Source organism: Giraffa tippelskirchi, chromosome 1, assembly GCF_054371585.1.
Source record: "Giraffa tippelskirchi isolate mGirTip1 chromosome 1, T2T-mGirTip1v1.2.pri, whole genome shotgun sequence".
Taxonomy (NCBI): domain Eukaryota; kingdom Metazoa; phylum Chordata; class Mammalia; order Artiodactyla; family Giraffidae; genus Giraffa; species Giraffa tippelskirchi.
Genome location: NC_137275.1, coordinates 198,387,433 through 198,459,521, shown reverse-complemented (window position 1 = coordinate 198,459,521; position 72,089 = coordinate 198,387,433). Strand labels below are relative to the sequence as shown.

The 72,089-nt window shown below is 44.2% G+C and overlaps 1 long non-coding RNA gene across 1 annotated transcript; it reads left to right on the top strand.

Moving 5' to 3' along the window:
• Positions 1-33,634: 33,634 nt before the first annotated feature.
• Positions 33,635-49,075, top strand: LOC145538766 (uncharacterized). Its single transcript, XR_014077231.1, has 4 exons — positions 33,635-34,320; positions 42,229-42,333; positions 46,404-46,749; positions 46,826-49,075. It is a non-coding gene; the product is annotated as an uncharacterized LOC145538766 (long non-coding RNA).
• Positions 49,076-72,089: the final 23,014 nt, after the last annotated feature.

Below are 72,089 nucleotides of genomic sequence, written 5' to 3'. Positions count from 1 at the left end.
CATTTCTTTGGCACTATCGTCATTGTCCCAGAGAACTGAAACTCAAATGGAAAGGAAGAGTGGAAGATGCTCTGGAAGACCCTCCTGGGGAAACCTCTATAGATCATGTTCACATGTGGACAGGCAGGCCGTCTTCAGTGCTGACTGTGCCACGGTTGCCAAGAGCAGGAAGGGCAAATTGTCTGCAAAGTCCCCAGGTGTGCCGGCGCATCATGATGGCAGGAGTCAAGGGAAGAGGGAAGGGAGAATCCACATGTCCCCTTGATGAATCCCTATCTTCAAGAACAATCCACATTAGAATTTGAGGAGCAGGCTATCTAGCTCCTGGGACTTCCCTGGTGGTCCAGTGGCTAAAAATCAGCATTCCCAATGCAGGGGGCCCATGTTTGATCCTTGGCCAAGGAACAAGATCCCACATGCCACAGCTAAAGATCCCACATGATGCAATGAAGACCCGGCACAGCTGAATTAATAAATTAATTTTTTTTTTAAGTACCAGCTCCCAGGCCCCAACCTGGATGTGCTGGACTGATATCTCTGGAGGTGAGGCCCAGGAACCCACATTTTAAAAGGAACCCCTTCCATTCTCCTCCTCCGTGCCCCATGTACACCAGCCAAAGTTAAAAACATTGGGACCCATGTGAGTGCTTCTTAATCAGAATCACTGTGGAAATTTTTCCAAATATAGATGTTGGGCTCCATCCCTAAATGTATTGAATCAATATCAACACTGTACAGACCAGAGACATCTTCTTCTGTCTCCACGTTTTATTAGGATTTTCAATGTGATTTTGATATTCTCCTCTCAGTTCAGTTCAGTCGCTCAGTTGTGTCTGACTCTTTGCGATCCCATGAACCGCAGCAGGCCAGGCCTCTCTGTCCATCACCAACTCCCGGAGTCTACCCAAACCCATGTCCATCAAGTCGGTGATGCCATCCAACCATCTCATCCTCTGTCGTCCCCTTCTCCTCCTGCCCCCAATCCTACCCAGCATTAGGGTCTTTTCCAATGAGTCAACTCTTCGCATGAGGTGGCCAAAGTATTGGAGTTTCAGCTTCAACATCAGACCTTCCAATGAACACCCAGGATTGATCTCTTTTAGGATGGATTGATTGGATCTCCTTGCAGTCCAAGGGACTCTCAAGAGTCTTCTCCAACACCACAGTTCAAAAGCATCAATTCTGTGGCGCTCAGCTTTCTTCACCGTCCAACTCTCACATCCATACATGACCACTGGAAAAACCATAGCCTTGACTAGACAGACCTTTGTTGGCAGAGTAATGTCTCTGCTTTTAAATATGCTATCTAGGTTGGCCATAACCTTCCTTCCAAGGAGTAAGCATCTTTTAATTTCATGGCTGCAATCACCATCAGCAGTGATTTTAGAGCCCCCAAAAATAAAGTCTGCCACTGTTTTCACTGTTTCCCCATCCATTTCCCATGAAGTGATGGGACAAGATGCCATGATCTTAGTTTTCTGAACATTGAGCTTTAAGCCAACTTTTTCACTCTCCTCTTTCACTTTCATCAAGAGGCTCTTTAGTTTCTCTTCACTTTCTGCCGTAAGGGTGGTGTCATCCGCATATCTGAGGTTATTGATATTTCTCCCGGCAATCTTGATTCCAGCTTGTGTTTCTTCCAGCCCAGCGTTTCTCATGATGTACTCTGCATAGAAGTTAAATAAGCAGGGTGACAATATACAGCCTTGACGGACTCCTTTTCCTATTTGGAACCAGTCTGTTGTTCCACGTCCAGTTCTAACTTTGCTTCCTGACCTGCATACAGGTTTCTCAAGAGATAGGTCAGATGGTCTGGTATTCCCATCTCTTTCAGAATTTTCCACAGTTTATTGTGATCCACACAGTCAAAGGCTTTGGCAAAGTCAATAAAGCAGAAATAGATGTTTTTCTGGAACTCTCTTGCTTTTTCGATGATCCAACGGATGTTGGCAATTTGATCTCTAGTTCCTCTGCCTTTTCTAAAACCAGCTTGAACATCTGGAAGTTCACGATTCACGTATTGCTGAAGCCTGGCTTGGAGAATTTTGAGCATTACTTTACTAGCATGTGAGATGAGTGCAATTGTGCGGTAGTTTGAGCATTCTTTGACATTGTCTTTCTTTGGGATTGGAACGAAAACTGACCTTTTCCAGTCCTGTGGCCACTGCTAAGTTTTCCAGATTTGCTGGCATATCGAGTGCAGCACTTTCACAGCATCACCTTTGAGGATTTGAAATAGCTCAACTGGAATTCCATCACCTCCACTAGCTTTGTTCGTAGTGATGCTTTCTAAGGCCCACTTGACTTCACATTCCAGGATGTCTGGCTCTAGGTGAGTGATCCCATCATCGTGATTATCTGGGTCGTGAAGATCTTTTTTGTACAGTTCTTCTGTGTTTTCTTGCCACCTTTTCTTAATATAGTTTGAAATCTCCTGGGATGCCGTGTAAAAATGAAATTTCCACAGCTCTATGACTTCTGATTTGTGAGGTTTGGAGTGAGGCTCAAGAACCTGCTTTTTAACTGACTCCCCAGTGATTTGGGTGCAGACAGTCCTGAAAATTTACCAAGGAAAGCTAAGCTTTATGTTCTGAAAGCGAAAGTGATAATCACTCAGTCGAGTCCAACTCTTTGTGACCCCATGGACTGTAGCCTGCCAGGCTCCTCTGCCCATGAAATTCTCCAGGCAAGAATTCTGGAGTGGGTAGCCATCCCCTTTTCCAAGGGATCTTCTCGACCCAGTGGTCGAACCCGGGTCTCCTGCATTGCAGGCAGATTCTTTACCATCTGAGCCACCAGGGAATCTCTGTCAATACTAGCTTAGTGGGCAGGAAGAACTTCACGTGGGAATCTAGGCCCAAATACTTAGATACTTCCCAAGCAAACACTCGTTGATTGCATCTACACTCAGACATTTGAAACAACAGAAAGAGACAGGTGAGGAATAGTGTTTGCCTTGGACTTAACTATCAGCTCAAGAACTTGTATCCCATTGACTTCTTGTTGAGTGTCCTTGAGCATGTACTGCTGGGGAAAAAAGTATTTATTTTATCCATTCATTTAAACCATCTCTGCTGAAAAAATAGACTCATCACAAGCTCGGGGCCGTCATGTTATGACAGTGGGTGGTACGGGCACACGTGTATGTGCCTGTTATGCAAATGCCTATCATACAAAGCACTCAGGACTTGGAGCTGGACCAAGGGCAGATATTAATGAGACATTTGATTAAGATCAAGCCCTGCCCACTCATTTGAAGTGTGTGTTAATAAAGTATCAAGGAAAGGGGTCTGAGTGCCAGTTCTCCAAGAACATGTGGGGGGCAGGCCCAGTCTGTGTGTGTGCTGGCCGGAGGCAAATATCCACATTTCCAGCTGCTGGGAACCAGATGAGAGAGTGGCCTGTGTCACACCACTGCTGGGGTGGTGGAATGGGCCTCTAGAAGAAAACATTGCAGATAAGATCTACAGGCCAGAGCAATGCTCCCGGGAAGTTCAAAGGCCTGCGGAGAGAATGCGGTTCTTTCCAAAGGCAAGTGTCAGCCTTTGCTTCCCTGGGGCACTCTCATTGAGGCCGGCAGCTCTGTGTGGTGACCCAAGACTGAGAGGAATTATAAAAATGACCAGAATGAGGCTGTCCATGAGTCTCCAAACAAGACAAAGCTGCCTGTGTCTAGAATCTCTGACTGCCCTCTTGCCTCCAGGAAGCAGGATGCACCACAGTCTCTCAAACTTGGGTTCTTAATTAATCCTCTTGTGTCCACAAGGCTTTGAGTGTGAATAGCAGGTAAGGGTGCACAAAGGAAAGCTTATACTTAGAACATGTTTTTGTTGTTGAATCATTAAGTCATGTCCGACTCTTTTGCCAACCCCATGGACTGTAGCCTGTCAAGCTCCCCTGTCCATGGGATTTCCCAGACAAAAATACTGGAGTGCGTTGCCATTTCCTTCTCCAGGGAACTTCCCAACCCAAGAATCAAACCCCCATCTCCTGCATTGGCAGGTGGATTCTTTATCACTGAGCCACCAGGGAAGCCTGTACTTAGGTGGACTCAAATGATACTCAAGAATACCTTAGGCACTAAATATTATCTATCCAAATCCATCTTTGGCAGGGGTTGTTCATGAGCTCTCATGATCTATCTGCTAGGAAAGGTCTGTATGGAAAAGCTGGGTCAGATGATGTGAGAGAAAGATTTGAGATTAAAATTATCTGGCCTTTAAAGGGAGGGGCCAGGTAAAAAAAAAATTAAAAATAGAAAGGTTATGCAGCAATACAAATAACTCAGTGAGTCAAACAAGAAACCTTCAGGATTTACAATTGCACCCTGGCTGCAACTACAATTTTGCACCAAGCACATTATCAATGCATCAAGATGACAGTGATAACAATGTTGATACCACCACCGTTTTCTGAGCAATTACTGTGGGCCATCCGCTAAGTACCTTATATATATTTAGTTCAATTATCCTTACAATAATCCTAGTATCAACTCTATTTTTGTTTTGAAAAGAAATCTGAGGCCCAGAGAGAGGTTAGGTTACTTGTCCAAAACCACAGAACTTAGAATTAGAACCTGAACTGGCCTCATATCAGTTTCTAAGGTATTCACCACCATTCTACCCACATGATAGTCTATTATTTTTCAGTTTTTCTCTGTATTGGAATAAAGATTAAAAATGAATGGGCTAGGATGATTTTGAGGGACATCTGGGAGGAGTTTAAAGTCTGAAGAAAAGCCAGTGAAAGAATTCTTGAATAATCCTAAGAAGCAACAATGATGGAGAAATCTTACAAGTGTTGTGCTCCTGGTAAAGGAAAATACTGAGTCAGATCACTCCAGGGCCTAAACCTCACTCTTGGAAATAAACTAAACCCTTTTGGAGTACTCAGATTAGCCAGCAAAACATCTTTTCCCTGTGGGCCTACATGTCTGAGGCATCACAAGAGGCTCCAGGAGAAGTTTTCATGCAGAAGACTCAGCAGGATAAACACGGTAGACTAAACTCCTCCTACCCAAATGTGAGTGGGCACCTTGCCACCCAATTAGACATCATTAAAGAATGTGCATGATACTTTCCTCAATGTTGTATGATGGTGCTGACCGACTGTTTCACAGTTCTGATTCTCCCTTCTCTCTCTTTATTTTTTTTCCTTTAATTTTGCATGGATTTTTTTAAACAAGACACCTATTTATAATATTATATAAGTTTTCCATGGACTATGCTAGAGGAAAGCACACTCTGGCTGTTGGTACTAACAATATGAGATTTTTCCTTCAAGGATCTCACACTCCCATTTCTGAGACAAGATTAACTCACATCACACAACTAGAGAACAAAATAAGGACAGTCCCTTCTAACCAGTAAGGTCCTTTGTGTAAATTGAAAAATAAAAAAAAAGGACGCCCCTCACTTTAGGAGGATTTAACCCCACACTAGGGCACACTGCTTGTGAGCAGAGAGTGTAGGCTGGATTTTTGTCTCCTTTCATCCCATTGGCCAGTGCCGTTAGGCAGTGAACAACTTATACAAACTTAAATGAAAATAAGACCCTCAAAATTAAATTTAATCAAATTTTAGTAAGCTTATTATCAGTAGTTGAAAAGGTGAAAACTGGGGCTAAGATTACTAAAGAACATTCGCCACCTAAACATCTAAATCTACCAGCCTCAGTGCACCTGTTCTTTATGTTCTGCCTTCTTCTTTCTTGTTTTAACATGTGGATCATCCACCCTTCTGTTTCATGGCCCAATCCCATTCCCACTCACAGGCTTGAAGACTTCACACTTGTAGTTGGCCCCCTTTTTACAGCATCATCAATCTCCTCTTTCTATTGAAACATTCCAATCAGTGAACAAATGCTAAGTTATCTCTCACTTAAAAACCAAACTTGGGTCTCATCCATTTCAACTATTGCCCAGTTTCTCTCCACTTCCCTTCTCAGCAAAACTCCCTACTCACCATCTCCATTGCCCCTCCCCTCATCTGATCATCTGCCCCTTTGTGAGTCTGGCACAGACTTGGACCCACCCCTCATGTATAACTTGGGTGGTACCTGGCACTTACTGTATCATCTATCCATGGGCCTTTGGCCTTCCATCGCAAGAGAGACAGAAAGAGTCCATTTTATCATTCTGATACTTTGCTATGGAAAAGCACTAATTTTGGGAAGCAACTGGATGCCCTGAGCTGCTTCTCCTGCCTTCAAGGTCCTTATTCTCCTTTTCTTCCACTGTATTTAAATTTCGGTCACCATCTCATTGTATTAAATGCCTTTCAACAACTGGGAAGGCATAGAGGTTCCTTAGGTCATGTCTTACAAACTGAAATGCCTGCAGTACTCAGGTAGTTGCTGTGAATGAAGGAGACTCTAGGAAGAAGAGGGTTGAAGATAAAGAGGCATAACACTTGGGCTTTGAGTTCAGGGTACAATGGTGAGCAGGGAACCACAGTCAACTGAAAGTAGACAGCCACTATCCAGTCTGAAGGGGGCAGCCACTGCTTAGTTCAGTCCAACTATTGCTCTGCTGGGATACGTGCACAGTGCTGCCCCAAATTCCGGAGAAGACATGAATCTGGATTTTATGTGAAATCTCCAAGTATTTAAATATTAGCTACTAATTCAGATTTTCTACCTGATGCCGCATGGACCAGCAAGCCAGTCAAAATATATATAGGGACTGGAGCTGGGCTCTGGGGTTTCTATTTGCAACCTAGTCCTAATGGTTTCATCCTGAGTTCAACCTCTCTTTGGTTATGTCTCCCAAGTTTCCCATGATTTTATTATTTCCTCCTTTTTTCTCTCAAGCTCTGTTCTTGGTTCTTGGAAATTAGAACCAGGAGATGGATGGACAGAAAGCAATGCTTTTTCCCACACACTGAACTTAGAGCTTCATTACTGATTCACATTATAATTGTGAGTCAAGAAGATTTTTTTCCCCTTCTTCTTTCTTTAACTTGTTTCTGTTCTAAATCAGAGCACAAAGAATAAAGTTCCAGGGTGACCCACCAGATGACAGAACCACCCAATGGAAATCACTCCTATTGTTTGTGAACTGGAAAGCCCCAAGCATAAGTCTGACCAGAAAATTAAAAGGCAAATGAGACAAGCACTGAGCCAAAAGGAACTAAGGGCTAACAGTTCTTTCCTCATTTAACATGAGTATCACAAGTGGAAATTCCTTCCATGTTTATTTCCTCTAAGAGTGACAACTATTGCAAGGGGGACTATGTGCAATGCTGAGCCATCAGTAAGTCCATCCTTATATACATTCACCTAAGTTTCAGGGCTTGAAAATCAGGAAAACTCCAATGTCACACAGCTGAAGCCAGCCAAAGACGTCTCCATTATCCTCCTTTAGGATAAGAAGTTTCAGTTCAGTTCAGTCACTCATTCGTATCTGACTCTTTGCGACCCCATGTACTGCAGCACGCCAGGCTTCCCTGTCCATCACCAACTCCCAGAGCTTGCTCAAACTCATATCCATCAAGTTGCTGATGCCATCTAACCATCTCATCCTCTGTCGTCCCCTTCTCCTCCTGCCTTCAATCTTTCCCAGCATCAGAGTCTTTTCCATTGAGTCAGTTCTTTGTCATCAGGTGGCCAAAGTAATGGAGTTTCAGCTTCAGCATCAGACCTTCCAATGAATATCCAGGGTTGATTTCCTTTAGGATTGGCTGGTTGTATCTCCTTGCAGTCCAAAGGACTCTCAAGAATCTTCTCCAACACCACAGTTCAAAAGCATCAATTCTTTGGTGCTCAGCTTTCTTTGTAGTCCAACTCTCACATCTATACATGACTACTGGAAAAACCATAGCTTTGACTAGATGGACCTTTGTTAGCAAAGTAATGTCTCTGCTTTTTAATATGCTGTCTAGGTTGGTCATAACTTTTCTTCCAAGGAGCAAGCATCTTTTAATTTCATTGCTGCAGTCAGCATCTGCAATGATTTTGGAGCCCCCAAAATAAAGTCTGTCACTGTTTACATTGTTTCCTCATCTATTTGCCATGAAGTGATGGGACAAGATGCCATGATCTTAGTTTTCTGAAAGTTGAACTTTAACTCAACTTTTAACTCAAACTTTTCGCTCTCCTCTTTCACTTTCATCAAGAGGCTCTTTAGTTCTTGTTCACTTTCTGCCATAAGGGTGGAGTCATCTGCATATCTGAAGTTGTTGATATTTCTCCTGGCAATCTTGATTCCAGCTTGTGCTTCCTCCAGCCCAGCGTTTCTCTTGATGTACTCTGCATATATATTAAATAAGCAGGGTGACAATATACAGCCTTGACGTACTCCTTTTCCTATTTGGAACCAGTCTGTTGTCCCAGGTCCAGTTCTAACTGTTGCTTCCTGACCTGCATACAGATTTCTCAGGAGGCAGATCAGGTGGTCTGGTATTCCCATCTCTTTCAGAATTTTCCACAGTTTATTGTGATCCACATAGTCAAAGGCTTTGGCATAGTCAATAAAGCAGAAGTAGATGTTTTTTTGGAACTCTCTTGCGTTTTCAACGATCCAACGAATGTTGGCAATTTGATCTCTGGTTCCTCTGCCTTTTCTAAATCCAGTTTAGAACATCTGGAAGTTCACAGTTGGTGTACTATTGAAGCCTGGCTTGGAGAATTTTGAGCATTACTTTGTTAGCATGTGAGATGAGTGCAATTGTGCAGTAGTTTGAGCATTCTTTGGTATTGCCTTTCTTTGGGATTGGAATGAAAACTGACCTTTTCTAGTCCTGTGGCCACTCCTGAGTTTTCCAAATTTGCTGGCATATAGAGTGCAGCACTTTCACAGCATCATCTTTCAGGATTTGGATTAGCTCAACTGGAATTCTATCACCTCCTCTAGCTTTGTTTGTAGTGATGCTTCCTAAGGCCCACTTGACTTCACATTCCAGGATGTCTGGCTCTAGGTGAGTGATCACACCATCGTGATTATCTGCGTCATGAAGATCTTTTTTGTATAGTTCTCCTGTATATTCTTGCCACGTCTTCTTAATTTCTTCTGCTTCTGTTAGGTCTATACCATTTGTCCTTTATTGTGCCCATCTTGCATGAAATGTTTCCCTGGTATCTCTAATTTTCTTGAAGAGATCTCTAGTCTTTCCCATTCTATTGTTTTCCTCTATTTTTTTGTTTTTTTGCATTGATCACTGAGGAAGGCTTTCTTATCTCTCCTTGCTATTCTTTGGAACTCTGCATTCAAATGGCTATCCTTTTCTCCTTTGCCTTTAGCTTCTCTTCTTTTCTCAGCTATTTGTAAGGCCTCCTCAGGCAACCATTTGGCCTTTTTGCATTTCTTTTTCTTGAAGATGGTCTTGATCACTCCCTCCTGTACAATGTCAGGAACCTCTGTCCACAGTTCTTCAGGCACTCTGTCTATCAGATCTAATCCCTTGAATCTATTTCTCACTGCTACTGTTTAAGAAGTATAGCCTGCTTTAAATACCACATTCCTGAGGAAGAAGACAAGTCATTCATTTACTTGGTATCAAAAGGGTTTCAGTCTATTCCAAAAATACACTTCTGCAGGGGAGAAGTTTCACCAGGGGTTGAGACCCTAAGGCATCGCAGAGTAGGCTAGTGCTCACCAATATCCAGGTGTGTCTCCACACTCCCCAGACCTCTCTTGCAGCTAAGTGGACCACATGCCTAGTTCTGACCAATGGAATAGCAATTCTGATTGAAGTGATTAAGTATCTGGTGCTCCTTTTGCCCTCTCTCTTCTGTCCACATGACTTGAAGCATTTGGCTTGGGTAGTGAAGCCACACACAGTGATCTGTGAGTCACTCTGAGCTCTCAGAGGAGAACTGTCATGAGGAGCCACCCAACTGTCAGTGGCCTTGGCATAAATGAGAAATAAACTCATATATTTTTCCAATTTTATTGAGTTATAATTGACATATGAATATGATTGTATTAAATCAGTGAAATTTGGGGGACACTTGTGACTAATACAAAAGAGAATTTGGAAACACTAGTAAAAATTTACCCAGAGACCCTTCAGAAGCCACTAGGCTGAGCTCCAGGAAGGGGAAGGTACGGCTATTCTGCCCTCACAGGGGAAAGACTGACTATAACTGTCATTCCCGGGTCCTGAGATAATGTGCACCCTTTCTCTTAGATTGTGTGACCCAGACTTCCAAGTGTTTGGAGTCCACATGGAATGTGGCTCCTTCCACTGAAGAACTCATGTGGTTACTACGGTTTCTTTTCAGTGCTAGCACTTTAACACGTAAGCCCTGAGTAATTTCGCTGAGGAACGTGCAGGTCACATCAAGTTGCCTGTGAGCTTCAGCAGTGAAAGGTCGTCTTGAAAGAAAAAGTGTGTCCCCAGAGACTCAGGAGAACAGAGGACTATTCATGCCTGATTGCAAGAAAACCATACTTTCTCTGCCACAGGTAACAGAAGAAACAGAAAGGAACACTGGTCCTACAGCTTTTGTTAAGCTGGTATGACACAGTTTCAGCAATAGCTTTGGAGATGCTGCGGCTCAGGAGGAGCTCCAGAAGGACCAATCTGGTTTGCAGATTTTAGCTGTGGAAGCTGAAACTTTGCTCACCCAGATATAAAGAGAAACCCTTAACATGGTTAAATAGATACAGTAAGAGATAGAGATTGAACTGGCTTCACTTCTTTTAGTGATTTTTGCCCACCAAAAGAAAAACACAAAAGAGAAATGGAGCAAAAGGAAGGAGAAGAGCAAAAAGAGGAGGTGCCTTCCTTATTATCTGACATAAATGCAGAAAGACATGTATGTTTGGTGATGCTGGAATCCGGGGTTCCATCATTTGCTAAGAGTCCACACTCTCCCTTCGTATTTGATGATTAACTCATTATCCTCAGCATGATGTTAGACACTCCAAGGTTTGCTCTCCAGTTCACCAATTCAGGTTGGAAAGAAGAAGAATTCTATTTCCTACTAATTTAGCGCCAGGCTGGTAGGAAATATTAACCTTGGACTTGCTTGGGCCACTACTTTTCCAGGCCAGAATGAATAGGAACTGGGGACTGTCCTGGGGTCCTCGAGGCGAGAGCCACAGCTGTGGGGTTAGGGAGCACACCACCATGTTCCTGTCAGCTCCAGCCCATTTTCTCACTTGCGACTGCTGCTCCAGATCCCATGCCTTAAAGGGACAATCCAGTCTGCCCACGTGGATAACAAGCTGACCACCTGGCTGGGGAGAGTGAGGGCGCCTTGACTGACAGTCTACCAGCATGAGTGAGTTAATTCCCTGGAATGCACAGAATGGGGATGAGGTAATTTCCTGGAAAGGAAATGGGGTGCTATTAGCATGAATGGGGAGCAGAAAAAACAACACATGTTCACTTCACCTCCTCCCTACGCTAATATATTTGATTTTAACCCAAGGCTTCTGAAAACTGATTGACTTCCATGGAAAGGCTGAAAAGGGTCCTTTGCCCTGATCATAAAGAAGAGAGCACCATCTCATAGAACATCCCAACATTGGAAAGTTACAAGGTGCCTGTATGTACATTTCCTCCTGGGAAATTATTACTCTCCTGTTTCACAAATGAGGAAAGGCAGGCGGGGAAGAAAGAAATGCTGCCGGAGATCATCAGCTAAGCAGGAATCCTGCCACGAGCCGAGGAACTCGGTTTCCAGATTCCATCCCCTGACCCCCGGCGTTTCTCTCAATGACCTTCCCCTGCTGACAGGAGAACTCATGGGTGCCTCTGGGGAGCTCCTCACTACCACTGGCACATTTTCTCAAAGCACACAGCCCCCTGGGGTGTGTAGCTATAGAACAGGCCTTTTAGGAGGACTATTGTGGGGAGAGGGTTCAGTAGGAAATGGGGGAGGGGAAGGGACTCCTGGTGAAAATTTTCAGAGGTGAAAATATTTTCCTGAAAATACAGCGTCTGTGTGCAGGCGGTGTCGATATAACTGACCTTCTGTCTTGAGTTGGAGCTGGGAATGGATTTTTTACAGGAAAAAGGAAATGCATGGGTGTGGAGCTGCCAGCAGCAAAGGAAGTTTCCAGGCGACTTGTCATGGCGCAGTTTATAGACACAAGTCTCAGAAGGGCTGGAGCAGGGCTGTGGAGAGGGTGTGATTTGTTGGTTGTGGAGCCTGGCACCTGGCACCCCGCCATGCTGACTTAACCCAGAGTGCACGTGTGACACCCCTACACACAGTCGTATCTGGGAGGTTGAAGTGACAGGAGCAGAAAGAAAAGGCACTCATCCAGGGGGGCAATAAAAACAGAACCCGAAAAGGAGCAAAAATAGTGACTGTGAAGAAAGAGAATGGGGGAAATGGCTGGAGGGTAAGGTGCACCCCTTGCCCTGTCCAAGCTCTAACTTACGGCAGCTCATCAAACTTGATCTTCCCTCCCAAAGGACATACAGGTCAGATGCTGTGAAATCTTCCGAAGAGAGGGCAAGTCCCTCTTGGCTGTTAGGTTAGGTCCATTGGGAAATGACCAAATGGACTTGAAAGGACAGAACCAAATAACTCGACACCCATCTCCATCCCCAAGGCCTTCCCCCAGGACAACAGAGACCAGAAAGAAGCGGTCTTGAAGCTGCTTGGTGAGAGCCAATCAGGCAGTAAGGCATGACAGTCCACACGTGTCCTGGGGGAGAGGCCATGCACTGTTTACAGAGCCTGGCAGCGGTGCCAGAGCCAACAACCCACACGCACAGCCCATCTGGGCAAGCTTGAAAAAGCAAACTCGCTTCCTCTGGGTCTCGATGGCTGCGGCTCAAAACGTTCTGCACAGCACATTTGCTTCCCTGCTCTCAGATCCCTTACGGCAAACCCACACATCTGTATACACACTTTAAAATAAATACGCATAAAAGCAGAATCCAAGCCAAGGATGAGAGGGGGGAGGGGCCTCTGAGGTTCCTCTCTGGGTGGACCCCCACCCCAAAGCCGCTCTCCTCACCCAAGAGAGTTGCCCAGTGCAGGCTCCAGTTGTAGCATTTTCGAGAAGTGTGAGAACTCGTTAGAATCTCATACCTGCTTTGTGGCTCCCCATTCAACACAAACACGATTTTGAGGTCTGCAGCACAAATTTTCTTCCCCCAAAGACATCTACAAACTTCTGAACTCAGCTCAGAGGGTGAAAATGCCTGCGTTTCATTTCGAGTTAATTGGAAACCCTCCAGCCCAGGACCCGCCCCCACCCCCCAACTTTACTAAAGACTTTCCTTCCCACTAAGACAGCAAAAGTCAAAGACTGTTACTGCTCTTTGTGAGCTTATGCTTGTCCTATTTCCAAATCCGGTCTCATTGTACCGACCCCCTGGATCACAGGGATGCAAGATGCCAGCCTGAGAATGAGGGGGTTGTCTTCCTGGCACATTGTGGGCTCTGAGACTGCACTTGGGGGCAAGGAAAGGGAGTGAGGGGTTGAAGCCAAGCTAATACAGGATGTGGCTGAACAACAACAAAGGCATTACAGTTTAGCCAATGGGAAGATACAGCAGAGAGTAATGGCTCCTCTGCCAAGGAGTCAGTAAACGGCCTGGTCACCTTGAGGCTAAATTACTGACCCATCACTTAGCTTCTTCTCTCACTCAAGTCTCAATAAAATGGCCAAGGTTTTAGTTGCCACAATCATGAGGCTCAAGGTTATGGTAATGGGCATACTAGTGAGAGTGCCAGAAGCTGGCAGTGTGCCCCTAAAACATCAGCCTCCCCAGGCTGGCAGCTGCCAAGGGCCCTCCTCTGCCTGGCAGGCACCTTTCTCCATCTGTCAAGGTCCAGCTCACACATCACCTCCTCCATAAAACTCCACCTATCTGAGCAGGTCTTGCTATCCCCTCTCTAGCCCCCAAGAACAGTGGCCTCCTAAGTTTTTGGTTTGTGTGTTCCCTAAAAGTGGTTTGAATATTCATATACCCTCTCACACAGTTTTTAGATGACATTAAAAAAATAAAATCTTTTACTGTAAGTTTAAATAGTTGCAGAGCATGTCATTTCCTTAGTATTATAAATATTAGCATTTTAAAATAAAACTATTACATCACTCTTTCAAATGCTGTCAATGGAATCCAAGGATTGGAGCAATTCTATATTCACCAGTATCAATTTTTAAAATATATGACAAGTCTTCTTTACCAATTTATTGCTCCATTTTCTCCTTGAACTTTTATTTCCATCCTATAGCCTCTCGGTACTTTTTAGTAGTTGTCACACATTTTTAAGCTTGAAAAGTGTTTTTCCATAAATGAGCATTATATTATTCTTTTCTGCCACCAAAAAAAACCCTCACAAATGTGTTGAAAATTTAATTTTGTTTTCACTGTAAGTCTGTAAGTTTTAAGCAGTTTTTTCTAGACCGAGTTATAATTTCAATGCCCATCAGAATACAACTAATCTAGATAATACATTATGAAATTTTATGTATCATTATTAAATTTAAGGATAAATTTTATTAAAAATTCACCTCTTAAAGAATTGAAATGACATTTATTTCAGTTAGCTGATAAAGCCATGGATGGAAACTATTCATTACTAGAATGAGATAGGGTTCAGAATCTCTCCTCTTCCTACTTCACATTTTTAGAGAGAAAACTCTGAGAAACCTTCTTGTCCTCAAAATAAGATATGAATGAAAAGAGTTTCATGAGGTCAGAAATGACATAAGAATCTCTTATCGAAAGTTAGTAGTGCCCTATCAGCTGTCAAATCACTTTGGTCCTCCTTCAACTTTGTTGAAAGAAAGTTTGAAACCCAGAGACCTGAAAATGTAATTGTTACCCAGTCATTAGTCATTCACTTTCCTAATTCTGGGAAATATACCAGGAAGACTGTACCAAAACTTCTCAGATGACTGCTAATTATACCTGCTACTCATTTACTTAGAGGCCCTTGTTTAAACTGAAAAGGTTGGGAAAATTAAAATACGTGTTATATTAATACAACTTTGCCAATATAGTATTTTTGCTTTTAATATTGAAATATAATTCCCATATCATGAAACTCACCCCTTTAAAGGTATACAGTTTAGTGGGTTTTATTATCTTCACAAAGTCATGCAGCCATCACCACTAATTCCAGAACATTCTCATCACTCCAATTGAGAAACCATCAGCCAAAGCCAGTTGATACAATTTTTAATGCAATTCTTTTATCTCATAACATGAGATGTATATTTTTTCACCAAAAGCTTAGATTTTTCAATTTAGTTCATTTGGTTCATAAAAACATCTGCCATACAACCTGTTTTGGCAAAGCAGTTTGAACTGTCTAGCCTAGCGGCCAAACTAGATTTAGTTTCAGTTAGGAAAAACACTTCAGTTTCAAATGAATGCGTTAATATGCATCCCTATCCAGTCATCTTACCTCTGAATTATAATTCTGAGGTGAGAGATTAATAATTAAAAATAACTGATAAACCAGCTGTCCGTCTAAGAAGATGAGAAGGCATTGCACAACACCATGAATTAATTGTTTCCTTGAACTAGGCCTTTGCTATTGCTTATTGGTGCCCTCTTTACTTCATGTTTGGAAATCTTTCTTTAGGAGGCATAAGTTCTTTGGCATTCTTAAGGGAATGGAACTGGAGAGTTTGTGGACTAGAAATCCTCATCACTCCTATCTCACAGTACAGAATATCTGAATTCAGAACACTCAAAACAGTCCAAAATTCTTCCTTTTGAAGAACTACATATTATCCTTAACAGAACTGCATGCAACACAGGGAAAGTGTGGTGGACATGGAGATGCCCTGTAAAGACCCCCTTCCAGAAGCCTGTCCACTCAGCCCTGGAGACTGAGGCCAGCAGACGGCCTCCAACCATCAGCTCCTTCAGGGCCAGCCTCAGCATCAGGGAGGCCAGCCTGGTCTGCCTCTCCTGCCCAGCGGGGGCCACTCCAGTGTGCAGTGCTGGCCCCAGAGTGCTGCAAGTGTTTGCCTGCATTTCAATTTGACTTCTTTTGCCCAATTCTACTTCTCGGGCTCTCCCCTGATAGTCAAACTCTGTCTCGGCTTCTGCTTCTGGAGCACTCAGCATTTAACAGAAAGACACTAGATTCTCTGAAGGTCAGAGGTGTCCAGGTACAAAAAGTCTGCCAACACTAATATGTTGAATCATTTCTTTATTGCCCCCAAAACTTTTGCACTCCTGGACAGGACCCCATGGTGAGACAGTATGAGTGAGAGGTTCACACCTTTCTTTGGTGAAGTAAATGGGGAGCTGAGGAAGGTGACCAGCTGACCCATCACAGCCATTTTCCACCCAGTGTGGACTTTGAGCATCTGAAGCTGATTCCTTTAAACCCCGCCCAGTCTATGTACCCCCTGGGAAGTCTTTGGATTCACACTCCAATTCAAAACTCCTGTCTATAGCATGTGGTCTGTCTTAAAAATCACACACTGTATTTTGATTGATCTGTGTGAACACCTGCCTTCTCCATCCCGTGGGAAGCTTCTGAAGGGAAGGACTGATCTTCATTCATTTATTCATTTTCTCAGTGAATCAGTCAATCACCAGTAACTTTTTTTTTTAACAAATATGTCCTGAGTACTCACTACATGCTGAGAGTACATAGGTGAGCCACACCTGGTCTCTGCTTTCAAGGAGCTCTCAGGTTTTGTAACAGAAGCGGGAAAATGTGAAGGGAGTGCAAAGAAGCAAATAATCCCAGAGAGGGTGAGGACCAAGACAGACTTAGCCTCAATCACATAGTAGAAGGAAAATATCAATTTTTTTCATTTTAACTCTTGAAATGTCAAGGTTCTTTTAGACAAAGTAACAGTTGTTAGCTGATTAGCAAATAAAATTTTATTTAACTAAAGTAAAAAAATGGAGAAATATTGGAGCATCTAAAATTTCCCCCATTAATCTGAGTATTTTCAAGTGCAGATTTTAGTAAATAGGTTATTCACATGAACATTCAAAAGCTTGGGTTTTTATTTTAAGAGTTAGTAAAATATGATGTATATGTATGGATGAGTCCGTTTGCTATTAACCTGAAACTTCCAGAACATTGTTACCGGCTATACTCCAATACAAAATGTTTCTGGTGTTAAAAAAATAAAAATTTAAAAACTTTTAAAAGAGTTCAAAGTATGTCCTAATTTAAATTTAACTTTATCTCAGACACTTGGTACTTAATGGTTCTTTTCTTTTTTTCTGTAGTTTCTACCCATAACTCAACGTATCTTAAAGAAAGAAAGTATTAAATAGTAACAATATCTAACATTTATTCAGAGATTACTATGTTCAGACATCAGCTGAATGCTTTTAATTTATGTTACTATTGACTCTGTGAAATAATCCTATGACTCAGATACTGTCATTATCTTGACTTTGTAGATGAAGAACTTAAGCTTGGAGAGTTCCAGAAGTTGCCTGAGTGAGGAAGGAGCAGAAAGTCCAAGCCCCATCTGGCTGCATGTCTCACCTGATGGTGCTCACGATGCTTTGCAGAGGGCTCAGATGTCCAGTCTTCTCAGGCTCTAAAGTGCCACAGCCACTGCTGCCCCAGGAGAGTGAAGGGGCAAGGGCAGGGTCACCTGCTGAGGCCCAGGCTGAAAGCAACCTCATCTCCAGGCATTATTAGAAGTCAAGTTTTCAGTAGACACTTAAATGGTAGCGCTCTCTCTCTAGGCAAACCCATTCCCAACCCTTCCTTAAGCTGTATTCATAGATTTTGCAGCTTGATCTGGGAGCCAGATCAAGGCATGACAAGTTTCAGAATCTCGCTACTACTACCACCTTAACATACATGCCTGCTCAGTTCTTTCCAACTCTTTGCAACCCCATGAAGTGTAGCCTGTCAGGCTCCTCTATCCACTCTAAAAATGCTGGAGTAAGTCATCATTTCCTTCTCCAGGAGATCTTCCAGAACCAGGGATTGAACCTGAGTCTCCTGCATCTTCTGCTTTGATAGGCAGATTCTTTACCTGGGAGGAATCTGAGCTACCTGGGAAGCCCCACACCTTAACACTACTGCTCAAACCCTTAAGGGCTTCCCATTTCACTGAGAGGAAAAGTCAGATCCCTCACAGTGGATCACTGGGCCCTGGCATGGCTGCCCTGCTCCCCTCCTCAGCCCTCACCCTGCCAACCCAGCCAGTGACCCCCTTGCAGATCCTCTGCCTGGAATGTTCTCCTGCATGTACCTGTCAGGCTCACTTCTCCCTGACTTTTCATCTTTACCACAGGAACTCTCTCAGGAACACCCTCTCAGCCACTTTGTTCAGAACTGCAACTCCTGCTTTTCCCCGACCTTCCTCCTCATCCCTCTTCCTTGCTGTTTTCCTCCACAGCGCTTACCACTATGGAGCAGTGTACACATTCGCTTGACAGTCCTGGGTCTTCTGCCACTTACATGTAAACACAAGAGGATGCAGTTTTGTCTGTTCCAGGCACTGCCTGGCACACGGTGGGGCTGAGTGAAGACGTAGTCACGTTACAGGAGAGCTCACTGCCTGACCCAGTGAGAAATATGTTCCCCGTGGCCTGAGGTTTGGAGATTGTTCCCTCAAAGCAGCACAACTTCACTTTGTGTTCATTCAGTTTACCTTCTTTGAGAGGTGGGGAAGTCAGTTTCTCACCTTTAGGAAGGGCCCCGTGGAATCACAGCTATTACTCCAGAGGCGATATCACCTTCAAGTAGTCCCAATTTCCTGGAAACAATTGAAACAGTGACAAACTCTTTTTTCTTGGGGTCCAAAATCACTGCAGATGGTGACCGCAGCCATGAAATTAAAAGAAGCCTGCTTCTCGGAAGAGAAGCTATGACCAACCTAGACAGCATATTAAAAAGCAGAGACATCACTTTGCCGACAAAGGTCTGTGTAGTCAAAGCTATGGTTTTTCCAGTAGTCATGTACGGATGGGAGAGTTGGACCATAAAGCAAGCTGAGCACCAATGAATTGATGCTTTCAAACTGTGGTGCTGGAGAAGACTCTTGAAGTTGCTTGGTCTACAAGGAGATCAAACCAGTCACTCCTAAAGGAAATCAGTCCTGAATATTCATTGGAAGGACTGCTGCTGAAGCTGAAACGACAATACTTTGGCCACCTGATGTGAAGAGCTGACTCATTAGAAAAGATCCTGGTGCTGGGAAAGATTTAAGACAGGAGGAGAAGGGGGCGACAGAGGATGAGACGGTTGGATGGCATCACCGACTCAATGGGCATGAGTTTAAGCAAACTCTGGGAGATGGTGAAGGACAGGGAAGCCTGGCATGTTGCCATCCATGGGGTTGCAAAGAGTTGGACACAACTGGGTGACTGAACAACAACAACAATTTCCTGGAAAAGTCATTTCATGGGTTCATAAGCTGCAGAGGAGGTGAGAATGGGTTTCTGCCCAAGGACAGGCAGACCATTAGGTAGAGACCCAAACTCTGCTCCTCAGTCTCCCCATCAATGAGGAGAGAACACCTGCTTTGTCCATCCTGGGAGGTACTGTGGGATCAAATGGAATAAAGTCTATGAAAATGCATAGAACTCTGCTCCTCACCACTGATGCAGTGATAACCAAGTTCTGCTCCTTTGGACTGCAGAATGTGCTTCCTCCGACTCTGCATCCAGAGTACAGCTCCCTCCAGGCTCTCACCTCGGCTTCAGTGACCCGCCCAACTCTTCAGAGCCCCTGTGTGTATCCCTGGGAGTGAGGTGGAGAAAGCCACCACAGCTTGTTCACAAGCTCAAAAGGAGTCTCCCTTTCTCTCTCTCACAGAAAGCCAAATGAAACTGGCATCCCATATTCTTGATTTCCCTCCTGATAGTCTATCCTTCTAACAACTGCTGCAGAAATTTTCTAGTGGATCAAAGCGAACATCTCCCAGGGAAGCCCGGCCAGTCTGCAATGACTTCCCTGCCTTGGGAGTCCCTGAGCACCCTTCCCCACACAGCCCAGCCCACTCACTCGCTCCCAAACTCTGCCAACAGAGGGAATAAAGAGAGCCAGGCAGGCTATTGATTTCAGACTCCCCACTTGGCTAGACTCGTCCAGTCACGTGCTTCCTCTTTTCCTTCCACAGTCTTCCCAGCGGGGCTGTGGGTGCAGGGATTTTCCTCTTCCTGGCCATAATCCTCTCACCCTGGCACCTTATTGTGGCTACAGCTTTGGGGGTCCCACACCCACTGAGAGCATTGCTTTCACTTTTTTCTCTTTTTAAATATATCCAAGTATCAGGAGGTCTCTAATCTTTCTCATTGAGGTTGGTGGCTTTCACGGGTAGACTGTTTGGGGTTTCTATATGAAAGGTATTTAGATTGGCACAGTCACAAATGGCACACCAACAATTTTAATTCTGAAACAAGTTCTCCCCTTTTGGGTGGCAATGGGGTCCATGAGTGCAGACCTTGCACCAGTTGCCAGAAGCCTCCACTGCTCCCCTCCCATTAAATCTAGATGGGGAGCAATAAACACCTCCCCTTTCACATGGGTGTCTCCCCCCTCAGTAAACACTAACTGGCTGAGCAGAGAAGGATGTGCCTCTCAGAGCCAAGGCCTGGCCAAAACAGAGGGGAGAGGAGAGACTTGGCAATGGCCGATGTCAGAACACAATCCCCAGGGAAGAGGCAGAGCAGCCTGGATGACCCACTGCCCTGGTGGGGATTTCTCTTTTTCCTCTTCTGAAGTTCATCCTTGACATCATTGTAGAGACATGAATCAAGCTCAATGCCTTTGAAAGATGAAGCTGAATGCAGGAAAGTATCCCTGTTCTATGAATAAGCTTACTTCCAGAATAGAGTCTCTTTTCAGACATGGAGAGGTGGCCACCAAGGGAGCAAAAGTCAGGAGTAACCTGACCAAGGCCAGGGGTGGCAGAAATGGAAACCCAGCAAGCAGTCTAGACACCCGGCCCAGCTCAGACCTTCAGAATAGCCTGCTCTCTGGGTGATCATTCAGTCAAATTATAACACAGAACAGGAGCCAAGTAAAAAAAATTTTAATTTGTTTTTGATTTTTAAAAGGCTTCCCATGGCATAAATTAATGAGCCATGATAAAAACATATGGGGTGAAGGAAGCAATCTAAGTGACTGCTGGAAAGTCTCGCTGCATGATTCTGAGAGAGTTACCTCTCAGGTAGAGCCTTGTTGGACACTTCATACCCATCAGCTTGGAAAAGGGGACAATCTAGTCTTTTCTGCCTTTGCCAATGAAGTCTTCCCTGATAGCTCAATTGGTAAAGAATCTGCCTGCAATGCAGGAGACCCTGGTTCAAGTCCTGGGTTGGAAAGATCTGCTGGAGAAGGGATAGACTACCCACTCCAGCATTCTGGCCAGGAGAATTCCACGGACTCTGTAGTCCATGGGGTCGCAGAGTCGGACACAACAGCGAAATTTTTTAATGAAGTCTAATCAATTTATATATAGTATTAAGATGTTAGCAGTAGTGAGATTATGAAACCTGGAATGCCTCTGATCTAACTCCCAGGTCAAGCTGCAAATCCTATGACTACAGCTTAAGGAAGGGTTGGGAAGCAGGAAGACCACAGTCTTGGTGGAAGAGGGGGATGGGAGAGAGATGCATTCATTCCAAGGCAGGTCACATCACTGAACCACAACCCCAAATCCAAAGCAGGCAGTCAGAGAGACTCTGTCTACTGGTTGGGAGACTTTGTTCTCAGATCCATAAAAAAAATGCTTGTGAGAGCATTTTGTGAGCTCAAAAACGCTCTTTGAAATCCAGTTGTTCTTATTTTGGACTGTGAAAGGAGAGTTTCTCTGGAGGCTTGAACCCTTCTACTGTAAGTACCACACAATAAGTATTTGATTGCCAAAGCATCCATTCAAAGACATTCATCTCAAGTAAACATGTCCCAGCTGTGGGACACAGTTACTAGCTAAACAACTAAATAAGAAGACAGGCCTCCCCCAATCCATGAAATTTGCCTTTTGGAAAGCCCTGGGTGACCTAGCTAACTGACCGGTTGAATAACCCCAATTTTCCTTTCCCTCGCTCTAATTCCTGTTGGTATGTTTTAAAGATGCCAGTAAAAATTGAACCTTTGAGGCCCTAGCCCCCCACCCAGTAAAGGCAGAACTCAGATCTCTCTGCCTCACTCTGTGCCCCCTTGGGCATGCTGTGTACCCTCCAGTACTGTGAGTAATAAGCTTTTTTTCTCAAAGTTCCCTGATGGTTGTTGCTGAAGTGTTTCTTGCAATCTGAATAAGAAGCACAAGGGTTGGTCTAACAGCAGCATTGGCTCAGGTAGGGAAATGTCAGGGGGAAAGGGCACTTGCCACAAGCGGTATGGGTGCAGGGATTCCCAGCTTCTAGCATCACTAATGACATTCTGGGCAGTACACAAGCAATCCCTTAAGACATCTGTTTAGGTTCATTCTGCCAAGAAGATCTTCTACCAACAAGATCACACCTTTCAAAGTCCATTTCAACTTGCTCTCCTCATGAAGGGGTATTATGCCCCCCAAACATTCATTATCCTTTTCTGAATCCCTCCTCCAAGCCATTTATACCTTTCAATAACATTCACATTCCTATCTTCTATCAGTTGTTTGTGCACTTATGCACGTTGGGTTAGGATTTGTGTCTGTCCTCTACATCATCAAAGTATGCTGCTCTGTCATTGTTGAATCAGAATAATTTGAACCCAGTATTCTGTATGCAGGTCAAGAAGCAACAGTTAGAACCTTATGTGGAACAATTGATTGGCTCAAAATTGGGAAAGGAGTACGACAAGGCTGTATATTGTCACCCTGCTTATTTAACTGCTATGCAGAGTATATCACGTGAAATCACATCTGAAATCAAGACTGTTGGGAGAAATATCAACAACCTCAGATTCGCAGATGGCAGAAAGTAAAGAGAACCTAAAGAGCCTCTTGATGAGGGTGAAAAAGGAGAGTGAAAAAGCTGGCTTAAAACTCAACATTCGAAAAACTAAGAACACTTGATGGCAAATAGAAGGGGAAATAGTAGAAACAGTAACAGACTTTATTTTCTTGGGCTTCAAAATGACAGCGGACGGTGACAGCAGCCACAAAATGAAAAGATCTTGCTCCTTGGGAGGAAAGCTATGACAAACCTAGACAGGGTACTAAAAAGCAAAGACATTACTTTGCCAACAAAGATCCATCTAGTCAAAGCTATGGTTTTTCCAGTGGTCATGTATGGATGTGAGAGTTGGACCAAAAAGAAGGTTGAGTGCCAAAGAATTGATGCTTTCAAATTGTGGTGCTGAAGACACTTGAGAGACTCTTGAGAGTCACTTGGACTGCAGGGAGATCAAACCAGTCAATCTCAAAGGAAATCAAGGCTGAATATTCATTGGAAGGATTGGTGCTGAAGCTGACGCTCCAATATTTTGGCCACCTGATGCAAAGAGCCAATTCATTGGATAAGACCCTGATACTGGGGAAGATTAAAGGCAAAAGGAGAAGTGGGCACCAGAGAATGAGATGGTTAGATAACATCACCAACTCAATGGACATGAACTTGAGCAAATTCTAGGATATAGTGGAAGACAAGGAAGGCTGGTGTGCTGCAGTCCATGGAGTCACAAAGAGTCAGACACGAACAACAACAAGAATTCTCGATGGCAAGAGAATCTTCTAGCGTTTCAGGAACTTTCTCTTCCAAAGGTGTCCAATTAATACAATAGGAATAGTAGTTTGCAGGGCCTAGGTGTCTACTAAGTTCCCTCCATTATGATGGTAAGATCTACAAAGCATTTTCTAGAAGCTCATTCAAATTACTTTCAAAACCCCAGCGTGATTGCTCCATGAGAATTTAGAACAAAGGGCTATTTTAAATTATATTTCTGTATTTGAATATATTAAAAAATACATGTTAATTCCTCACTCATTTTCATTTCTGGAAAAAATGCAGAACCAGAAAACTTACACACAGCTAAGGAAATTAATGGCAACTCCCTGTTGAACAGTAATCTTCCAAGGTTGTCAATCTCACAATTAGAAAAATCACTGAAAACGTGCCCTTGTTGTGGGGGTCTTTTGTTTGTGCCTGCCCAGCACCGATTATCCTTTCTTCTAATAATGGCACCCATCCCAGTTTTCCTTAGGATTATCCTCTCAACCCTCCTTCTGATTCATACAGGGTTTATCCCACAAGATCAAGGCATGACCAATGTATTCCAAGCTTCCGGACTCAATAATTGGCTTATGGGTGGGAAGATGACTACTTACTAATCTGGGACTTTGCTTAAACAATTGCAAAGCATGTCCTTTTTATCCTAGGGCTACTGAATAGGTAGAATATAACTGTAGATCTACTGGTGACCATTTTTGCCATCTCCTGAATAAAGCTAGCTCAGAGGGAAGCAGCCTAAGGCATGGAGAAAGAGAAACTGATTTCTCATAAATCAGCGTGAGAACTTGGATTAAGTCATGCCTAAATTCTAGACTTTTTGGTTAGATAAGCTAATAAATTCCATTTTTGCTTATGTCCTATTGTGATTAGGTTTATGTCACTCATGGCAGATAATAATATGATAATAGTAGATACCATTTACTGAGCACCTAGTGTATGCCAGGCAGATTAAATACATTATATCTCTAAGCTTCTCAATCGTGGAAGATGGCCATTATAAAGACTGATTTCCTGTGAAGAAGTTAAGACTCAGAGAATGGTTTGTCCAAGTTCACACCATTAGTAAGTGTAGAAGTGGGATTCAAATTCAGGTCTTCCTGCTTCCAGAAGCCACATTCTCATCCCTATACCAGGCGGCGTTCTCAAGGGGAGGAAGTATGCCACAAATCGGCAGCAGAAAATATTCTTCCCGGGTATGATTGGGTTCATGCCTGGGAATAATATTTGTAAATTAAATGTAATTTTAAAAATAAAATAAAATGAATTTTTTATATTAAACTATTTCCTTGGCCTTTTAAATCCTCTTCAAACTCAACCAGTCAGGTCCTTTCATTACCATATCCTTTGCTACGTTGTAAGCCTTCATTACTCAACATGGAAGTCTGACCACTCTTGACATTCCAGTGGGAAATAAGGAAGAAAAGGCTCCAACACCCTTTGTTAGGCTGTGTGGTTTGGAATATGAGGGCTGAAGGAAGCTCTCTATCATGGTCAAAGGGGAGGTGAGAATTGTACTCAAACACCAGGTTGACTCACCAACTCCAGGATCTGTCCAGACACTGGAGATGGAACTAGAGGGAGAGAGTTTGTCCTTTCGGAGGCGCCCAGCCACCCAAGCCTGGGGGATGGATGTAGGAGTCAACCCCATTGAGGACTTCGTCTTCTTCAGTGGGAAGATTATCTAGGATTACCAGAGATTAGGTGAAGAGGGGAAAGCAGTGTCTGTTTAATCCTGTGGCTAATGAGTTGAGAAGGAATTCCTTGTTAGAAAGAATCTGCCTGCTTTGCAGACCACACGTCTCCTGCTTCCCCGTGGCCTGAGGCACAGCTAGACATGCAAGGTGAGCGATGGCAGCACCGGCATCACACCTGGTTGCCGGTGTTCAAGCCACGCATGTCCTCCCTCAGAATGCCCTCTCTTCATCTACTAGGAAAGCTCAGGTATGTCAGAGAGAAAGACTGTTCAAGTCTTTGCCACCTACAAAGTGGATGTGGCAAAAGCAATGGATCAAAGACACTTAAAAGGGAAGGAATAAAAGAAGTGAAAGGCTGAAGAGAAAATGAGGGACTCCCACCCCTGGGGGGAAGGATTTCCTCACTCAACCAAGGCTGCTGCTTGCCCCTGAGCTGAAGGGCACTGAGAACCTGGCGGAGCCTCCACTCAAACTGAGATGACAGGATTGCAGCAAGAAGCCTCCCAGCCTCAGGCATTCAGGGGATGGTCAATGCAGAGCTGTCGAAAAGGCACCCTTTAGGTGGTGACCATAGTAAATGTGCTTTCTCTTTTTTAAATATCATTTTAAATTTAGTATCTAATTGCAAAGATAATACTCAAATGTATTCTACTTTTAAAAGGTAAAACACTGGGATAAGGCTGAAGTCCTTCTTGATCACCACGCCAATCTTAGCTGTGAGGCAGCCAAAGTTAGAAGTTACTCCTTCTAGGAATGTATGCATGCAAGTGCATGCACATATGTGCCCCCAGAAACTATACAGGCACACTTCACTTCATTGCCCTTCTCTTTATTGTTTTTTTAATTTACAAATTGAAGGTTTGTGGCAACCCTGCATCAAACAAGCCTATCAGTGTCTTTTTTTCCAAAAGAATTTGTTCATTTTGTCTCTTTGTATCACATATTGGCAACTCTCCCAATATTTCAAACTTTTTGTTAGTATTATATTTGTTACGGTGATCTGTGATCAGTGATCTTTGATGTTACTATTACACAAGGATTATGAATCACTGAAGGCTCACATGATGCATAGCATTTTTTAGCCATAAAGTATTTTAAAATTAAGGTATGTACATTTTTTTAAAGCATAATGCTATTGCCCACCTAACAGACTACACTATAGTGTGAACATAACTTTTATATGCACTGGGAAATCAAAAAAAAAAATGTGTGACACGCTTTATTGCAATATATGCTTTCTTGCTGTGGTCTGGAACTGAACCTGCAGTATCTCCAAGGTCTGCCTGCAGTGTTTTTGTGTGAATATGTGTGTTTATATAAGTGGTATGCTATCCATCTATGATTTGTCATTTTCACTCAGGAAGGCGTCTTGGGGATCCATCCACACTGAGAGCCACTTACACCTTCCACCTGGACTTTTTGAGGCAGAGCCAAGTACCAGTGAAACTAAGCTGCATTAGCTCATTCACTCACCTTGTTCCTGCCCCTTTTTCTCTCTCAGGCTGGGTCTACATTCCTTCATCAGCGATGCAAAGCCTCAGCAAAGTGCTGCATGGAGGTGGAAGTAAGGGACTTGCCTGAGGCCAGTGAGCATCCTCCAGCCCTCTCCCACACCCGGGAATACCTCCAGGCTCTCTGCCAAGTGGTCTGGGCGGAAGGTGGGTTCAGGGAGAACACAGCCACTTCATAGGGCCCTCTCTCCCATCCGCGCAGCCTAAGACAGAAGATTCCCAGGGGTGGGCCTTCCTGTGAAAGGCAGCACAGAGTGGTGACGGACGTGTATTTCAGAGCTGGTGGACTAGGTTTGGATGCTTTCGCCCAGACTACTTCCTTACTAGCTCTATGTTCCTGGGCACCTTCCTGAACCTCTCTAAGCTTTGGTTTCCGCGTCTAGTTAATTCTAGCCAGCTTGCAGTGTGTGCCCTTACACTGAATGCTAACCGAGTAGCTGCTCTTAAGATGATGTCAGGGCTGATGCATTGGCAGGGAGGCTCAAGTTACTCAGTTTAGGGGTCACCCCAGGAAGTTTTCAGAGCCAGAGGGAATTTTGCAGGCAGGGCTGCAGACACTCCAAGGTTACAGCAGGCTGGAGATTTCACCTAATTGGCACTTGGGGGGTGGGGAGCCCAAGAATCCCAGACTACCACCAGGGCAGCCCAGGCCTGTTGGCTATGCAGCGCACACCACCCTCAGCTGCCCAACCAGCCACCCTGTGGTTGCTGGCCTCGGGAGCCACAGGGTTGATAACTTTTCTGAAGCATTAGTGGCTCAGGCTCTTTGCCTTGTGCCTTTTTCTGCCTCAAGGATCCCTTGCACCTCATTCTCTCTTTCCTCTTAGTCTTTGTATGTTTCACAACTACTGGGTGTTAGGGGGCGGGAAACTTGAGAGGAAATGGGATGTGCACTGGGACTGGCCAGTTTAGAAAACAGCTCAAGCTTGGAGGCGGGAGAAGTCTCTCTCCCCAAATTTTTATTTTTTTAATTTAGTTGTAGATTTGGTGCTTTGAATGAGGGGCGTGGTGATGTGAGAGTGGTTAATAGGGTGGCTTTAGAGGTAGAGCCACCTGAGCCTGAATGCAAGCTTGGGCAAGATACCTCCCACTCCTAGCTTCAGTTTCCTTATACCTCACAGCTCCTCATGCCATGGCCATAACTGGCACAAAGTAAGCATTTGATAAATACCATTATTGTTTTGTTTCTCTAGTGATCCCTGATTCTTCAGCAACATTAGCTTACCCAAGAGTTGGCTGAATAACCAGATTCTTACACACTCCTTTTCAAGCAGTTTGAGTCAAAGGAAGAAAAGAAACAAAATGACCTACAGCTATAGGTTTCCATGTTCCAAAATGAGGACTGCCTTGGAACCAAGACTTAATTCCATCAAAAGTGATGTTCTGCAAATTGTATAAGCATTTCAGAGCTAACCAAAAATCTCAAGAATGTGTCTTTGCCTATGAAGCATCTAGAATCAACATGAGTAGTAGACCTGCTGTCCCAGGACTTCTAGTATCTTCTCTCCTTCACTGGGAATACTAATTACAGCTCACTCTAGGGCAAACCCACTGCACACATTTAACCCTCTGCACAAACTATGGGGTGGTTAACCCCATTTAATAAATGGAGAATTGGGTGCTGGCTCAATCTCTCAGCCTCTATTGAAGGATTCCTTTCTTTACCTAGGTTCCTGACTTCCTCAGAGAGAATGCATTCTATTCCTCAGAGCACTGAGACATCTCCTCCAAGACAGGAAACAGAGGTGGGCAGCTATGGTGGAGAGAACATATTTCACTACTTAGATTCTAAACTATATACTACCTTTTGACCATGCGTAAGTCATCATCTCAGGCTCCATTTCCTAATTTGTAAAATAGACAAGACCATACCCACTGAGCCAAATAATATATTGCATATGAACTGTAAGCCACTCCACAAATGCAAAATAATGCATATAAATTCTAAACAGTCCACAAATGTAAGATGTGCCAACTTCTTGGCAAGAAATGAGATGAAAATTGGGTATTATGAAGTGTCTTTTCAAACGCTTACTGAATCCATGTAAAGTCTCAGGCTAGATGCTGCAGTGCTTATAAACTTCAGAGTAGGGGCCAGTCTAAAATACTGAGAGAAAATACTGCTCAAACAGAGGCCCAGGGGGGTCAGCAGTGTCTTCTGGGTGTTTGTTAGAAATAAAAATTCCTGGGCCTCCCTTCATACCAGCTAAATCACAGTCTCTGAGTATGAGGCTCAAGAACCTCAAGACTCACAAGTGATTCTCACATATCTTCAAGTTTGAGAAGCACGAGTTCATAGTGTCACAGCCTAGAAGACCTTAGTCACAATCAAGCACACCTCATACAGTTGCAAAAACTCTGTAGGTTTAAAGACTCTGGCTGACCGGGGGCCTGTGACTGGGGCAGTTAAGGGTCACGCATCTTCAGAAGCTGAGCTCCGAGTTTAGCTTGAAAGAACAACAGCGAAGAGAAAGTGAAAGGACTGGGGGCAGGGGTGGGGGGAAGGGGGTTTGACCAAAGGAGAGACATCACTGGGGGGCTCTCAAGTGCTAGGGCAGCTGTGACTGGCCCCCCAGCTGATTATACACGGCTAAGTGTTGATGCAAGAATCAAGCAAGGTATTACATGTAAAGCAAGCAGCAAGTGCTTGGTCATCTACTGTCATCTTCACCATGATTCTCACCGTGGTTTCCACACCTCCAGCCTGGGCTATGTCTGTGCAGGTCTCTATGAATCAACGTCTTCTCTCTTTCGTGTGTACCCACGTTGAGAAAGAGGTCAGGAAGGTGCATTTGTATGTTCTAAAACAGGCCCTTTGATCATTTGTATAAACGCCTATAGTCAATAGGAACCACAGAGGGAAATTGGGGTCCTGTTTTGTGCCCTTCAGGCCTCTACTGACACTGACCTCATCATCAAAGGGATCATGGTAAACCAACTACAAACCAAACCTGAAACTGGTTTCTCAGATGAGAAGTGATTCATAGTATATAGCAGCTCATTAAAAAAAAAAAAAAAGACATTTGTTAATGAGTGTGGAAAATGCTAGTAAGTAAGCGAGACCCACTCCATTATGACAGACCCAGAGTTGCTCAAACCTGATTTTACAGCAGCAAGGAGAGAATAAAAACATCTAGAGCCTGTTGTCCTCTGCTCAGAGACAGGATAATCTTGGAGAAACATTTTACGGTGTATCACTTGAAGAAAAGTGCATTAGTCCTTCTTGAAAAAACATCTGGTTGACCTTGAAAATAAAAGCATTCATGAGAAGTATGAGCAGAAGTTTTCATTATTCCTTAAGCCCTCGCTTCAGAGAGACAAAAATTCCCCCTCCATTGCAGCGCCACAATGCCAAGTTGCCAAGCAACAGATCTTTTATGGTGGATCGCCACGGAGACTGATGTAAACAAAATCATAAATCCCATTACCCTGCTAAATACTGGGTCTGGGTTAGAAAGGGAGCAAAAGAGCTGCTTTTCAGGTTAAAAGAGATCATACAAACGGTGAGTGGCAAGATTTTAGTCAGAGTAAATTGTCATGGGTGAGACTGTAATTAATGTCGCTCTTTTTTTTCTTTCAATGGACAACAGCCCCTGATTTTCTTGTATCAAGGAAAGCAGTCGTAGTTGGAAGAGTCATTTCCAATGGGAAGATTAACTCCATCACCCCTGGGGCCCAGGTCCAGCCACTGAAGAGCAACAGTTAGTTGTGATTCTTCCCAGCTGGCCTCCAAGTCGACCTTCACTAGCACCCACTCAGAGGAGCAGTCAGTGGCCTTTCATGAAACAGCTCCTCGCAGGAGGCTCTGGAATCGGCCTTGTATACTTGTGCTCCTTTCAGACAAAGGGAAAGACAAGTGGCATTTATGGAGGATGACTCCATCACAGGCACTGTGGCAAATGACCAGTTTAGATATCTTATCTCCTGCACACAACTCTCCTGAGAGGTAACGAGCACGCTTCCTGTGCCTTTGATGGCAAGTGGGGGGCCCAGAGGGTGAGGGCACCACCCAAGGTCACACTGTTAGAGCAGCACAGAAATTCCAACTCTAAAATTTAATTGAAGATTCAATATGGCACCCACCCACTTTCTCCATGTGTGGAGACATCTGTCCCAGAGTGGGCAACAGATCCCACATCAAGGTTATTAATCCCTGCTAAAGATGCAGCTCATGTTGTGGTTCCCATTTCTACAGTGTGTTGAGAAATGTCTAACAAGAGGATGGGGTGGAAGGATGGGGTGAGCTCTGTCACCATGATGTGAATATTCTCACTGTAGTCGATTTCAATAAGAAATGGAGGCCATGGGCTCTCCTGAGCTGGACAAACCTGCTCTGGCCCACACCAGCACTCTTAAAAATACCAATACCCTTGGCCAACCCCAGACCAGTCAATAAGAATTCCCAAGGATGGGGTCCAAGTCCTGGTATTTCTAACAAGTAAGACCAGGCGCTGAGAATAACTGGGTTGGAAAGCGTCATATTCAGGGTCTTGTTGGTCTTTCTGACTTTGTCTTCTGAAGAAAGTACTGGGCCCCTAAAACAAGCATGGTCCATCAGTCACCTGATAGCAAGCCCAGGGCTTGGCACCAGCACTCTTCATATCCCATCCATCACCATTCCCTCCAGGTGAGTTAGCACAGGGCCATTTGCCTTGGCCCCAGCTCTAGGGTCTTAGTACTAGTGATCTTAGTACGGGACCACAGGCCCAGATGCCTGCAGGATCCCAGTAAGCTAAGGAAACACATCAAGCCAGGTGGGTAGAGGCAATGGAGACTTGGAATGCACATGCGCTGTCTGAAAGGGGCAGCGGCTGTTCAGTTAGGGCCATCATTAGCATGAGGAGGGGGAGCTGGCCAGTAGCATCTCCCAGTTCCTCTAGACAAGACACAAATGTAGATTTCATATAAATTCTTCTGGTTTTGACAACTAGTTCAAGTTTGAAAGCTTGTAGGCCAAACCAAGTCATCTCATGGGCCAAAACCAATTCAAGGGTCCTTTTCTGCAAACCCCTGCATGTGACCCTTGGGCTGAGCCTCCTGCCCCTTGGCCTTGGGAGGAGGGGTCTCTTCTTCAGTGTTCTCAGCAGTGACACCATGACCCACAGGACTGCACCAGTCCTCATGAGCCTCTCTTCCACCCTGAGGACAGTATCCAGAGATTTAGCCCAGAGCAGCAGTGAGCAAGGGAAGATAGCTTTTTCTGGTATCCTAAAACAGACCTCAAGATAAGGTTTCCAGTGCTAGTGCTTTATTTGGGAGATAAGTCCAAGAAACTCTGGTATGGGAGAGGGAAGACAGGAAGGAGGATGATAAAGAATATGTTTCCAAGCCAGTGACCCCAGAGGGCAATCCTGTGGGGAGCTCAAGAGGCAGTGCCGAGCACCCTCAGAGTTATCCCAACCACGAGGCCAGATGCTGGGGCATTTATCCCATTCCTTGTCCGTTGTTGGTCAGAGCTGCTTCCAGAATATTAACTTTAGAGCACTTCTGACTGGCCCTGAGCTCAGACCACACATCTCCCATGGCCAGAAAAAGCTCTCACTGGTGTCTGCAGTGAGCAACCTTTAGAGCATGGAGGTGAATGGGTGGGGTCCAAACAGTATCTCTTCTAAGAGGAAATCAAAACATCAGTGTCAAAACCAGAAAGCCAGGTAAGGAGCTCTCTTCAGGAAACAGATAACAGAAAGTGACCACGTCATCACGTCTCAGCAGCACAAGATACAGAACAAGGAGACAGCACACAGCAGGAGAGAGAAGATCAACAGGGTCAGGGCAAGACACAGTGCAGCACCCCCACCCCCAGTCTGACTGATGTTTGGGACACAGCCTCTCTTTCCTGGCCCTGCCCCTCTCTGGCCTCCTGGGCGAGCTTCTAAGGGGACCGAGGATTCAAAACCTGAGAGAAGGATCCTAAAAAAAGGAAGACCAGGGAAAAGTTGTCAAGGGGCCAAATGAGTCTTTGGGCCCTCTCTCTGCTTTCTTTTTTCCCTGTGGCCACTCCACTCCTGCACCCAGAATGCTGGGGCCGAGGCCAGGATGGCCAGAGATAGCCACGCATGGCATAGGAGCAACAGTTAGCCCTAGGAGAATTAAGTGCAGGTCTGAGAGGCAGATGCTGAGATGGGATGAAATAGGCACGGATTTCATTAGGGAAAATGCCTGGAGAGAGAAGAGAAGTGCAGGAGGCTGGTGGAAGGGGCCTTGGGGCAACCACTGTAATGGATTTCAGAGCCCAGCAGAGGAGGCCTTTGGCCAATGATGTGCCCCCTTTCCTGCTCTGCAGAATGCTCAGAAATACTGGGAAGGGCACTGGACTCCCCACAATTTAGGGGGATAGGGGTCCAAGTTATTTTAACTTAGAGTTAAAAGGAAAAGGGAAGGATATTCACTGTATAAATGTGATCAATTATTATCTGTAAGTTGTGGGGTAGCAGTAGTGGTAGTGTAGTTGATCAGTTGTGTCCAACTCTTTGCGACCCCATGGACTGTAGCCTACCAGGCTCCTGTGGCCATGGAATTCTCCAGGCAAGAATACTGGAGTGGGTTATTCCCTTCTCCAGGGAATCTTCCTGACCCAGGGATCAAACCTGGGTCTCCTGCATTGCAGGTAGATTCTTTATCGTTTGAGCCACCAGGGAAGCCTAAGCAATGATTTTTCCTTGTGTGTGTGCTCAGTCGCTCAGTCATGTCCGACTCTTTGAGACCCTATGGACTGTAGCCTGCCAGGCTCCTCTGTCCATGGCTGGAATACTGAAATGTGTTGCCATTTTCTTCTCCAGGGGATCTTCTCGACTCAGGGATTGAACCTGCGTCTCCTGCATTGGCAGACAGATTCTTTACCACTGCACCACTTGGAAACCTTTCCTATGTTTGTTAATTCTCTTATAGTAAAAATTCACTATTTTATAACTGTCAGTGGGAGGTCATGTCCCACACAGACCCCAGCCCTCCTCTGCTCAGAGCTCACAGCCTTCCCCTTTCCACCCTGCATGCGAGCCCCCTAGCCCTGGGTGTTACCCCACCATCAGACACCCTATGACTGACTGACACAGGGCTGGGAAAGGGTGCCTCCTGCCTCAGTGGGACCAGCACAGTACAAGATCCAGAGCCCCCAGGGGGCCAGGCTGAGACCCCCAACCTCAGAGCTCCTTCCCACCCCCTCCTGCTTACCTCACACTCTTTCTGAGAGCGAAGGCCCATCAGATCCCTTGCACAGGAATCTCCAGCTTGAGCCCCTTCTCTAATCACCCAACCCAGGACAGGGAATTATTTGCTTTAATCCTTGCATGGACTCGACTGAAGCATTACTCTCAGGTTTTACAGCCTCAGGTCTTTTGGACAATTTATTTGCGCTATGAGGCAACTGTTTTAACTTTCAAATTCCCATGCTTGCTTCTTGAAATAAAAGATTATTTTATTTCAGGAGTGGCAAATTCCAGCCCTCCTGAGACAAAGCAGCAAACGGTAAAGTCTGAGGCCCGCCTGGCAGGTCTGATGTTAGCTGCGGAGCTGTGATCTCACGGAGGGAAGCATGACCGCCAGCTGCCGTGTTGGATGTGGGTGCAGACTGGAGCTCCTGGGCCTTCTGAACTGGTAGGATAGTCTAAAATTTCAGATATTTATGTGAAATCTCCCGATTTTTAAATGTTGGCTCAGAGTTTTGTAAAAAGCCTGTACTAGCCAAGCAAAACACGCTGTGACTGAATTTGGCTTGAGGGCTATCATTTCAAGTCCTTTGTTTTCTTGAACAAGTTGGGAAGAAGAAAAATCCCCCTCCACCACATATCCCCACGTGGATGTTGATATAGGGCACATTTCTTTCCCACTGTTGCCTATTCTTACCCCTAACCTAACTAGAAACTCCTAACAAGGATCCTCATGAGACTCAGGTCCACGTAAGAGGAATTCAAAACCCAAATTCCACCTGAGGTTCTGAGGCTCACTCTGGGAAATCTCCTGGTCTTCAGAAGCCTTGCTGGTTTTTAAGCACAGTAAGTGTCTCCCCAGCTACACTAGATGCTTCTAGATTGTTCTTAGAGAAGAGAAACATTTCTATTTCTTGATTATAAACTCAGGAAATGCTAAAAAGTTCCCACACAATCTCCTTAAAATACATTTTCAGATCAAACTTCCCAACCCTGGTCTAAAACTGAGGTTCTTTAAGAAAAAGGCGCAGCAATCTTCTAGGGACTTTGCGGGGATGGAGGAAGCCATGCAGGCGGACAAGGCAGCCCCCACCCCCTCCACTGTGTGTCTGGTGGGCGCTTTGCCCAAAGTAGCCCAGCATGACTTCAGGGGGGTGGTTACCACTTCCTTATATAATATATAAGGAAGGATAAACCCATATAATCAGTTTCCCTGTGAAAGCATTTTCCTTTGCTCAATTTCACCCCATTACATGTAGTTACATCCCTCAAAGTTCAGAGACCACCCACGACCCTCCAGTTGTTTGGGCTAGTTTTATTCTACTCCAACTCTGATCAAACATTGTTGCTATAAAAAAATCTAAACATATTCATTTCTTTAACTCGTTTCACTCTCTGGTATCCCTTCCCACGCCAGGCAGCCTCTGGGAGGCATCACCAGGTGGTCCTTCACTGATTCGGTCAGCACAGAGGGAGCTGGGCCCTTATAGACACGTGGTGTCATCTTCCAGCCCTGGGCCCATCTTCCCGAAGCTATCCTGGGACTTCAAATTCCCCAGGAGCCTTGGAGGATCAGATTAGCAGGACAGCCCTAAGTCCCTCTGATTTGGGGCCAGAGTACAGTGGAAACATTCTCCAGGCCTAGATGAATTCAGAAGTTTTCCTCAGAAGGATGTACAACCTGGCACGTGGTCAGTGGAGTGTCAACATCATACGTGATGCTGATGAAGGTGGTGTGTGCTGGCTGGATTCATGCCTGGGGTAGAGTGTGACAAGCAAGGGCACCATCAAATGGAATATCATTTCCCTGAGCAACCCAACTCGTTCATTTGTTTGTGTTTATTGAGTACCTCCTCACTGTATGATTACTTTTTAAATTTATTATGTAGGTATAGTCGACTTGTAATAATATATGTTTCAGGTATACAACAGAGTGATCCACAATTTTTAAAGGTTATTCTCCATTTATGGGCTACCCTGGTGGCTCAGATGGTAAAGAATCTGCCTGCAATGTGGGAGACCCACACACACACGCACTCCATTTATAGTTATTATAAAATATTGGCTGTATTTCAAATATATCCTTGTAGCATTTATACATAGTAGTTTGTATTTCTTACTCCTCCACCCCTACCTTGTCCCCCATCCTTCATTCCCTCTTGCCACTAGTAACCACCAGTTTGTTCTATCTGTAAGTCTGTTTTTCCTTTGTTACATTCAATAGTTCATGTCTTAGATTTCACACATAAGTGATATCATACAGTATTTGTCTTTCTATGTCTGACATTTCACTAAGCATAATATCCTCCAGGCCCATCCATGTTGTTGCAAATGGCAAAATTAAATTCTTTTTTATGGCTAAGTAGAAAATCCCATGGATGGAGGAGCCTGGTAGGCTACAGCCCATGGGGTCGCTAAGAGTTGGACACGACTGAGCGACTTCACTTTCACTTTTCACTTTCATGCACTGGAGAAGGAAATGGCAACCCACTCCAGCATTCTTGCCTGGAGAATCCCAGGGACGGTGGAGCCTGGTGAGCTGCCATCTATGGAGTCGCACAGAGTCGGACACGACTGAAGCGACTTAGCAGCAGCAGCAGCAGTATTCCTTTGACAACACCTTCTTTATCCATTTATCTGTTATTAGGCACAGGTTGCTTCTATATATTGGCTATTATAAATAATGGTGCTATGAACATTGGGGTGCATTTATCTTTTCAAATTAGTGCTTTTGTTTTCTTTGTATATATGCTCAGGAGTGGAATTGCTGGGTCATACACTAATTCTAATTTTTAGGCTTTTGAGGAAGCTCCATACTGTTTTCCACAGTGGCTATACCAATTTACCTTTCCACCAAAAGTGAGCGAGTGCTCCCTTTTCTCCACATCCTCGCCAAAATTTGTTGTCTGTGTTCTTTTTAACAATGGCCCTTCTGGTAGATGTGAGGTGATACCTCATTGAGGTTTAGATTTGCATGTCTCTGATAAGCAACCATGTTGAGCATCTTTTCTTGTGCCCTTTGGCCATCTGCATGTCTTCTTCAGGAAAATGCCTATTCAGGTCTTCTGCTCACTTTTTAATCAAAAATAGGATTTTTGAGTAAAGACTTGAAAAATATAAGGAAGCTAAATTGAGTCTTGAGGAAGGAAGAGTGGTCCGGACAGCAGGAACAGCAAGTGTGAAGACACTCAGACAGGAACAAGCTTGACATACTCAAGGAAAAATGAGGAACTCAGCAGACAGAGTGACATGAGGAAGGAGCAAAGCAGAAGAGCAGAAAGCAGAGGGGATATGGGCTCCCTGTATTCTCAGAGCAGGGACTTTGCCTTTTATTGTGAGTGAAATGGGAAGCAAAGGCATAACGTACTTATTGTTCAGTTGCTCAGTTGTGTCTCTTTGTGACTCCAGAGACCACAGCACATCAGGCTTCCCTGTCATTCATTGTCTCCCAGAGTTTGCTTAGACTCATGTCCATTGAGTTGATGATGCCATCCAACCATCTCACCCTCTGTTGACCCTTCTCATCCTGCCCTTGAGAACCCCATGAACGTATTTGACTTACATCCGAACAGAATCATTCTGGCCACCACATTGAAAACAAACTAAAAAGGCCCAGGGCTTAGGAGGAAGAAATCAGTTTGGAGTCTACTGAAAATTACAAGGGAGAGGTGGTGGCCTGGGGCAGTTCAGTGGCCTTGGTGGCAGGGGAAGTGGTTACTTTATGGACATATATTAACCAGAGGCCACATGATTTGCTAATAGGGAATGAAAAACTGGGGGATGTCAAAATGACTTCTTGGTTTTGGCTTGAGCAGTTCAGTTTAGTCGTTCACTCATGTCTGACTCTTTGCGACCCCATGGACTGCAGCATTCCAGGCCTTGCTGTCCATCACCAACTCCCAGAGCTTGCTCAAACTCATGTCCATTGAGTTGGTGATGCCATCCAACCATCTCATCCTCTGTCGTCCCCTTCTTCTCCTGCCTTCAGTCTTTCCCAGCATCAGGGTCTTTTCTAATGAGTCAGTTCTTTGCATCAGGTGACCAAAGTATTGGAGCTTCAACTTCAGCATTAGTCCTTCCAATGAATATTCAGGACTGATTTCCTTTAGGATGGTCTGGTTTGATCTCCTTGGTTTTGGCTTGAGCAGTTAGAAAGATGGAATTTCTATTCGTCAAGGCTGTATATTGTCACCCTGCTTATTTAACTTATATGCAGAGTACATCATGAGAAATGCTGGGATGAAAGAAGCACAAGTTGGAATCAAGATTGCTGGGATATATATCAATAACCTCAGATATGCAGATGACACCACCCTTATGGCAGAAAGTGAAGAAGAACTAAAGAGCCTCTTGATGAAAGTGAAAGAGGAGAGTGAAAAAGTTGGCTTAAAGCTCAACTTTCAGAAAACTAAGGTCATGGCATCTGGTCCCATCACTTCATGGGAAATAGATGGGGAAACAGTGGAAACAGTGTCAGACTTTATTTTGGGGGGGCTCCAAAATCACTGCAGATGGTGATTGCAGCAATGAAATTAAAAGACGCTTGCTCCTTGGAAGGAAAGTTATGACCAAACTAGATAGCATATTAAAAAGCAGAGACATTACTTTGCCAACAAAGGTCTGTCTAGTCAAGGCTATGGTTTTTCCAGTAGTCATGCCCCAGTATGGATGTGAGAGTTGGACTATAAAGAAAGCTGAGCGCCGAAGAATTGATGCTTTTGAACTGTGGTGTTGGAAAAGACTCTTGAGGGTCCCTTGAACTGCAAGGAGATCCAACCAGTCCATCCTAAAGGAAATCAGTCCTGGGTGTTCATTTGAAGGACTGATGTTGATGCTGAAACTCCAATACTTTGGCCACCTCATGCAAAGAGTTGACTCATTGGAAAAGACCCTGATGCTGGGAAGGACTGGGGGCAGGAGAAGGGGACGATAGAGGATAAGATGGTTGGATGGCATCACCAACTCAATGGACATGAGTTTGGATAAACTTCGGGAGTTGGTGATGGACAGGGAGGCCTGGCGTGCTGCAATTCATGGGGTCGCAAAGAGTCAGACACGACTGAGTGACTGAACTGAACTGAACTGAAGATGGAAGGATGGGCAGAGATTATTTAAGGGGTGAATATCAGTTTAATGTGGGACATGTTCTGGGTGGTAACTATGGTCAGTGAAGCCCTCTAGTTGACAGGTGTATAGAAGAGATTGGACTTCAAGGGGGAGTACTGGCTGGAGATAGATATATTTTTAATTCATCTGGATCAAGATGGGATCTACAGCCATAGGACTGAATGGGATCACTCAGAGAGTGAATGCGAAAAGAGAAAATAGAGGCCCAGGCACAGAGGCCAAATGTATTGTCAGCTCCAAGGGTAGCTTCAGGAAGTCATTCAAATACCAGTTTACAAAGGAGGGATCCTTTCTAATAAATCCGCAGCCAGAGAGGAAAAGAATCAAGAAAAACAGCCTGGCATACACACACACTCAAACCATTCACTCACCTCCTTAAGAAATGTAGTCCTGGAGAATATACATACAATGTTCCTTTTCTCTCAGTATTTATTTCATGATTTTACCTCAGCCGTAAACTTCACAGCCCTGTTCATGACCGCTACATTTCACTCCCTCCTCTCCCGGCCAGGCCAACTTTCTTAGATGGTCATTGTTCAGTCCTAAAAGTTTTCCTTAAATTATATAGTATCAGATCTCATCATTTGAGTTTCTGCAAGAAGAGCCCCACTGTAGGTCTACTTGGTCGATTAGAGACTCCTCAAAGCCACATAATGGAGCTGTGGTGTGGGCATCCATGCTCTCCTGAGTTGTGTTAACAGAATAAAGGATATGAATTTTACTAGTCTCTAATGGACTGTGTGATGGTTAATTTTATGTGTCAACTTGACTGGGTTAAGGAATACTCAGATAGTTGGTAATAACCTGATTTCTGTGTGTGTCTGTGAGGGTGTTTCCAGGAGAGATTAGTGCTTGAATCTGTAGACTGAGAAAAGAACACTGCCCTCACCAGTGTGGATGGGCATCACTCAGTCCATTGGCCCACACAGAGCAAAAAGGCAGAGGAAGGATGAAATTCCTCTCTGTCTGAGCTAGGACGTCCTTCTTCTCCTGCCTTCAGACATGGGTCTCCTGATTCTCAGGCCCTTCGATTCAGACCCCTTTCCTGGGCCTTTCGCTTTCAGACAGCAGATCTCAGTCTCCGTGATCACTTGAATCAATCCCTCATAACATATCTCCTAGTTATCTATGTATATATCCTGTTAGTTCTGTATCTCTCAAGAATCCTGACTAATACAAACTGTTAGCTTGCAATAATATTGTTGCCAAACAAAGTACTCCAAACCAGTGGCTTCACCAGTAAGCATTCATATTCCTCTGGCTCACACACCTGCGGGTGGGCTCTGTGCTGAACCTGACTCCTGGCTGCAGGTTTGGTGTGGGTCTGCTCCCTACATCTCCTTTTCTTTGTGGATGAACAGGAAGTAGGCCACATTCTCATGGTGACCACCGAAGTACAAGAGGACAGACCTAATCACACAAATACATTTCAATTTTTTGTTTGCATCACATTCACTAAAATCCCACTGCCCAATCAAATCATACGGCCAAACACAACGTCATTTGAGGCAGGAAAATATTCTCCACATCTAGTCAGAAGAAAGAGGACATAAATTCAGGGAGGGGTAAAAAAACAATGGAAACAATTCTTCAATCTACCATGGAGACTTTTCTTTGATTCTTCTCTTTATGTGCTGTGCTGTGCTAAGTCAACTGCAGTTGTGTCCAATTCTTTGCAACCCCATGGACTGTAGCCTGCCAGGCTCTTCTGTCCATGGGATTCTCCAGGCAAGAATACTGGAGTGGGTTGCCATGCCCTTCTCCAGGGGATCTTCCCAACCCAGGGATCGAACCTGTGTCTCTTGTGTCTCCTGCATTGGCAGGTGGGTTCTTTACCACTAACATCACCTGGGAAGCCCAGTAATCCCATATGGTATCCAATAATTCCCAGTCTTGCAGTCATAGACTTTCCAAGTAAAAACAAAATAATGTATGGCCTGGGAACTTTGTTCTTTGGAGGCAGAGCTTCTGCCTTGCTAATACCCCAAGAATATTTGTGAGATTTAATAAAGAATAATGTTTCCAGATGAGAAAGCTGGGTCAGAAAGGTAGATGACTTTCTTAGGGAGTTGAATTTCTGCAGTGTGCTCTAGAGTAGGCTGGGATAAGTGAAACTGGAAAAGCACTGAAGGTATCCTTTTCTGGTTATTAATACAATTTTCCTCACCCAGGTTTTACAAGTCGGGGCCATAATGAAATTGGCCCTGGACACTTCACACCCAAGTGTTTGCTGATTTGACCTTCTAACCACAGGATTAGCAAGACCCATTTACTCTGGCTTAGTTCTGCAAATTCTTCCGGTTTCATAATTCAATCAAAGATAATAGTAAGGGAATGAGAGGCCACTCATGGGAAAGCCAAATGCAGAGGGGAAACAAAAATAAGGGGAATCAAAGACTTAAATTTTATGTATGTCTTGAATTGGTTTGGCAGAGAACCAAACAGAAAAAATTCCTTCCCCTCTTTAGCTGGCATATTTCCATATCACAGAAGCATTGTGCAGTCTGGTTCAACTCTGCAGCTTCTTCTCACGAAAGGCCCAGCCTAAGGGAAGGCCTGCATGCAAGTTTCAGACAGAGTGCACAGGAAAACTAGTTGGTGGCTGGCTTCCTGAATCCAGAGATATCCTGGTACCCAGATGAAGAGGCTCCAGGAACTTATCACTCAATAACTAGGGGGAAAACAACTGTTGATCATATCAAAGTCTCCTCAAGTGTAATATTGAAGATCACGTGCTTTGGAAGTGTCCGACTTTGCGACTCCATGGACTGCAGCCCTCCAGGCTCCTCTGTCCATGAGATTCTCCAGGCAAGAATACTGGAGTGGGTTGCCATTCCCTTCTCCAGAGGAGCTTCCCGACCCAGAGATTGAACCCCAGTCTCCCACATTACAGGCAGACTTTTTACCATTTGAGCCACCAGGGAAGCTGCTAGAGTTCAAATCCTGAAATTGCTACTCACTAGCTATGTGATCTTGGGCACGTTGCTTAACCTCTCTGAGCCCCCTTTTTCTCATACAATGAGGAAAATAATGGCAACTGCCTCTTAAGCTTACGGTCAGGACTGACACAGTCTTAGGAAAGAGGCGGTTATCATTACGAGGAGGCTCTGAAGAAAGCTTTGGACAATCACAGGTACTATCGTCTGTCCTAGAGTCCCTATAATTTCTAATTTCCCTAATTAATGGAACTAAAAATAACAAACTATGTATCTATGTATCATCTTCATAGGTGCTGAAGACATACAATGTTATATTCAACCTACCTGTGGGAATCTATCCAAATCCATCCGAAGAGAGAGCCCCCAGTTGTCAGAAGTAGCACACTGGCAGCCAGGTGGGTCCAACACCAACACCAATACCAACACCAGGTGGGTCTTGGACCTGGGAAAGAAAGGCCCCTGTCCATGGCCTCCAGCACACTTCAGAGAACCCATAAGGTCCCTCTCTGGTCACTATCTTTCTGCCCCCATCCCCATGCAGTGAGAAGACCACCCTCTCAGTAGCTGGGACCCAGGTTTCCCTACCCAAGGGACCCCAGTCCTGTTTGCAAGCCTCGTGGGGCCTCTTTCCCTGACCCACCTCCCACGAAGGCCTGTGCTCTGGAGTGTATACTTTAGGCCCAAGAACTGACTAAGTGGTGGCTGTTTGCAGGGTGTGCAGATGGAACATGGATGTTCTGGCTGGGGTGTTTGCACTCATACGTTCAAAGCCCTGGGAGCGTGGTACAGAGCTGGGGTGTGAAGCAGGCAGATTTGGGTAGGGGCTGAGGACTGGCCCTTCCTACCAAAGAAATACCAGGAATCCAAGAAATTATAATTCAAATCTTGTTGTAAAGGGTATTAACCAGGATGGCAGGATTGTTGTTGTTGTTCAGTCTCCCAGTTGTATCCAACTCTGTGACCCCATGGGCTGCAGCATGCCAGGCCTCGTTGTCCCTCACCATCTCCCAGAGTTTGCCCAAGTTTATGTTCATTGAATCGGTGATGCCATCCAGCCATCTCATCCTCTGACGCCCTCTTCTCCTCTGCCCTCAATCTTTCCCAGCATCAGGGACTTTTATAATGAGTCCTCTGTTCACATCAGATGACCAAAAGACAGGAGCTTCACAGCTTCAGCATCAGTCCTTCCAGTGAATAGTCAAGGTTAATCTCCCTTAAGATTGACTGGTTTGATCTCCTTACTGTCCAAGGGACTTACAGGAGTCTTCTCCAGCACCATAGTTCAAAGGCATCAATTCTTTGGCACTCTGTCTTATTTACGGTCTAGCTCACACAACAGTATGTCACCACTTGGAAGACCATAGCCTTGACTATACGAACCTTTGTTGGAGGAGTAATGTCTCTGCTTTTCAATACACTGTCTAGGTTTGTCTATTTAATTAAATAATGTATGTAATAAGTGTTTAGTTAAACAATGTATGTATTTATAAACTGTAAATATTTAAATATCTGGTAGGTAGGTCTCCAAGTGTATATCTGGCTTTGCTGTTGTTGTTTTCAAGTTGCTAAGTTCTGTGCTACTCTTCTTGACCCCATGGACTGTACCATGCCAGGCTCCTCTGTCCTCCGCTATCTCCCAGAGTTTGCTCAAATCCATGTGCACTGAATCAGTGCTGCTATCTAACTATCTCATCCTCTGCCACCCCCTTCTCCTTTTGTCTTCAATCTTCCCAAGCATCAGGGTCTTTTCCAATGAGTCAGCTCTTCCCATCAGGTGGCCAAAGTGTTGGAGCTTCGGCTTCCGCATCAGTCCTTCCAATGAATATTCAGCCTTGATTTCCTTTAGGACTGACTGCTTTGATCTCCTTGCAGTCCAAGGGACTCTCAAGAGTCTTCTCCAACACTACAATTCAAAAGTATCAATTTTTCAGTGCTCAGCCTTCTTTATGTTCCAACTCTCACATCCATAGTTTTAGAAAAACTGGAAAAACTATAGTTTTGACTATACAGACCTTCGTCAGCAGTGATGTCTTTGCTTTTTAGTATACTGTCCAGGTTTGTCATAGCTTTCCTTCCAAAGATCAAACATCTTTTAATTTCATGGCTCCAGTCACCATCCACAGTGATTTTGAAACCCAAGAAAATAAACTCTGTCACTGCTTCTACTTTTTTCCCCTTCTATTTGCCATGAAGTGATGGGGCTGGATGCCATGAGCTTTGTTTCTTGAATGTTGAGTTTTAAGCGAGCTTTTTCACTCTCCTCTTTCACCCTCATCAAGAGGCTCTTGAGTTCTTATTCACTTTCTGCCATTAGAGTGGTGTCATCTGCAAATCTGAGGTTGATGATATTTCTCCTGGCAATCTTGATTCCAGCTTGAGCTTCATCCAGTTTGGCATTTAGCATGATGTAATCTGCATAGAAGTTAAATAAGCAGGGTGACAATACACAGCTTTGTCGTACTCCTTTCCCAATTTGGAACCAGTCCATTGTTCCAAGTCTGGTTCTAACTGTTGCTTCTTGGCCTGCATACAGGTTTCTCAGGAGACAGGTAAGGTGGTCTGGTACTCCCACCTAAGAATTTTTCACAGTTTGTTGTGAGCCACACAGTCAAGGGCTTTAACATAGTCAATGAAGCAGAATTAGATGTTTTTCTGGAACTCCCTTGCTTTCTCCATGATCCAATGAATGTTGGCAATTTGATCTCTGGTTTCTCTACCCCTTTGAAAGCCAGCTTGAACATATGGAATTTCTCAGTTCTTGTACCGTTGAAGCTTAGCTTAAAGGATTTTGAGCATAACCTTGCTAGCATGTGAAATGAGTGCAATTGTACAGTGATTTGAACATTCTTTGGCATTATCCTTCTTTGGAATTGTAATAAAAACTGACCTTTTCCAGTCCTGCGGCCACTGGTGAGTTTACCAAACTTGCTGACATATTGAGTGCAGCACTTTAACAGCATCATATTTTAGGATTTGAAATAACTCAACTGGAATTCCATTATTTCCACTAGCTTTGTTCATAATAATGCTTCCTAAGGCCCACTTGACTTCACATTTCAGGATGTCTGGCTCTAGGTGAGTGACCACACCATCACAGTTTTCTGGGTCATTAAGCTCTTTTTTGTATAGTACTTCTGTGATTCTTGCCACCTCTTCTTAATCTTAATCTTCTTCTGTTAGGTCCTAACTGTTTCTGTACTTTATCATGCCCATCCTTGCATGAAATGTTCCCTTGATATCTCCAGTTTTCTTGAAGAGATCTCTAGTCTTTCCCATTCTATTGTTTTCCCCTATTTCTTTGCATCATTCATTTAAGAAGGCCTTCTTATCTCTCCTCGCTATTCTCTGTAACTCTGCGTTCAGTTGGGTGTATCTTTCCCTTTCTCCCTTTCCTTTCACTTCTTTTCTTTCCTCAGCTATTTATAAAGCCTCCTCAGACAACCGTTTTGCCTTCTTGCATTTCTTTTTCTTTGGGACAGTTTTGTTCACTGCCTCCTGTACAATGTTAGGAACCTCCATCCATAGTTTGTCCATAGTTGACGAATAGATTCAAGGGATTAGATCTGATACTCTGTCTTACAGCCCTGCAAATGTTACGAGCAGGCCTATCACCTAGTAAACCTCAGAAAGTTAATGAATATTGACTAGAATTTGACATTTCTTTCATTCAATTCACTTCACAATCTCTGGGGACAGAACACACAGCTGGCTCACCCAAACCCCAAACACCACCGCGCCACCCAGGAACGCAGGGAGCAACCACAAACAGTGGTCTCATTTTGGCTCACTACTTCCAGTGACTAATGATGCCAAAAGCCCCACAAGAACCCCAGAGTTTCCAGAATCTCTAGGTTTGCATCCCACCCCATAGCCCAGGGCCTGATTAGGAGACTGTAGCAGATTACACTTGCGAAAGGTAGCAGCAACACTAATTCCCCTCCCATGGGCTCTTCTAGGATCTCCCACTCTGTCAGCAAGAGATGGTGTCCACATCCCCTCCCCTTGAGCCTGGCAGGCCTGTGTGACTACTGCCACTGGTAGAGCAGGTGAAAATGATTTCACATGACTCCCAAGGCCAGATCTAAAATGGTGACAGAGCTTCTGCCAGGCTCTCTTCTTCTGAGGACATGTGCTGTATAAGAATCCCCACTCCTCTGAAATTGACATGCTGGAGAGGCCAGGCAGAGATGGGGAGAGATGCTCAAGGAAAAGAACCAGCCTTACAGAACTGCTATGTAACCTAAGAGAGGGCTGCAGAGGTAGAGACTGGAGGTCAGATTTTCTGTATTTGCAGATACTAAGTTAAAACACTGGCTCTGAAACAACTTTTCTAACATGGTTCCTTCATGGTAGCCTGCTCTACATGTGGGGGGGAGGCAGGGGTGGGTAGTGTCTATGAAAACGATCTGTTCTCACTGCTTTCCACGGCAACTGATTATTGTGATGCTCAATTGGTTACTAATAGGCACTGCTCTCCACAAATCTGGTACAAGGACCCCTGCTTGGCTTGAGCTCTGCAGAGAGTGGGCCCCAGGTCACGCAGCGTCAGCAGCTTTCTCCAACAGAGGAGCACCACCAAGCCTTGGACCCGGGCCAGGCCCAGACCAGAGGCTACACACAAGGGCTGGCCTGTTGAGTCCTCCAGATCTCAGGCTTGGTCATGCGAGTCCGAGGACCGGTCATGCGTGAAGAGGCCCCCAATCAAAGCCCCGGCCCCTCCTAGATCTGGAGGAGTGGTGCAGCAGGAGCTACATATATGAAACTACCGGCAACAGATTTCAGCACTTTCACCACAAGTCGAATATGTGCAGGTCATTGCTCTTTGGGGGAAAATAGGGGGAAAAAAATCCGCCTATACCTTATTTTTCTTTATGCCACTTTTCACAGGGCGCACCAGTTCAGCCGTCACTAGTTACGCTTTGAGCCAGGAGTTGTACAAGAATCACAAATGCCAGTGCCCCCTAGGGCCACGTAGGAGCTGAGAGTGAGCACAGCAGCCTGGAAGGGGCCATGATGGTTAGAACACAGGATCCTGCTATGGGGTGCATGGCCAGCTAGAAGTTGCCAAGTAGGAATGTCAGCCCACTTTTGCCAGATCTTCACATTTTTTCCTCCAGAAGCCAGAAATTCACATTTTTTAAAAAAAGCTTGCTGCTTCTAAAATGTTGGCAATCAAAAAGAAACAACGGGTACCTTGCCCAGATCCTGGGCCTTTATCACTTCTGTGTGTGCAGGCTGACTTCCAGCTGCCAGGAGCTGCTTCTCTGAAGCACTGGAAGGCCTTATGCCCACATGCAGAAACCGGAACTGTCAGAGAATTAACAGCCTGCAGAGCAGCTGCAACCGCTAGGACTGGGTATATCAAGACCCCGGCTTCCTCAACCCAGGCTGGGATAACTATGAAGTCCACATCCCCCAGTGCTTCCCAGACTTCCTCCAGGAGTAAGCACCACCCCTAACTAGCTTGGTCACTGACTCTTAATTGTCTCCTATCCTTTCCCTTTCTCACCTCCCTACTTCATTGGCGTTTCCTGAGATCACCTCTCATATAAGCTGTGTTCACTTGGATATTAAAACCAATACAAGATTTTTTTTAATGCACAGGGCCACTGTATAAGGTTGGACATCTTATCCACTTTTCAAGGACAACCATGAGGGTGTACAAGGAGGCCAATACCCAGCCAAGCTTCTCCCACCAAGTCCTATACCTTAGTATCAGGGTGAGCGAAAGTGGTGTAGCTGGAGGGCAGGGCACTTTTCTAGAATTCACACGCAGATGTCGAAAGTACTTCCGGGAGACTTGAAAACACATCTGAGGCCATATTTAGCTCCTAGGTCACCAGTCTGTATCTGCTGATACAAGATGGCAGAGGCTGCTGTTCCCTTAGAACCAGGCCAGCTCTCATCATCACACTGCGTCCTGCTTCCTGTCCCGTTGAAGCCAGGCTTCCTCCAGTTCTCTGATTTGCTCCACTATCTCTGATCCAAGTTTCATATAAGGAAGGTAGCAAATTAATTCCATTACACGTCAGTTTATAACGCATTGCCCAATGCAAGGGTACTTACATTTTTTAGAAATCAGAAAGTCAACAAAAAACATTCCTACATTCATACATACAGTAAATACTTACTGAGCACCAGTCCCTTTTCTAATTGTTTGATAATACATCAGAGAGCAAAATAGTCAAGGACTTCTGCCCTCATTTTATTTATACTCCAGGTGGAAGAGACAGTCAATAAACAACAAGCATAATTCACTTTTAACAGCTTTATTAAGGTATAACTCACATACCAGAAAGCTTGTCCTTTTAAAGTGTACAATTCCATGGTTTTTAATACATTTGAAGTTGTACAAGCATCATTTTATCACCCCAAAAGAAACCACATGTACATCAGCTGTCACTTCCCATTCCATTTCCCCAACCCCCACCTCGGCCTCTGGCAACCACTAATCTACTTTCTGTCTCTACAGATTTGCCTATTCTGTACATTTCATATAAATGAAATCATACAACATGTGACTGGCTTTTTTCACTTAGCATAATGTTTTCAAAGTTCATCCACATTATGGTATGAATTAATTTCTTTAATTGCAAAATGACATTCAATTGTATGGGTATACCACATTTTATTTATTAATTCATCAGTTAATTGATCTTTTGATTGCCACAAAGAGTGCTGCTATGAAAATCCCGGTACAAGCACTTCTTTGAGTTTATTTTTAGTCATTTTGTGTATATACTAAGATATGAAATTGGTAATCCTATGTTTAACTTTGTGAGAAACCACCAAACTGTTTTCCAATGACAGCACTATTTTACATTTCCACCAGCAATGTATAAAGGTTTCTATTTCTCCACATCCTCACCAATGTTATTATTTTCCTTTTTTTATTATAGCCATCTTAGTGGGTATGAAGTAGTCACTCATCTGGATTTTAATTTGTGTTTCTCTAATGACTGCTGACATTGAGCATCTTCCAGTGCTTTTTGGCCATTTGTATATCTTCTTTAGAGAAACAGCTATTCAAACCCTTTGCCTATTTTTTAATTGGGTTGTTTATCTTTTTGTTGCTGAGTTGTAAGTGTTCTTTATATATGTAAATACTGAACCCTCATTAAACATATGACTTGCAAATATTTCCTCCCAGTCTGTGAATTGTCTTTTCAATTTCTGGATGGTACCATTTACAGCACAAAAGTTTTTCGATTTTGATAGTTTAATTCATCTGTATTTTCTTTTGGTGTTTATGCTTTTGTTGTCATATATAAAAAACTTCGCCTAATGCAAGGTCGTAAAGATTAACTGCTATGTTTTCTTCTAAAGGTTTTGTGTGTGTGTGTTAGTCACTCAGTCGAGTCTGACTCTTTGCGACCCCACGAACTATAGCCCACCAGGCTTCTATGTCCATGGAATTCGCCAGGCAAGAATACTGGAGCCAGGCTTCTTTGTCCATAGAATTCTCCAGGCAAGAATACTAGAGTGGATTGCCAATCCCTTCTCCAGAGGATCTTCCTGACTCAGGGACTGAACCCTGGATCTTCCTGACCCAGGGATTGAACCCTGGTGTTCTGCATCTTAGGCAGATTCTTTACCACTTGAGCTACTGGGCAGTCCTAAAGGTTTTGTAGTTGTAGCATTTACATGTAGGTCTGTGAAGAAGTTTGAGTTCATTTGTATCTCACATAAGGTAAGGGTCCAACTTCATTCTTCCATATGTGGATATCCAGCTGCCCCAGCATAACTTGCTAAAAACATTTTTCTTGCATTATTGAATTGCTTTGGTATCCTTGTTGAAAATCAACTGAACACAAATATAAGAGTTTATTTATATATTCTCAATTCTATTTCTTCTTTTTAAAAATTATTTTGGTTATTCTGGATACCTTGAATTTTCATATGAATTTTAGAATCAGCTGGTCAATTTCTGCTGGAAAAAAAAAAGCTGCTGAGATTCTGATAGAGTTTATGTTGAGCCTGTAGATCAATTTGGGGATTACTGCCATCTTAACAATGTTAAATATTCTAACACACAGAGACAGATGCCTTTGCGTTTAATTCCTTTCAGTGATGTTTTCTAGTTTCAATGTACAAGTCTTGCACTTCTTTGTTAATCATGCCTAAATATTTTGTTCTTTTTGATGTTCTTATATATAGAATTGTTTTCTTAATGTAATGGTTTGTATTATTCAATACAACAATTTTTATATATTAATCTTGTATCATGTAACCTCACTGAACTCATTTATTCGTTTTAAGTTTTTAAGTGGTTTTCTTAGGATTTTTTGTATACCTATGTCATCTGCAAATAAAGTTTTACTTCTTCCTTTCCTATCTGGATGTCTTTTATTTCTTTTCCTTGCCTAATTACCCAAGCAAGCATAGTTTTTTTTAAAAGTGAATAAAAGAGTGTGCTGTGATAAATGCAACAGAGAAAAGAAATAGTATATTCAGGTAAGAGATATGGGGATTACTAGGGGTTACAGTTGTCATTTTTAATTGCTTCTCAGGGAGAAGGTGACATTTGAAAAAAGAATGAAAGGAGGTGAAGGGGTTGAACATCCAGACAGTGGGAACAATCAGGGCAAAGCACCAAGGCAAGACCGTACCAGGCAGTTTCTCCAAGAGTAGCCAAAGTTAGTGGCTTGAGACCACAACATTTATCATCTCACAGTTCCTAAAAGTCACAAATTCGGGCCTGGCTCAACCTCAGGATCTCTTCAGTCTCCACTCAAAGTGTCAGCAAGAGCTGCAGTCTTATCTCAAGGCTCGCCTGGTGAAGGATCGGCTGCCAAGGTGACTCAGGGGGTCGTTGGCAGGACTTAGCTTCCCACTGGCTATTGGTCAAAGGGGCCCTCAGCTCCTTGCCACATAAGCCTCTCCACAAGACAGCTCCAAATCCAGCAGCTGGCTTCTTCAGACTGAGTGAATAAAGGGCCAGAGATGATACCAGCAAAACACAGAAAGCCAGCAAAATGAGAGTCAGCTCTTTGTTATTAAATCATGAGTATGACACGCCAGCACCACTGCCATATTCATAAGAAGAAAACCACTGGGTTTGGGCCACACTTGGGCAGGATTACACAGGGCCATGAGGACCAAGAAGCAGGTATCATTAGGGACCTTGACAGAAGCTGCCCACCAAGCAGGTCCAGGGCTATAAAATGCGTGAAGAAAAAAGCAAGCCCCACATTGAGTGGCATTTTGCCACTGCATAGTAACAGTGAAAAGCAAGCAAAATAATTCTACTCAGGAAATGAACTTATTTATGAAAAGTGTAGGTCACTCAGTCATGTCTGACTCTTTGAGACCCTGTGGACTATGTAGCCCACCAGGCTCCTCAGTTCATGGGATTTCCCAGGCAAGAATACTGGAGCGGGTTGCCATTTCCTTCTCCAGGAAATCTTCCTGACCTAGGGATCGAACCTGGGTCTCCTGCATTGCAGGCAGATTCTTTACCATCTGAGCCACCAGGGACTCTCTGTCAATACATTTTCTGTAAAACCAGGTCTTGATACCAAAACGCCTACCAGAAGAGACTCCCTATCCTATTGTTTCTTCACCTTCTAGAGCTATTAGCTGTGAGCACCATGACTGTATCGAAAACTCACAGAGCCCAAGGACTCCATCTTCTTACTACATTCAGCATGAGCATATTGTTTGGCATACACTCGGCATACGTGAACAACACATTTTGCAGTGCGATAATTCTCAAAAAATAGAGGGGCTGATAATAGAAGAGTTGGGTTTGCCATCCCTGTGACTCAGATCTGATTTGAATTTGGGCTCTGCTGTGTGATTTGAGGCAAGTCACCTGACTTCTCTGTGACTCGGGTGCTGCGTATATAGAATGCAGATATTAATACCTACTCCCCCAGACAGCTGTGTTGGTAAAATGGAAAAATGTATGTAAAGATATGGAGCATAGTATTTGGGTGTCTGGTCCATCATATGTGCTCAGTCAAAAGAGGTTACTTTAAAAAAGGAGGTTATCATTATTACTGCTGTCTTTATAAATTATAACAACTGAAGGAATTTGTGTTGAATGAGATGACTGAATGCATGAAAGGTCCTATATGTGTGTACATGTGTATACCTGGTTTCTAGCAAGTGTCCAATAAATAGATATTATCATGACTATTAATCGTATGATACAGATCATAATTACTGAAGGAATTTGAGTGTGTGCATTCTCCTTCACCAAGCTAAATCATATGCACTCTTCAGAACAGGCCTCAGCACACTTCCTGGTATCCTTCTGGACTGGCTGTATCTAGCTTCGGTGCCTTAAATCAAGCTTTACCTGCTGTTTATCTGGGTAAGGAGAATCTGTCATGCAGTGTGCCAGTGTGTCCCAGACTGCCCCATTCTGTTCTGGGCCTTTTGTGGCAGGCCCTATTTCTCCCATTTGGTTGTGGCACCTCAAGAGCTGGGCTATGGGTTTTTCACCCCCAGGACCCAACAGTGTGTTTTGTTCCCCATCCTGCTCCACCCAATCCATGGGCCGTACAGCCGACACGACAACTCTGGAGCACTGCTTCTAACATAGCTGGGAAATAACTCCAGCTGGCTGGCCAGGGGGTTGCGGGGGAGGGCAAAAGGTGGAAGAATAAACAAAAACATGCTGCTGGAAGGGCAAGGGCAAGCCGATGGTCGCCTTCAACCTTCCAGAGAGTGGTGGGAGCCACCGCTAATAACTGCTCCCACACCAAGGCCACCCACAGGGCCATGCAGCTAACAATGGAGATCTGAGCCCAGCTCAGATCAAATTGGTCCAAAGGATAAAGAAGGGTCTGGAGTCAGCCAGCACAGCTCTGTCAGGAGCTAGGTGGCTTCAGGCAGTTAACTCCTCTGAGTTTCTCAGTTGTCTAAACAGCTAATACTGACTGAGCATCTCCTATGTATGAAGCACCTTTCTTGGCATATATTATTTAATATCACAATAACTCATATGGCAGATACTATTGTATCTGTTTTACTGATGAGGAAGCTGAAGCCAGTGGCATTGAGAAACCTACTCAGATTCAAATAGCTCAACTGTGGTGCAGGCAGAATTTGAGTCCATAACACACACCTCCCTGGGTCCTAACCTCATATGTTAGCCAAGGTTCTCCAGAGAAACAGAACCAGTAGGATATGTAATACAAGATTTCCTGAGAAGTTGGCTCATGCGGTTATGGCGGCTGACAAGCCCCAAGATCTGCAGGGTAAGCCAGCAGCTGGAAACCAAGGAGAGCTGATGGTGTGGCTCCAGGCTGAAGGCCAGCAGGCTGGAGACCCAGGAAGAGCCAGTGTTTCAGTTAGAGTCTGAAGACAGGAAAAAGCTGACGTCCCTGTTTGAAGGCCATCCAAGAGTACTTTCTTACTCAAAGGAGGGTCTGTCTTTTTGTTCTGTTCAGGTTTTCAACTGACTGGATGAGGCCCACACACATTAGGAGGGTGATCTGCGTTACTCAGTCTGCAATAGCAATGTTCATGTCATCTAGAAACACCTTCACGTATCCGTGAATAATGGGTGCCCAGAATAATGGGTGCACTCCGTGCCCAGGATAATGTTTGACTATATATGTGAGCACCCATGATCCAGTCAAATTGACACATAAAATTAATCACTGTGCTTCACAAGTGTTACTTGAGAATTAAATGAGACACTATATGTAAAAGTTTTGTTGTCATTGTTCAGTGGCTAAGTCACCTCCCACTCTTCATGACCCCATGGACGGTAGCATGCCAGGCTTCCCTGTTCTTTACTATCTCCTGGAGTTTGGTCAGATTCATGTTCATTAGATAGAGTCAGTGATGCTATCTAACTATATGTAAAAGTTTAAACAGCAACAAGATCTGGCAAACAGTGATGCTGCTGCTGCTACATCGCTTCAGTTGTGTCCGACTCTGCGACTCCACGGACTGAAGCCTGCCAGGCTCCTCCATCTATGGGATTTTCCAGGCGAAAGAGTACTGGAGTGGGGTGCCATTGCCTTCTCCAAACAGTGATGACAGCAGCTAAGAAGAAGGGAGAAACAGTAAGAAAAGGTGATTCAACTTCAGTTGCTAATAAGCAGGTTTGGGGTTAAAAGTTTGGCATGGCTTTTAATAGAAACTCACTTGATTCAGTTTGGGGAGCTGTCCTGGACCAGAGAAGTCCCTGCAGGGGACACTAGGCTTCCAGTGCTTAGTGCTAGAAGGCTGAGAGAGACAGGGCATCCGTTTACTCTAACCAGTTCAACTAGCATTTATTAAGTACTCACTGTCCACCGGGCCATATGCTGGAATCATCTGTCCATCACCTATGATCCTCACAGGACCCCGGGCACAATTCACCATCAATCCCAAGTGGCAGATGGAAAAGTTGGGATGCAGAGAGCTGGCATGGCTTACTCAGGACCTCTTAGCTGACAACTGATAGCGTCAACGTCAGGTTTCAGAACTGCTTGCCTCAAAACAGGTGCCCTCACTTCTGTGCCACAGACATCCACCTTGTTTCCAAGGGTTTGGTGAAAGCACTCCAAATCACGGAGAAGTTGTCTTGTCCTGAGAAACCATTCACAAACTCACTTTGATCAAGACAAAATAAATATGCTTTGCTCAAGTTTTGGAAATTGCCACTTTGGAAAGTGCTTACTCAGGCAAAGAGGAAAACATTGGTTATTTCAGTAAAAACCATTTTTCTCCTTCTAGTCTAGTCCATCAGTGTATCTTCTAGTTATGGGGAAAGGAACATTCTCAGGGAAGTCCCATTCCCTTCCTGGGTACCTGCTCTACTCCAGGGTCAGATGAATATGCTGGAGTTTATTGTCACGACAGCTATTGTGGTAACTATGCTGCCTTGTCCCATGGAAGAGGAGAAAATCTCTCGGAGCCTCACTGGGAGGCTGCACTTGGCAGGAGACAGGATGCTGCCCGGGAGAGGCAGACTCCCCTGGGTATGGAGGTGAAAATAGCCTGTTCCAGGGCTGAAGATCCAAGGATCTTTTGGAGGGAGTTTTAAAACCACCAGGCTTTATAAAGTGATGGCCCTTCCAAACGAAGGGATTGCAGATGGCCTGACCTGTGAGAGAGGCCTCCCAGTGATGCCTGTGCTGTGACATGGTCTCAGGGAGGGGTGGGAGTCTGTGTAGTCCTCAGGAGCAAAAGAGCCTGCAGTAAGTTTAAACTTTAGGAAAATAGGAATTGGAGGAAAACAACCAATGCTGTTCTCTTCCTCTGGGGTCAGTTCTATGTGCAGAGCCCTCCTGGGCCTAGGGAATGACCTCTAACCGCCTCCAGAGAGGCCGAGATGAGGATGCCAGGTGGTCTGGCAAAGGCCATGGACCGTCTCTAGAAGACCCAGGCCATCTCTTGTCACTTTCACACAGCACACAGGGTTAATATTTGCTGTCCTGGAGGGAGGATTCTCTAACCATAATGAACACAATATGAAGCAACTCCCTCCAGTCGTGCTCCAGCAGGACAGCAGCAAGCAGGGCACTCACGTTCCAGGCTTCTCTGAGGAGGGCAGGAGTCCCAGAAGTTTTATTTCTTTTACTCAGCTTGGAGACATTTCCCCCCAAATCATTCTCTTCAGCCCATCTTCAGCCACGAACTGGCAAAACCTACAACACTGGTTCTCATGAGCTTTAGGAATTCAGCTTCCTAATTTTTTCCAATTCCAAATATAAAACAAACCTAAAAAAGCATTAAAATAATTTGGACTTCAAAGATGTTAATTCCTAGTGGCCACAATAAAATTAAATAAGAATCAGTCTCCCTCTCTCTGGCTCTCTCCCTCCCTCTCTCCCTCTCTCTGTCTCTCTCATTTTTCTCCCTTTTTAAGGAGAGGAAAAGAAGAGCAAAAAGGACACAGAGCCCACGAACTCCAGGAAATGCTTGCATGAATCTTCTTTAGCTTCTAACTAACATTTGTAACCAAAGATTAGCGGAGCAGCCTCTGGTAATTACTGCCGTTGCCCCATTTGCGGCTATCTCTGTGAGGCCAGTAAATCTTGAAATTACAGGCTGACCACCCCGGAGAACTGAAACAGAGTCAGCCACATCTCTCAAAGGCACTGCCCTGGGCGATTCCCGCCCCCTGAGATGACTTGCTCGCCAGGGAGAAGGCCCCGCCTGGGAGCGACTCCCAGACCTCACTGTGGCTTGGAAGTAAATAAAACCAGAGTGGGTGGCCCAGGAACCAGCACCCCTTGTGAGTAGGACAAGAGGCAGCTGGTTCACGGTCCTTGTCACACTTTCTGTCACCCCAGCCCAGCTTGGGCTCCAGGTTAGAGCCTCAGAGATGGGAAAGGAGAAGAGGGAGCCTGGGAACTGAGAGGGGGGAAGTAGAAATGCCTTGAGGAGGAGATATTATGGTTTGCCTCTAGAAATACTGTTCCTCTCTATCAAGGAGCACAACATCTGCAGAGGTCAGCTAGCTTAACACAACACGCCATTCTATGTGAATGGAGCTCAAGATTTAGCATGAGATTTAACCATGATCTGCTGACTTACCCTGCAGATCTTGGGGCTTGTCAACCTCTATAACTGCATGAGTAGTTTCTCGTAGGAAACCTTGTATTACATATCCTACTGGTTCTGTTTCTCTGGAGAACCCTGACTAAAGTGTGAGGTATAAGGTTAGGACCATGGTGGGTGTGTGTTATGGACTCAAATCCTACCCACACCACATTCGAATTATTTGAACCTGGGTAGGTTTCTCAATGCCCTGCGCCTCAGGTTCCTTTATCAGTAAAACAGATACAACCATAGTACCTGCCATATGGGTTATTGTGATATTAAATAATATATGCTAAGAAGGATGCTTAGTGCACAGGAGGTGCTCAGTAAGTATTAGCTGTTTAGACAACTGAGAAGCTCAGAGGAGTTAACTGCCTGAAGTTAACAGAGCTGTGCTAGCTGACTCCAGACTTGTCACTGTCCTTTGAACCAACTTGATTCACAAATGCAGCCCAATGCCAAGAGTCTAGGATAATAAAGTGCAGTCTCAATGTGTTGTACATCACATGTGGCTATCATGATCTTGCCCTTACATAATACATTTCATTTGGCTTTTTAAGTTTGGCTATAGATAAATTCGCCTGCCAATGCAGGAGACTCAAGAGACAAGGGTTCGATCTCTGGGTTGGGAATATCCCCTGGAGTAGGAAATGACAACCCGCTCCAGAATTCCTGCCTGGCAAATTCCAGGAACCTGGAGGAGCCTGGCAGGCTATAGTCCATGGGGTCGCAAAGAGTCGGCTGTGACTGAACACACAGCACACGCACACACCTATACAATCTGTTTTACTACTGCCTTCATCAGTTCTTCTCTTTACAAAAGCCCATAAGCATATGATTTTGCAGTTAATTAGTATGAATATCAATGGACATGAGTTTGAGCAAACTCCAGGAGACAGTGAAGGACAGGGAAGCCTGGCATGCTGCAGTCCATGGAGTTGCAAAGAGTTGGACATGACTGAGCGACTGAACAACAACAACAAGTATAAATAACACATCTGGGTCAAACATTAAAATAATACTTCCCAAGCCATTTAATGCCTATCAATGGCCTGCTGTCTAGATGTTCTGTCTTATCTGCTCTTTGGTGGGGTCCATCAGCCCCTCCACTGAGCATCCAAATTTCCCACATATGTCCCTTTCAGCATCTCCAGAAAAAGTGGTTCTGGATGGCTGTGTGGGGGTGGGGGGGTGGGTGTGTGTGTGTCTCAGGTAGGACACGGGTCTTTGCCTCTTGCTGAAGACAATAACCCAGAGTTCAGACGACTTGCTCAAAGCCACAGAATTAAGAAACAAACGAAAAATCAAAATGCTTTCCTTCTACTGTTCTTTCCACTGCCCTAGAACATCAGATGTCTGAGGAACACTGTTCAGATTTGGACTCCATTGCATTTCCATTTCAGAGAAGGAAAGATCCACGAGCCAAACTGGTTGCCTCAGTACATGTTTCCATAAACATCCAAGAGGAAGCTCTGAATCAAGATTCTTACACAAAATAGGAAAACAAATATGAAACAAACAAAAGAGAATGAGAGAAAAGAAAAAAGAAGCAGGAAGGGAAAGAGGTGCGGAGGGACAGAGAGAGGAAGGAAGAGGAAGTCATGGAAAGTCAGTTTTGCAAAGGAGGTTTTAGCTGCTCCGGGAGCTATTGGGAGGGGAAGGGTGGAAGGTGAAGAATTCACTCACCAGCGGTGGTCAGTTTGGAATTGTTTACAGCATGAGGGCCCTGAGGGGGCTTTGCTTACACAGAGCAGACTTCAAAGAGCTAGTCAGACATTAGCAGACTGACCCTCCACCATTCCCACCCCCAGCCTCTGGGAGCCTGGGGTTAGGACAGCAGTCTTCAACCAGGAAATTGAGGATGACAAAAGGAGTCAGTGAAGAAGCTAGGAGCGTGCCCCAAGACCCTGCCACTGACACCCACTGCTAAAACTGCCATCCAAGGTACTGCTCCGGAGTCAGCTGGCTTACACAGATTAAAGGATCTGGTTCCCTTTGGAGCCAGAGATACAGGAAGTCCCAGGTGAGTTATAAAAGGCAGCAGTTTTCAGGTCTCTCCCACTTGGCCAGCAGTCTCAGTGGCCCACATTGATAGTGGCCCTTACTAAATTCCTAAGGACTGGCCGCATCCCGCAGCCCCCTAGATTCCTGCAACCATTCAGTGCTTGAGTTCCCCCTCCATCTCCTACGGAGAAAAGGCTGCTGGAAACCCAGACACCCTGTGGAGGGGACTGGTGCCAAGTCGTCTGGGGCCCCTCCCCAGGGAAGCAAGAAGCACAGCCAGCCTTGTCACCATGCCCTCAAGTAGGATGGATGGCCCCGGTAAACCGATCCCTGCTAATGTAACCATAGGTGCTATTTCATATAAATATATCGGCCCAGACATTTCCCATCAGTACAGCGCCTTTCCCTGAGGCGAGCTCTCTGCCGGCCTATGCTCCTTCCAAAACCTCAAACCACCCGAGTTAATGACATGCTCAGGGTGGAGACCAGAGTGTGTTAAGTGTCTTTGCAATGGCAAATGAGGGGCCCCCAAAGTCTTCCCTTTCTTCATTTATCATTTTCTATAATGTACCTATCACATCCCCTGCTCCTCTCGCCTTTGCCAAACTAAACAGCCTTAGTCCTGCTAATCTCTCTTCAGATGGAGACCGGGCCATAAATCTAATCACCGCACCGTGGAAAGAAGGCCTTCCCTGACCATGCCTTGGGCGCTCAGCACAGCACATATTATAAAATGCACAGCAGATAATGGCAGAATTGCTGTCACAGAGCGCATTATAAAATGCAGATGTTGTTAAGAAGAATGAGCCTGTTGTGAAGTTTCAACTGTAAATTAGCCAGCTTGCAAAAGGCATAAAAGCCATTTAATTTGCTCATCAACTCCACCTTCTCTCCACTTTATCCTTTGTTTCTCCATAGCACATTATTTTTGAATAAAATTTTGGGTGCAAATTGGAAAAAAGAGGACTCTGACATTGGTTTTACCAGATAACATGAAATCAAATCCCACAGTCCTTGTTCTCTATGTCTGTGAGTCTGTTTGGTAGATAAGCTTATTTGTCATATTTTGAACCATAATGGAAAAGAATGTGAAAAAGAAACTATCTATATATAAGATTATATAAGATATAAGCTATATATGATATATAAGATTATATAATATATAAAAAACTATATAACTGAATCACTTTGCTGTACAGTAGAAATTAAGACAATACTGTAAGTCAATTAGACTTCAATAAAATAAATTTTTTTAAAAATCTCATTAGCTTCTTGAGCCAATTTTAAAAAGTAAAAGTTAAACATGTTGTCTGCATGCATTTTTAGATAGGATACATTCTTGGGCCCCCAGAGCTGATTTAGCCCCCACCTCATGACTCCTCACCATGACATATTGAGTGGGCTGCCCACTTCCTTCTAACCGCTTCCGTCCAGCCACCCAGGCATCGACAAGAGGTCATGAACTTATTAATATCTTTTTCAACAAATACTAAATTTTCGTGGCATTCTGCTTTCAGAAAGTGAAAGCAAAGGAGTTTTTTTTCATCTTTAAAGAAGAGCAGCAGTGGGTTAAATCTCTCATAACACATGGCAGGGATGTTAATAAAATATTAACATATTAAATATTAAGGAAGGCAGATGCGCTGAGAGCATCCTTTGGATCACCAAGGAAACCAAATTCTTCCTTTTGTCCCTCCCCTCTCCCAGTCGTCTTCCAAAAAGAACAGTGGTTCCAAGACACAGGAGATACTATAAAGAGGAAATACTAAGACCTTTGTTACTTCTTATGCTTTAAAAGTCTGCCTTGGAGAAAAGAACTGAGTGTGAAACTTGGGAACAGTCAGTTATGTCCACACACCAGCGCCTAAGAAGCAAATCACTTGGCTCAGCTCTCTCCAGGTGGGGCCAGACTGGAACTAAGAAACCCCACTGTTCCTTGGGTTGGCTCCTCCCTGGCCCTCCTCTGGGGTAGTAAATAGCCTAGGAAAGATCTAGGTCCCAAGTCACCTGTGATCCAGGCTTCTCCAATAGGTCAAAGTAAGGACCTGAAGAACTACCAGAAAATCAATTCCAAGAATAAGCATGGACCATCTTATTGAGCTATCAATTTTATCTGATCACAAGCAATTAAAAATATTAACGTGTACATTAAGACAAGCATATTTTTAAAGCACATTTATTTGTGTTAAATGTAGAATTCACATTAAGGGGAGGGGGAACAACGTGATGAGTTTTGTGCTATGATTAGCCCCTTCCAAAGTCTCATAGCCCTCAGGGGTCTATTCCCTCCTCTGCAAGTCAGGCTGAGAAGCATCTTAGTGGACCATAGCCCATCTCCTAAGAACACAGAGCTGGGAAGGAGGACTCAAAGAATGTTATTAATGCCAAGATTGCAGAGGTCTCAGCGGGAAACAGAACAGGGTGCTTCTTGGAGGACCACGGGGCCCAGGGTTGGAGTCCAGGTCTCTAAGGACTGTCCCTATAAAGTTCAGAAACTAGGACAGGACAAATTTCGGAAGCTGGGACCATTCTTGTCATAGACTAGGGAACTTTCCCCTCTCTCTCTTAGTTTGATTTCTCCCAGAAGCAGACCCTTAGACAAGAATTTGTGTGTAAGTAGTTCATTCCATATAGGATGCTAGGAAACACCTGTGGGAGTGGGGAAGTGAGATGGGGTAGGATAAGCCTCTAATTACAGATGCGTCATCCAGCAAGCTACCACTGTAGACAACTGGAGCTTGATCCCTTGGAGGAATTCTGGAAATTACCATGGAATTTCCTAGAGTACATCATCATATTCTAGGAAATGATGTAGGCACACCTGTGTCTCCGAAGCATTCCATCCAATGGGCAAGGGTACTTACTTATACACCAACTTCCTACAGCATTGGTTGGGTGTTGCTGGGGGAGGGGAGAAGTTACGAATTTCCTGCACTTCTGCCTTGAGTAGATCTCACCCAAGGACACAAAGAAAGCCCTTCAGTAAAGAGATGCAGGGGCTTCCCTGGTAGCTCAGCAGTAAAGAATCTACCTGCCAATGCAGGAGACGTGGGTTCAATCCGAGTCTGGAAGATCCCTTGGAGAAGGAAATGGCAACCCACTCCAGTATTCTTGCCTGGGAAATCCCACGGACAGAGGAGCCTGGTAGGCTACAGTCCATGGGGTTGCAAAGAGTTGGAACCAACTTAGTGATTAAACAACAACAAAGAGATGCAGGGGTTAGCTGCTAGAAATCACTGTGCATTAAAAGGGCAAGGGTGAGCGGGTACTGACCAGAGGCCTCTGTCCTCTTCAATGGGGGTTAAGCATCAGACATGGTAACTGACCTCAACCTTTAGATAAAAATGATGAAATGATGTGATACCACCACTAAAATCTCACATATTAGGCATTGTGCTAGATGCTTCTTATTTGCTCCTCCCCAAAAGCCTCTGGGTAGATATTGTGATCACAGAGAAGATAATTGGCCATCACAATTTGAGTAGCTTCTGTAGAGCCTTGCCAGTGGTAAGGCTGGGGCTTCAACCTAGAGTCCATTATCATAAACTCTGCCTATGTGGTCAGTATGGAATTCTTTCCCAGGCACACCCCCTTCTGCAGGTAATGGCTCCTCCTATGCCCTCTTCCCCAGGAGACACAGTGAGGTTTTTGTAACATATGATCAAGCCCTCCCATCTTGCTACAGCTTTGTGGACCAAGGATGGGAAGTTGACCATTTGACAATCCAGGCCCCTATGTAGCCAGACTTGAAAAAATGAACTAAATAAATCAGATTCCTATCCTGGGATTCATAATTGATAACTGGAGAACTAGAAGATAGTAAAGTGAACTGGTGGGTGAGTGCAATAGAGTTACATGTCAAGTGAACAGTCCTTGTTTTGACCTCCCAGGGGTCATTCCCCTTTGCTCTGGTCTCCCCATATCACTTCCTTTTTCATTTTTCTTTCTTTTTTAATTTTTAAGAACTACCTTCCCTATTAGGCAGTTATGGTGTCTTACTGTCAGTCAAGACACCTGTTATCTCTGGCTCAAGATGCCATTGACCCATGCTAAGATAACGGGACTCCTTCCTTCTCGGAAACTTGACTCTTGAGTGGAGGGACTCTAGGAAAAAAGCAACAGAGATCAGTGCTCTGAAGTGACTGTCCACTCTTCCTTGTCACCTGATCAATGGAGTGTCCTTTCTGAGGCCTAGACATTAGCTTTTTCTTTCACTCCATGTGCTGCCCTGCAGCCTACTGTTGGTGACCTGCCATACCCTTGGCACTCACTGCTCCCTTACTCACTGCTCCAGTTATCTGGTGCTGCTTAATGAACCACCCCAAAACTTAGCAGAGTAAAACAATAATTTATTATTACTGCTCATGGCTGTGGATGTTGATAGGATCAGCTGGGTGGTTCTCACTTGAGGTCTCTGGTATCGTGCAGCCAGTCTAAAGCCAAGGCCAAGTTCATCTGAAGGCTTCTTCATGCAGCTCTACAGTGTCTGGTCTGGGATGTCTGGAGTGGCTTGGGTCTGGCACGGCATCTCTCCATATGGCTAGATTGGGCTTCCTCACAGCATGGTGGTCTTGAAGTAGCTGGACTTCCACAGGTGCTGGCTTCTCCCAGAGCTAGTGTTTCAAGAGACTCGGGTGTAAGCTGCAAGACATCATTTTCACAGTATTCTATTTCTTAAAAATCACCAGCCCACCCAGATTCAAGGGGGCAGAGGAATAGACTCCATCTCTCAACAGGGAGATAGGTTCTACATACATGGAAGGAAGAAATTGATGCATGATAGCCATCTTGGGGGCTTCCCCGGTGGCTCAGCAGTAAAAAATCCACCTGCAATGCAGGAGTCAAAGGAGATGTGGGTTCAGTCCCTGGGTTGGGAAGATCCCCTGGAGGAGGGTATGGCAGCTCACTCCAGTATTCTTGTCTAAAGCATCACATGGACAGAGAAGCCTGGCAGGCTACAGTCCATAGGGCCACACAGAGTTGGACATGACTGAAGCAACTTAGCAGGCAAAGAACAGTAAGTGACAGAATGTAGAAGATGGCCAGAGAAGGGGTGTAGGAGCCATGATGTCCAAGCACCAGCCCAGGTCACGTCCCTCCAGGACAGTAAAGTCACAGAGAAGGATGCCCTATGGAGGAGAAGGATGGAGCAAGCCCACAAGGAGAGAAAAACTCACCAGAGGGGCCATGCTGCAGCTCTCTTCAGTCCTTTCTGTGATTCCCACTCTCCATGGAATTTCTTGCTATGACTGAACCCTTTCCATGGAAGCAAGCAGTCCACAGGTGAGAAGGGCCAAGTCAAAGCATGGAGATAACTCCTCTCAGCAGTCAGGGGTTTCCACAGAAATCTTTTCCCCTCCATCTGCCTCTTTCTTCACATCCCACACCACAGGGGACTGGCCTTACCTGTGAGCTCTGTGATTCAGACAGCGTATGAAATGTCCTCCTGCCCCAAACACCTCCATTAACAAGGCTTTAGGAAGATTACTGGAAGTAAGGGCATTCAGTTGCTTCCTTAAAACACATCTGAGGACAAAAAAAATTTGAGAAAATTTGAACTTTGAGGGGATGGAGTAAGAGATTTAGTGAGAGACTGGCAGGAACCCAGAGAACAATCTGAGGGCACTATATGCATAGGGACAAGAAGACACAATACCTGAGGGAAGGAGACAGACAGAGGGAGGGAACGGCAAAGGTGCCCAAGACCATTCCTGCTTGAGGGAACTGAGAAAACCATACTTAACTTTGGAGCAAGATACAGTTTGTCAGATTTCTTTTTAGAACTAAGGGATAAAGAATTGCATGGATATCTAACCAATGCTTTCATTCTATATTGGGTATTTATACCTGAGGGCCTGAAAACTCTAGAAACAGACATTCCTCTACCACATAAGAAAACAGTGATTTGAAAAACATAGGAAGCTCCTAATATGAAAAGATTCAAGGATTTATTGAAATATTATAAAACCAGCAAAATTTGACCCTTTTAGACTGGGTTCACAGTAGAATATCTAGATAACTTACTATCTAACTGGAACACCTCTGAGAGTGAAATTGTTGTTGTTTAGTTGTTAAGTCGTGTCCAACTCTTTTCGACCCCATGGACTGCAGCACACCAGGCTTCCCTGTCCTTCACTCTCTCCTGGAGTTTGCTCGAACTCATGTCCATTGAGTCGGTGAGACTTCCATCCAACTGTCTTGTCCTCTATCACCCACTTCTCCTGCCCTCAGTCTTTCCCAACAAAAATAGAGCATTGTTCATAATTAAACCAGCTTTTTCACTCCCCTCTTTCATGTTCATCAAGAGGCACTTTAGTTCTTCTTCATTTTCTGCCATAAGGGTGGTGTCATCTGCATATCTGAGGTTATTGATATTTCTCCCAGCAATCTTGATTCCAGGCTGCGCTTCATTCAGCCCAGCATTTAGCATGATGTATTCTGCATATAAGTTAAATAAGCAGGGTGACATTATACAGCCTTGACGTACTCCTTTCCCAATTTGGAAACAGTCTGTTATTCCATCACTTCATGGCAAATAGATGGGGAAACAATGGAAACAGTGAGAGACGTTATATTTTTGGGCTCCAAAATCACTGCAGATGGTGGCTGCAGCCATGAAATTAAAAGATGCTTCCTCCTTGACGGAAAAGCTATGACCAACCTAGACAGCATATTAAAAAGCAGAGATATTACTTTGCCAACAAAGGTCGGTCTAGTCAAAGCTATAGTTTTTCCAATAGTCATGTATGGATGTGAGAGTTGGACTACAAACAAAACTGAGCACCAAAGAATAGATGCTTTTGAACTGTGGTGTTGGAGAAGACTCTTGAGAGTCTCTTGGACTGCAAGGTGATCCAACAAGTCAATCCCAAAGGAAATCAATTCTGAATATTCATTGGAAGAACTGATGTTGAAGCTGAAACTCCAATACTTTGGCCACCTGATGACAAAGAACTGACTCATTGGAAAAGACCCTGATGCTGTGAAAGATTGGAGGCAGGAGGAGAAGGGGACGACAGAGGATGAGATGTCTAGATGGCATCACCGACTCAATGGACATGAATTTGAGTAAACTCTGGGAGTTGGTGATGGACAGGGAAGCCTGGCGTGCTGCAGCCTATGGGGTCAGACACAACTGAGTGACTGAATAATTAAACCAGGACAAGTATCACCCAGGACTTTCCAGCAAACCATGGCAGAGGTTCAGGAGCCCCAAGATGTGTTCTGCTTTCCCTTGTGGGAGGCATCTTTGGCTAGTGGGTGAAAGTCTACCATAGACACTTAAATAAAACTTGTAATTTCCATATTCCTCCTTGGTGGGATGGACTAGTGAAAAATGCCCTAGTCGTAGAACTAAAAGACTTGCAATCAAGTCTGGCTCTACCCCTTCCTAACTGAGAGAACTTCTGATCTCTGAACCTCAATCAGCCCAATTTCCTCTTCTGGAAAATGAGGAGCATTCCGCCCCATTCACAGGTTGTTGTAAAGATTAAAAATTAATATATGAAAAAGCACTTTGTAGGCTCTTGTTCAACAAATGTGTGGTGTTATTTGCCCATTCAGTGGTAAATCTGCACAACGTCAATGCATAAAAAAGCTTAAGCCTGTACATGATTTCTTAAAAAGCTATGAAAAGAATTGTCCCCTATTTCCATTCTGGCTTCACTATGAATAAATTCTGAGGCTTGTCCTATTTCAGCCCACCAGGCCCCTCCTTTCATTTCAACTTGAATGCAGCTTTTGACCCCTGAACTTTTAGCACCTTTCTCATTGGGGAGAAAGAACAGTTCCACATATAAGTGAAAACGCATGTATGTTCCTTGACTCTGCCTGACGCCACTCAGTTTCACCAAGAACAGGCAACAGAAGTTACTTGTATTCAGCCCTTAGACGTCTTCAGGGCCAGCTTGAGAGGTAACGTGGAAAAACTTATAGGGGCACAAGAAGAGTAATATAGGGGTTTTCAACTGTAAAAGAAGACCACACACACGGTCCCATGTGGATTGCACCCTGGACCATCTTCAAAAACTTAGAAGTTGCATTCTCTGCAGCCATGCGTAGCCCTGGTTTAATTAAATGTAGGCCACAAATGGGCTGCCAAACACAGTGCCGAAACGCTGTTGATTTCTGTGGTAGAAATTTCCCACTGCTCTATGTTCCTGATAAGATAGTACATGTGGAGAGTACAACCTGAATATTTGGCAGATGGTCCCATCTGTTTTTCCATCATTTTGAATTTAGCAGGAAAACCTCAAGATGTGTTTTGACACAAGCATGCTTTTTTCCTTTCTGGGTTTTGAAATGGCTGTGTTTGGAGGCTAATTAAATCCATATGCTTCTGATTCATTTACACTTAACTCATCAAAGTGTTGTTTTGTAATAGCCATTTGAAGTCCAAGGCGCCTCTCTTGAGCCTTCTTTCTGAAAACCAGGAAGCTATGGTGTGCCAGCCAACCAGCAGGGTTCTCATACCAAAAGGTTCAAATACGGTTCAAGACAAGATTTTACATCCAGGAGACTCTAGTGGTTAAGAATTGTCCAAAAGCATGACTGTAAAGTGTAGGGTGTGGCTTTGAATTTTCTGTTACTATCCGAAGATACTCAGTGCTCAAAATAGTAGAAAACAATTTACGAGAGAAAACATTATGCTAGAATCACTGGACCCAAAAGGAAATTTTAGTTTAAACGACAATTGGGTGGTTTTCCCAATCTTTTTTTTTTTAGATTTTAAAAAAGAGTTTTTATTAGACATAATTGAGATTTATAACCGAAGACTTCATTCCAACCCTTACCCAGAATAAGTAGCCTCTATGTATATCTATTCTCATTATCAGATCCTATGTGGGCTTTGAAAAATTATCCATAACTTGAAGTGAAAGCAAAAGTATTACTCCTCTTCTTTCAATGTCATACTAAGACCTTGTCTAAAAAGCCCTACAGAGGCTAGTTTTTGATTTTTGTTTGATTCACTATTTTTGACTGTTTAGGGCCAAGACTTTGTAAAGTAAGATATTAAATTGCAGAGTTAAAATACTACTTTTTTCCACTGAAAAAAGCAAAGTGTTTCTATCTAGGAGAAAAGATAACTCCAAAAGTTACAGTTTTGCTGTGCTCTAGGACATTAACCAATTTTGTATCTAACTTAGCAATATTACTTCAGCATTTTTTCTTCCATTGTCTATATATACCAGTCTTCTCAATCCTCACTCAAACCTGCTTTACTATCCATTGGTTCTCTCATTAACACATTAAATATATCTTTGATACACAATCACTAAATATGTGTTTGAAAGTCATTTAACTTTGAAAATTATATTTTGAAGTTGAACAAGCCCTAAGCCTGGCTTACTTGCTCTATCTTTTTTCCTACTGGTGCTCATTTGAGTTTTATAACCATGTAAAGCAAATGGGCATTCAAAGAGTTGACAACTGAATAGATGCAACACCAAAAAAGGCCCCAAACTCAGCCAAGCACAGAGAAAGGGGAGCTGTTTTGAACATGAAATGAGTTTACATTCATCATCTGCTCTTATCCACATAACAACTCTGGAAGGAGGGGGGCATCACCCCACTTTCCAGGTGAGAAAAGTGAGGCCAACGTGGTTGAGTACCTTGCCCAGAATCATACAGCTTGGAAGTGGCAGCACCCAGACTTGAACAGGGACCTCTCAATTTCAAACCCAATGTTCTTTTCACTACACCTCCAGCTTCACTGTATAGTTAAAGGCTTCAAGGGGTGAGGGAGCAGAAAACCATCGAAGTGGAGAGAAGGAGCAAAGCCAGCAGGGCCAGGAAGAGAGCAAGGCAGGCAGGGCTTGTTCCACAGAGAGGTAAGTCAACTCATGTTCACGCTGACATGAAATCCACCAAAGTCTCCCTGTAATAGGTCAGTAACTCACAATAAATGCTTTGAAAAGGTCATACAAACCCAAATGCCAACCTAAATTACTTTTATTGCATTACATAAATAAGTATAAGCATAAAACCAGGGGCTGTGGGGGGAAACCTTTATTTCCCTCTTCCCACGATTCCACGTGCAGGAATATTCATCAGCCTAACACTTGTAGCCCTGGCTGCTGGACCCACCCTGGGGAGGTGAAGAGCCTGTCTGATTGGTGAGTTAGGAAAGAGCAACTGGGCGTGCTCAGTGCAGCCCCTCCCTGTGCTGGGACCGCCCTGCACAGGGGTCTGGATGTTGCTCTGCTGTGAAGCTGTTCAGTTCAGTTCAGTCTAAGGCCTGTTGACCACGTTTCATTCTGGAGTGTCGTGCAACACACCTAAGCCATGACCTTCGGTCTACCTTGTATCAGTTACAGAGCTGCCATTTTGATCATCTGACTCGCTTCTCTGATTCCACACTCAGCCAAAGAAAAGAGGTATAATCAACACCATTAAAACCCAAGTATAGATAAACTTGATGCTATAGAAATCCTAAAAAAAAATTATGTTTTAAATCTGCAAAAAATAATAGAATTCAAGGTAGCAACACTAATCAATGTGAGGTGATAAATGGAGTCTGTTATTTCCTATATATTGAGCCACTGGTTCTCTCATGACAGTGGCTCCCCAGTCACTCATATGACTGCTCATTTCCACCCACCCCCTTTCTCCTCTTTCATACTTATTTGCAGCCTGCCTTTAAAGGAGCACCTTGGTGTCATTTTATCTTCATTGAGTACAAATGCCTTATTACATATGAAACCTGCCTCAATTTTTCCCCTATTGCTGCTGCTGCTGCTGCTAAGTTGCTTCAGTTGTGTCCGACTCTTTGCGATCCTATGGACAGCAGCCCACCAGGCTCCTCCGTCCACAAGATTCTGTAGGCAAGGATACTGGAGTGCGTTGCCATTTCCTTCTCCATCCTCCACCATTAACTCAAGATCATTAAAATATTTCTACTTAGCACTAACAGGATCCTAAAAGCAAATGCAGACACAGGCCTGCACATATGCAATAGTTCTTGGATTACAAGTTACTTATCTAGATCAGTGTTTCTAAGTTATTTTCATTATTATCCACTTGACAAGGTTTTTAAGACTTTTATTTACAAAACCCTGCAGTCATGAAATTTTAATACCATAGGCATACTATATATCTGTTTATATGCTATATGTATATCTATTCTCTAATATGTTAAAGATTACAGTTTTTCACCACATTTCCCCCAAGAACCAATTTTTACCCCACAAAGTACAATATCATTCCCTTTGAGAATACATAATCTAGACTAGTGGTGTCCAATAGAAATGTGACATAATCCACATATATGATTTAAAATTTTCTAGTAGCCACAATAAAAAAGTCAAAAGAGACAGGCAAAATCAATTTTCATATCACCTTTTATTTAACTCAGACTACCCAAAATGTTATCATTTCAGTAGGTAATGAGTATAAGAACTTCCTGAGATATTTCATATTCTTTTTTTCTTACCAAGATTTCAAAATCCAGTGTGTGTGTTAAGCTTAAAGCATAATTCGATTTTGCCTAGTCATGTCTCAATGCTCAGTGGCCACATGTAGCCAGGGGCTCCCGTATTGGACAGTGTAGTTGTTTTAAATGATTCAGAATGTGACTGTATTAATTCTTTTGGCCTACCTAGAAGCCAGACTTATTCTCAGACCGCTTGCAAACAGCAGAGACTATGTCTGTGGACCTCTGGAGATCTATAGGTTGAAGTTGGAGATGCACTGAGTTAGGCATTTCCCACACAATCAGATTGCTTAGTCTAACAGGAGTTTACTATGAGGATGAACAGAGAGTTGAGGGAAAAAAACCTATCTCATCAAACTTCACTGAGAAATGAAATGCTATTTCTTGCCTGTCGGCATTTACAGTAGCTCTAGTGGTCAGGGGGGCCTCTCAAAGCTACTTGTCACCTTACTCAGTCCCTGACTCCCTACTTCTTTCTATTCTCTGCCCCCTATCTCTGCACCACATAATTTCTGCTACCACGTGGCTTCTCATTCTTCTTTCCAGGTGCACATCTGCTTCTGCAACTCTCCACCAACAGCTTTCTCTGATCCTAGCCACCTGGAGCTGTATTCCTCCCACCCCAGCCACCCAGGTGGTGGGTTCAGAGCAGTGGCTCAGTATACAGCACCTCTTTGAGATGGAGCCTTCTGTCTAGCACCTTCATGCAAGTCCCCCTCATCAGAACCAGCTCCAGGCAGGAAGAAGAACTGAGGGAAGAGCCTGCCTACACAATGCCTCCCTTCCCTGCAGCCCTACCCCCGCACCTCCTGACTTTCCAAGCTGAAGTTCTCTCCAGAGTTCTACCTCACCAGCCACACTGAGAGGAAAGAAAGGAGGAAGAAGAAAGAGAACAAAGAAGCAGCCTTTTCAATCTTTCTTAAGTTGCAACTCAAAAAACTATACTCTCTCCACAGCGGTCCTGTTTTTCATGGGACTCTAATTTGGGACCTGCTTTTAGAATGCTTCCTACTTGAACACGGAGTTGGGCGGAAGGAGAGAAAAGAAGGGAGGCTGAGTTTACCCTAGAAGTAAGAGAACTTCCAAACTTCTGGTGTTGGATTGCATTATAGAGCTCTTTGTTTGGTGCTGCTCACTCCATGTATGTATATACACATGTATATCACCAATCTCTGTCTTTAAAGTGACATTAAAAGCATGTTGCAGTCATTTAGGACAGTGGTTCTCAACCAGGAGGGATTTTGCTCCCCCTTCCCAAGGGGATATTTGCAATGTCAGAAGGCATTTTCAGTTGTCAAGCTGAAGCTAAGGTTGCTTGCTGGCATCCAGTGTCTAGAGGCTGGGCTTTCTGCTAAGTATCCTTCAAGGCACTGGACAACCCCCATAACAAAGAATTATCTGATCCAAAATGTCAGTAGTGCCAAGACTAAAAAACTCTGAGCTTTAGGGAAGTAATTTTTTCCACTGGTGACAGAACAAGGGAGACTGAGGCAGAAGAGACTGGAGTGAAAGGTAAAGAGACCTAGAAGCATGTTGGACAATAGAAGAGTCTGTAACTGAACACATAACCTCCACTTGGGTGTTTGAGAGACCTTTTTATTGTGTTATTACAACAAGGTAAAGACATGAATCATCAGGATGACTTGGGAGAGACAGTAAAATCTATGCCTCTGATTGTCTGCGTGCCAAGTCCAGCCAGAATCCATGACTTCTTGAAAGATGAGAGCTTGTCCACACTTCTGATGTTCCATAGAAGACACATAAAATATTGCAGTGAAGAAGTGGCCAGAGCATAAAAAACAGATTTTGTTAAACCTCTGACCCAGTCCCAGTGAAACACAGGGTTCTCCTTCTCCTCCCAGGGGGTATTTGCACAAAATGTGTGCAGAGTCCTGGAGAGCCAGAAATTCACTAATCCCTGGTCGTTTCCTCATTCATTCTTCTATGAGCAGGATTTCTAAGATCATTTCAGTTCCCGATAGGGAAGGCCTTTCTGTCATCCTTGTTTTACAGACAGGAAATCTGAAGCACAGAGAGGCTGAGTAAGTTGCCAACAGCTTTACAGCTGGTGATGTGCAGAGGCAGGGTGCAAACCAGATCTGTCTGACTTAACCTAACTTGACACTTCACCTCCAGGCCATGCTGCTGCTCATCACTGGGACCTTGGTTGTTGCAGGCTGACACCTTTGGATGGTTAAAGTGGGCACATGCAAATGTTTCCATCTG